At 42.2% G+C, this 71577-nt stretch overlaps 3 protein-coding genes across 3 annotated transcripts; 2 read left to right on the top strand and 1 right to left on the bottom strand.

The window, feature by feature from the left end:
• Positions 1-17187: 17187 nt before the first annotated feature.
• Positions 17188-31199, top strand: LOC112191595 (DNA-directed RNA polymerase I subunit 1). The gene is made up of 21 exons (XM_024330963.2): positions 17188-17360; positions 17498-17673; positions 17779-17938; positions 18072-18356; positions 19149-19394; positions 19536-19706; positions 21265-21424; positions 22291-22478; positions 23016-23270; positions 23897-23985; positions 24109-24256; positions 24360-24578; positions 25049-25417; positions 25507-25651; positions 25817-26028; positions 26543-26745; positions 27732-27930; positions 28024-28265; positions 29029-29166; positions 29360-30155; positions 30451-31199. The coding sequence occupies exons 1-21, from the start codon at positions 17337-17339 to the stop codon at positions 31060-31062; spliced, it is 5037 nt and encodes a 1678-aa protein (XP_024186731.1). The 5' UTR covers positions 17188-17336; the 3' UTR covers positions 31063-31199.
• Positions 31200-31533: 334 nt separating this feature from the next.
• LOC112191596 (target of rapamycin complex subunit LST8) lies at positions 31534-35267 on the bottom strand. Its single transcript, XM_024330964.2, has 10 exons — positions 34969-35267; positions 34753-34854; positions 34518-34630; positions 34329-34398; positions 33532-33609; positions 32834-32950; positions 32657-32751; positions 32327-32406; positions 32134-32193; positions 31534-31911 (listed from the first exon to the last, which is right to left on the bottom strand). The coding sequence occupies exons 1-10, from the start codon at positions 35077-35079 to the stop codon at positions 31784-31786; spliced, it is 954 nt and encodes a 317-aa protein (XP_024186732.1). The 5' UTR covers positions 35080-35267; the 3' UTR covers positions 31534-31783.
• Positions 35268-49183: 13916 nt separating this feature from the next.
• On the top strand, positions 49184-51870 carry LOC112194368. The gene is made up of 5 exons (XM_024334615.1): positions 49184-49357; positions 49709-50186; positions 50658-50750; positions 50858-51192; positions 51430-51870. Exons 1-5 carry the CDS (start codon positions 49184-49186, stop codon positions 51868-51870), a joined length of 1521 nt encoding a protein of 506 aa, XP_024190383.1.
• Positions 51871-71577: the final 19707 nt, after the last annotated feature.

The raw sequence follows: 71577 nt of genomic DNA, 5'->3' as shown, positions 1-71577 counted from the left end.
CACCAAACACATGTTAAGTGGTAAATTGGAGGTTTTGTCTTCGAGTGATAAGTTGCACAAGGTTATAGATGCGTTGTTCATTTATTGACCTTGTCAACCATGTGTCTAAAATGTCATGGTTGGGTGACACATGGTTTCCCTAAATATAGGATTTAGCCCATTTTATTCTACCGTACCTTTTTTTTTCAAAATAGTTTATCTCTCTAAAACTTCGGCATTTCATAAATTTTAATTCGTAACTCTGATTTTGAATCCGTGAAAAACTACAAATTCATCATGAGTTTTGATTAGATCAAACGGTTATTTCTAGAAATCTTGTATTAAGAGACTCGGTTTATGATCGGTATTCTAGGAAGCGATTTGTATTGTTGAGGTTAGTGGCTTATGTAATGTGTTACAAATTTCATATCTATTTCTCAAATTCTTGTCTCTTTTTGAAGTGAATTAACATTTTATTTTTGAGATGGGTTTTATATATGTATATAATATCATATGGAATTGATGACTGAGATTATTCATGGAGCATAAGAACTTCTTGATTGGTTATGCTAAGTTAAGGATGCGTCACATGGAGGTATAAGGCGGAAATTGCGAATAAGTGCCGTGGGGGTCACTAAATTAAGGATAACCAATAAGAAGGGATAATGTGATGTGATGGTATTTGGGATATTGTATATCATTTGATGATACAAGTAAAACTACATAGCTTCATTGGCATACTATATAGCGTGATTTTGCTCACCCACCCATCTCTAATATCTTTTGTAGAGGAGTCTAAGAGTTTGTCGAGCTGGAAAGGGATTAGACAAGCCTAGATTGAAGAGCCTAGAAGGAACATTTTTCTTTGTAACACTCATACCTTGGATTCAGTATTAGGTGCTTAAAATCCACCGACACAAGGTTTGGAGCGTGACAATCTTTTCTTTTGTATCTGTAAGCTAAACACTCCAAAATTTTCTCTTTCTTCATAATTATGAGATTAGGAAAGAAGATAACCAAAAGCTTTGCTTTTGCTTTTGCTTTCACTAATTTGGGCTCAAATGGAACGTTGCTGCTATTACATGAATTTCTCTTGTCATCTAATCTCATTTGGCTCTGCTTCTTTTAAAGACAAATGGTAATGTGTTTTCCTTTTATCTTTATATGTAATGGGTTGTAATACAAGGAGTTAAAATTCCTTGCATTTGATGGTGGTAACTACAAAATATTGTAAGTCCTTGCGTTTGGCTCTTTGCATTTGCAAAGAATATAAGAAATCCTATATTTAATCTATCGAAATCCAAAAAGTGATAAAGTTGCTGTATTTACTTTCATAATCGTTGCATTGAAAATCTAAATGAAAGGACTTCAAGTTAATTCCTTGCCCGACCCTTCACTATTGACTCATTTCTCAGTGAGTATAGACTTGGCAATTGGAGAAAACTAACAAAAATCTCTTTCTTACTCCATGATGAAGAAAACCACAGATCGCTAAATACCCCAACTTCTAGATCTATGGGTAAGCTTAAACCCATAGATTTCTAGCTTTCGTTGATCGCATTGGGACTCCGCGCTTTCCACCATGGAGTCTGGTTCGCCTCCTTCGTTGCACATCAATCAGGTTTGGGCTCCCGATCCAACTCGTATTACAAAACCCTAGAGATTCACAAGAGTCACATCACATTCAAAAATTTGATCATGTTTTGTTTTCTTCATGCAATGATTAGAAGAATTCCATATTAGTTTTGTTTGATTGGGCGTTTCTCAGTGAACAGGCTTTCTTCAAATAGGTTAAAACATGAATAGCCCTATAGATCAATTCCTTTATTGTTTAAAGGAAATAGTTTGTCTTCAGTAGGTTTCTTTCACTTTGTGTGCAATTACAGTTTTTAGCTTTGAAGAAACGAAAGCCTGTGTCACCTACTTTGAAGTCTGGGAGAAATGAAAAGGACTAAAAACTGTAGAAACTTCACCTAGTACCAAGGCCACCTTGGACAATTATTTGCTGGCCGAAGAGTTATAATGTTGTGAAGCCTTTGTGCAAATTTGGTGATTCAGTGGCTCAGCAAGATCAAGTTAGAAGCAATTTGGCATCAGAGATCTCCACTACCTTGTTAGTTTGGTAGTTTCCAAGTGACTGAATATATAGCTTACGAATGTAGTCACTAAGTATCTTTATGGGGATCTAGATACGGAATATATGTGAAGGTTCTTGGTAGACTTCATTTACCCTAATCAAGTGGCACTAGACCACGGAGCGTTTGCAATAAGGTTGAAATGCTCACTAAATTGACTACTTGATTGGGAAGGGATATGTTAATGACAAACTATGCCTGCGAGTTTCCATGATAATTTTCAGATTCTATCGCGGTTCATGTTGATGACATGATCTTCATTAAAAACCCTTAAGGAGTTAAGGGAAACAGCTGAACACTTAAAATCAGAGTTTGAGATGAAGAATCTTGGGAGAACACAGTTTTTCCTCAATTCGGAACTTGAGCACTGTGTTGGATGTTTAGACGTTTTGACAATGTCATGCCTTCAAGCACTCCCATGGTCGTCTGTAGACTTGATCTTAAAAATGATCCTCTTTGTCCGAAAGATGATGAGAAGATGTGCTAGAGGTAGAAGTGTCCTATTTGAGTGCAATAGGCGCATTATTGTATTTAGCTCTATGCACAAGACCAGACATCTCATTTGCAACGAACTTGTTAGTGATAGGAGCAAAAAATGCGACGAATTTATAGTTTACCCCTTTACACTTTTGCTTAGTTATTTCGTTAAAAAGATCAAACTAACTTTGTTATGTTCTTAGGAGGTTTGTGGAGCAACCGTGGAGAAATAGGAGCTCAATTGTGGCCAGTTAAGGCTCAGGTGTATAGTAGTGATGCAAAAGATGAAAGATCACCATTTATGCCGTTATAAACAAGAAGGAAAGCTTGTGGAAAAATTCGTGCAAAACAGTTGCCGAGAAGCAGAAAACAGAGTACTAGAAGCTGCCTTATTTTCTTCTGTATTCAGAAGGTGTTTTGAAGAACTTTCCAGTGGAATCATGAAGAAAAGCCTAGCAATATTTGAAGATCACATGTTCTACTATAACTAAAAGCAAAGATTTGGTCCAGAATGATAAAGAAGAAGCCGGAGGCTGTGGTCAAATTTGGTACCTCGAGAAGATTGTTTCCATCAGCTTTTCAGGAAGCTTTTTCAAGGGCTTTTCTACTAGACTTAAAGCATGATACACATAAAGTTTCCCACCCATATTTGAAGGTTAATGTTGTAGAGCATTTTAAAATCAAGAATCATCCAGAAAGGTGGTGGAATGCATAAGTTATGATGCTGCAAAGATGAGCAGAGGATAAGAAAAATCTGGAATTTCTGACAAGTCTTATCTGCGAAGCATGTTTGAGCCGTCTTTTGGAGACTTTATTGGAGTATCCTTTGGAAGATTATTGTTTGGACATCAATAAATAATGCTATAGGGTATTGTAGGCCTGAGAAATATACAGAAAGATTGCTACAAAGTCATTCTACAAGCCCATAAATTTGACCAAACAATAAGGAAAATCTGGAAATTTCTGACAGATTTGATTGTGAAGACTTTTCAATGCTGTTTTTTGGGAAACAAGTTGAGGGGATTTTTAGAAGATTTTTGTAGACTTTTGAAGGCCAATATCAAAGCTTGTACCTGCCTGAAAATCACGTTCAAATCTGAGATGGAACCTAATTAAGAGAGGGGCTAAAAAGGCTATCAAAAGTGAGGCAGATTCTTTGCATCTCTTGGCAGATTGTGTGTTTCTATTGGCAGATTGTTTTGAGGCTTCTTGGGGACTCTTTGCTGAGTTGTTAATGAGTTGTATACATTATATAGGAGCTGTGAAGGATATAGAAGTCAAAGATTTCAGCCCAAGAAGAAGAGTTCACATTGGACAAGTAAAAACTCAATTTAACTGCAAGAATACCCTTGAACTTGTAACTCCTATATAAAGGGCCTCCTTCCACATTTTTATGGGAGATAAAAACACAGACACACACCATCTACTTCCCTAAATCAGAGACCACAGCTCCATACTCTCCCCTCATCATAGTTCACGAAATCCCTACTCCAAGGAGAAGCCGTAGCCACCATCTTCCATCAGATCATCTTCCATCATCTTGTCGTGCTCTTGCTTTGAAGACGCCTCAAGCTTTCTTAGAGAATATTCAAAGTGAGATCGTGATATCTACTGCCCTCTACGGTTTATTCCTTTTGTACTTTTCGAATTCAATATGTATATGTCTTCGGATTTCCAAACTATGAGCGAGTAATTTTCTATGTTGAGAACTAGTATGAAACCCTAGTTATGTGATGGATTTTTAGCTTTTGAATCTCTTTCTCAATTACAAGGTTTTGTGAATGCTTTGTTCGGTTTTGTTTTATAAAATCTTTTATATGTTTATGTCTTAGATTGATCACCTAAAATATGAGCATGTAATTGGAGCTAGTTTTAAGGTGCAGTGCGTTCACGATCTTAAAACACTGAAGTAGTAAAGCCTACATGTTAGGTGAAATCAAACAAATAGAATGCATGCTAGGATGCCGTTCCTCACTAGTTTTGTACTCTAAAATCAATCTTTCCAAAGAGCTTAATGTGTTTATGTGTACTTAATGAGTTAATTTGATAGGGTATCGTTCTACACCTTGATTGCATATAAGCAAACTTAGGATGCAGTGCGTTCACGGTTCTAAGTAATTTTGGGAAAAATAAGGCTTTAGCGGCGATCCTAAAGTTCTTGATTGGTTTCATTCACTTGGCTTTTGCTAGTCCCTTAGCAAAAATCAAAACTAACAAGACTCCATAAAAACGAAACAAAAGACTCTAGACTTAAAACAACTAGCCCTTCAACATTGTCGTCTCAGAAATCTCTTACTTTTATGGCACCAAGTTAAACACAAAACCTAGAATCATTCCAAGTTCATTGTAAGGTTAATAAAGATCAATGACTAGTCATATACACAAGTAGGACTTGGGGGCTACAATAGTGAGGTCAATGGCGCTATGCATGCTTCAGACAAGTTATGATTCAAATCCTCACAAGGTATCCACTCTTTCTTCTCTCAGATTCAAGGGTCATGCTTAAAAGCTTTCATTCGCTCAAGTATATGTGAGAGATGATATATCAAAACAAACAAATAGCTCACATATAGAAAACAAAGCTTCGAAAAACATGAATATATTTTTAAAGATCTCATGAAGAATATCAATGCATGCACAAATGGACCCAAACCATATGCTCAACTCTTGTGACTGATCTCCACAGATCAAAGGCTTTCCATCTCAAGGATCAAAGAGGTCTTAATTCAGGTTATAATGGGGCTAAGGCTTAAGGCTTAAAGAAATGAAGGAATAGGAAAAACAACAAAGTGTCCTAAAAACCTAGTAGAGTTTTATGTTGATGTAGAGAGACTTTCTTTCTTTTAGTCACCAAGGCATCTTGCAACGTTGAACTTTTGTGTGTCTTTATCGAGGCCGGATGTCATTATGTTGGGCCCATGCTTCATTCTAACCTCCCTTTGAACACTTGTGAAATAGGACAAAGACCAAATTTATCGTACTTAGGCCTTCCCTTCAAAACAAACTCCTATCCACAATGGAGGGACTAAAATCCATAAATACTTGCACATATTTTTCATTGAGCATTTTTTTTTTTTTGTTTTTTTTTGTTTTTGTATAGACAAGTCTTTCCCCCACTCTTATTCTTTCTCATCATCTTCATCATCCTTGACGTCACCTTGATCTTGTATGTCTCAAAATTAAAACTCGACTAAATATTTAGAACAAGGGTAAGGATATAACTATTCTAAGGTTCAAGGGTTAGGAATATTGAGGGTGATGAAAGAAAAGGTTCAAATGTAGGCTCAAAGGGGTTGAACTAAGGGGTGCACATCTTGTGTACACAAAATGGGGACACAGGTTATATTTGGCTATGGTGGAAGTTCCTAAGTTGCCTCTATCCTTTCCAAGATCAGGAAAATATATTGACTATAAGCTTTGAAAAGCACAAGAATGAGTTCTAGTAAATTCTCTAGTCCATTAAAATCTATGGCATGCAATTGATCAAAATGAAGGAATAATGAGATCAACAAAATCATTGCCAAGGAAATAAGAGTTATGTATGCACATATATGCATGTATTAACACTCGAAAAAGAGAGGATATAGGCTCAAAATTCTCACATAGGTTTTATGAATCAATGGCTCATCTGGCATGCTCAAATCTGTACTATGTAAGCAAGGCCATATCCACTACAGATGCATATGATCAATCATAAATTTTTATTTACAATAGAATAACATCGAATTTTCATCTTTAATCTCATGATCAACTCTTAGCCATAATTTTGGAGATATAAGCTCATCCTAGATAGTTGAAAGGCATCCTAAGACTCAAAGAAAACAAATGACTCAAAACATAGAAATGTATATATATATTTTTTGGAATTTTTTTTTAATTTTAAAATTTTCATTTTTTTTTTTTAAATATATGACTCAAAAACAAATTGACAAATTTGTATTTCCCTCCCCCACACTTAAATTAGACATTGTCCTCAATGTATGACAATGTCAAGCCTTTAAGCACTGTGTTGGATGTTTAGGCGTTTTGACAATGTCAAGCCTTCAAGCACTCCCATGGTCGTCTGTAGACTTGATCTTAAAAATGATCCTCTTTGTCCGAAAGATGATGAGAAGATGTGCTAGAGGTAGAAGTGTCCTATTTGAGTGCAATAGGCGCATTATTGTATTTAGCTCTATGCACGAGACCAGACATTTCATTTGCAACGAACTTGTTAGCTAGATATAGCTCTGCGCCAACACGACGCCATTAGACTGGCGTAAAGGATATCTTTCAATACTTGAGTGGTACGATTTATATGGGCTTATTCTACCCCTATAAAGAGATGATGAATTCGGACCGATCACACACTAGGAACACCGCAAACACCAGCCTGCATCGCCTATCCCCATCTCAAAATAACATTAGCATTTTGGAAGGTTTTGTTGATGCTGCATATATCTCTAACCCACACAAAGGTTGTTTCCAAACTAGTTATGTGTTCACCATGGGAAAGACATCAATATCTTGGAAATCTACAAAACATACCCTAGTCGCTACATCTTCAAACCATGCAGAGATTATTGCTCTTCACGAACATGTTCGCAAATGTATATGGTTAGATCCATAATTACGCATATTCAAAGCAATTATTATTTGAAGTTTACTACAGATGAGCCTACGAGAATTTATGAGGATTATCTACTTGCATTGAACAAATGAAGCAAGGCTACATCAAAGGTGACAACGTACAACAAGCATAATTAGCAACAACAGACTCTCCTCAATATCAAAGTGAACCAGGTTCATTCTGAGAACAATGTGGCAGACTTGTTCACTAAGTCATTGCCTAAATCCACTTTCGAGAAAACTGTTGGTAGCATCAGTTTGCAGAAGTTATCTGAACTCCTATGATCGTAGTCATCGTGGGGAGATGCAGACATCAAAGAGAGGTGTCTACATGTATGGTCTCAAAATGTGAAGGGTATGTGGTATTTCTCCTTCTACTGAGGTTATTTTTGTCCCACTGGGTTTTTGTTACTTGGTAATGTTTTTCATGAGACAACGAGAGCACCACATTTGGGCGATACAAAGGGAGTGTTTAAGGACATCTAGTTTGTGTTATGGCCTAAACTCTGATTACTTGTCCGAGTTGTAATAATGTTAGTTTATCGATATCTACAAAGATATTTCAATCATTAATTGTACGATTCGGTTTCCTTGTAAAATGCAGTTTCTTTGCTTATGATTCTCTATATAAAGAGGCCCTTATTATCAATAAAAGTACAACTCATTCTCTCCCAATTTTTGATTTCCTAAAGCAATTTATTTATTTTTGGATTTCTCTCAATCCTTAAAATTTAGGGTTAGGTTTTCCTCTCCAAGAGATGAATCTTAAACTCACATTCTAAAAATTCTACATGTTAAAACCTGTAAATTCAATATGTTTCTTTCTTAAATCACTTAAAAGTCAGTTGTTAAAGATCTTAGTTATTGAGATCAATGGCAATCGCTGTTATTTCATAAACTACCAGTCTTTCTATTATTCATTTGGTTATGAAGGAGGCAGAGGCATGCTAGACTTCAATGATCTTGGGTGTGGATAGAAAATGCATATTACTACTTTATTTTTTAGTTGTGTTTGGATGAGACAATTAAAATGATGGAATCTACAACTCCATCAATTAAAATTTCATTAACTGCAATTTCCATTGTTTGATTGTATCCATTTTGAATTTAGAATGGGTAATAAATTAAGAAAGTTTAAAATAAATTAAAATATTTATAAAAAAAAATCTTGTTTATGAAAAAAATAAAAATTAATAAACTTGTTTTAGAACTTCAATGATCTTCGATGTGGACCTAAAGTCTATACTACTACTACTTTATTCTTTAACGGTGTGTTTCGATGAAGGAAAAAAATGGTGAAATTAAAATCAAAATGAGGAATTTATGATTTCTAAATATGAATTATCTCGTTTCGCATTCTAAACTTAGAGATTACGAATTTCTTTGTTGAAAAAAAAAAATTGAAGGGATTGATCGTTCGAATGCGTCATTTCAATTTCCATCAAAATAGGTGTCATTTCGAATTTCAAATTCCTTGCAAAAATTTCTTCCTATCACTTTAGATTCCACAACTAGGCTAGGTGTTTTTCATTTTTAATATTTGAATTTGTTTTGAACTTTCTTAATTTATTATACATTCCAAATTCAAAATAAATACAACCAAACAATGGAAATTGTAATTAATGACATTTTAATTGATGGAGTTGTAGATTCTATCATTTTAAAGTTTCTTAAGAATTTGTAATTTTCTCGTCCAAACACAGCAAAAGTTGTTTCAATTAAACACAACAATAGCAAAGGAGTAAGGAAATAGAGAAGGTGTTGCCTGTAAAGTGCTTCTCCGCGCTTTGGCTACTTATTCTGCAAAGTCCTCTAGTTTTGTTAGAAGATGATAACCAGGTTTTCTTCGAGCTTGGAAGTTGTAGATATTTCAAGGTGAGAAGATTAGTCTAGGTGCTAGTGGTTCATGTTAGAGTTTGTTAATTCTCCGGCCTAGCTTAATTATTATTCAACGCGATAGTGGTCTTGATAATCATTTTTATTTGTATTTTTTTCTTAGCCATGCTAGATTTATGAATATATTTTGAATGTTATCCATTTGGACTAAATTTTTCAAGATATATGTCATTTTCTCAAGTAAATTAAAATAAATTACGTAGAAGTGTCCATGATAGAAGCTGGAGATCTCCGTGACTGTACTGTGTGAAAAGACGAATACACACAGAAATCCGTGTGAATTTGTATATATTCACACAGATGAATCTGTGTGAGAATGCCTGTTTTTCTAGTAGTGAGAGTCACTTTATTATTAAAGAACAGTAAGTTAAGGCTGGAAATTCAGCTACTATATATGTTGCTCACGAGCTTTGAAAAACATGAATACCTTGGTTACAAATTTCTAATGACTTATTTGAAAATGATTTATTTATTAATACCGACAAATATGTTACAACTGATATCAGGGTCTTACCCTAACTACAAGAACTACAATTGTCTCAATCTAGAAACTACTATTCATTATCTGAATCATTACAATCATCAATATCTACCCAGAAATTCACAAAAAGACTTTGATTGCTCATTATTTCATCAAGATTATCTAAAATTGGTCTTGGAGTTTCATATTTTAGAATCCAAGGCTTAGGGTTAGAGTTGGATTCTTGAATCTTTTCACCAGAAGTACCAGTACCATTATTCTGAACATGAGCAGAACCCATTGACAAGTGATCACTGACTGTAATGCCCATCTTGGAGTTGGAGTTAGGGGTGGTCTCTCTCTCCTTGGTTGCAGATATCACTTCATTTTCTTTTCTACTAACACTCCTCCTTGTACCATCATCTGATCTCCTTCTCTTGTACAAACGATGATAAGCGACATCTAATGGGTATGTATACAAGCCTACCAAGTCAGGAATTGGCCCAGGAATTTCATAATTTTCAGGCAAATCATCTGCCTCTTCCACATCTTTGAAGAAATCTGCTTCCAGTTCGGTGACGTTGTCAAATGTTCTTTTCTTCCCGATACCAAGGTTTTTCTTCGAGGTACTAGTCCTTCGCTTTCGAATTACATTTTGGGGTAAATAATCAACTAGAGCCTGTACGTCTTCATTGTTATTCTTGTTGTTGTTGTTGATATTGTTCTTGCCTCGACCACGACCACGACGACCTCGGTTATTGAACATTGTTAATCTACATAATTTTGATAAAAGATGAAGGTGGTAATTTAATAACACTGCTTTGATTCAATAACTCATTTTTCTTTTATGAAAAAAAATAAAATAAAAACTTTTGATTCATTGACTTCTTTTTCTTTTATGAAAAATGTCACAATTCTAGTATGCAAAGAACTTGATAATATTTTTTTCGGAACAATGAACTTAGTGATAAGTTAAAGATGTGGTTATGGCTTCGCTAGGGCTTGCTTGTGGCGGCGTCAAGTTTCTGGCCTGGGTAGATGACTTCTCAGCTCTTTCCGGTCAGCCTTAGAAGGATGGAGGCGGAGTTCCTTTTTGTCAACGTGCGTCTGAACTTGTCGAACTCTGGTTTCGACTTCTGTTCCTGGTTATGTTGATATGCGGATCTGCTATGGCTATGGGCTCCGATCCAATGGTGGTGGTTACTGGTGGGTTTGGTTTTTGGGATGCCAACTGGACCCTCTCTCAGGTTTTTTAGGCGGATTCGGTATGGGGATCAGAAGTGGGTACACGAGCGGGTGGTGCTAGATCTCTGGTGGAGGAGCTCGTAAAGCCTTGACTTTAGGCGGACAGGTTTGACGGTGGTCAGAACAAATTTTATTCTGTAAGCATGTTGGTGGTTATGATGGATCTCAGATGACACTTGGTTGCGATGCTGGGGGAGGTGTGACTAGCTACAATGAGCTGGTTGAGGGCGTCTTCCGTGGGACGAAGCCAGAGGTTGTGCTCGTAACGATGGCATGGTGGTCGGCAGTGCAGAGGACTGCAGGGATGCTAGGGATTCTCAGGTTTCCTACTTGGTCAATGGTTTGGAGTATTTGGGCCAATTGGGCCTCAAACTGGATGGTGAGCCTCATCCTTGGGCTTGGTCTGGGGTTATGCAAGGCTTGGACTACCTCTTTGCTAGGGGGTTGGATGGGTTGGGTCTCTATGGTCCAAAGTGCTGTTTAAAATTTTTTAGGTCGCAAAAACCAGTTGCTCAGAGGATCATTTTAATTTACTCGCTTCGGAGTTTCTAGGTTTTTGTTTGAAATAATGGTGCGTGGATTTCCTAAAAGGTGGGTGTACTAGGGGTTTCCTAGGTCTTATTCTTGTTCCATAATAGGTTTAGGGTTCCCTAAGAAACGATTCTTTCTGTCGACCCCATAGGAGTGTTTCGTTTTTGTAATGCTTGCTGAATCTATATAATGAGCTGACCTCTTTCCGTAAAAAAAAAAAAAAGTGATAAGTTAAAGATAGAAAAGCAACATTATAACAATCTTTAATAAAGTGGCTATGTGATTATGTTTTATATGAAATCTTTTTCCATTTAGGTATGAATAATGTTCTTTAGGGTTACACTAGCCCAATTTTAGTCCTTCAAATCCAAAAGATTCATTCTACGGTGGGAAAAAAATCTAAAACTTTTCCCAGATAATAGAACCAAAATATTATTGCTAAGTTTTTGTTGGGATCGCATTAATTTTTTTTTCCTCAAGAAACCTTATTTTTCCCATTGATCTTTTAAATTCTTTCACCAAATATTAAAAAAAAAAATACAATAACAAGACAAGATAATAGAAAGCAAACAAATCAATTAAATATATGAAAAAGATTGATCCAAAAGAAGAGAGTCAATTGATGTTCATACGTACACAACATAAAACCTAAATCTGGTTTATGATTTTAAGATCATATTAAATTTGATGAACATAATTTCGGTATATAGTAATAGGTTGACTGCAAAATAGAGAAAAGTTAAGACAAATAGACAATATGAGAAAGTAGTTACCTTTAGCACATAGAAAACCACTGGCACCACCAAGAAAAAAAATTCTAATATTTCTAAGAGGCAATCAAGAAACCTTGGTTATGGTCTCGGTTATCTTAGATATTGAGAACTCTCTTGTATCGACTTTGTTTTGAATTTGGTAATGCAACCTAATCCAGAAAATGATATCATGTTTATATTCAAAATCCTTGGAACAATTAATTACTAATTCTTCCTTGGGTGCTATAATTGGTACCTTATTTGGGATACAAATATTTAATTGGGTCCATGTTAAATTAAATCGATTAAAAAGGATAAACATTAAAGTATATATAATTATACACCAATAAGCTTTGGTGGAATATGTGGCCTAGTTTTAATTTTATTTTTTGTAGTGTTACCATCACTCGATAACAACTTAACAAGTATCAATTAGATACGGAGATTCCTTCTTTGGGCTTTGCAACTGGTGTATGAACCGAATACTGTTAGGGAACGCATATGGGATCTAGGAGATTCTTTGCGGGCCCCAGATTTCTTGACATTTTGGAATGGATTTTTTGGTTACTTAGGTAGAAGATTGCTCTCTATTCGACGTATTTTTTTGCGTGGAGTAGGCACGATCGGTCACACTACCGCCGGTTACCTTGATAGAAGGTTACCCTCTATTCGACGTATATTTCTGCCTGGAAGTATGGTCGGCCATACTATTAGTACCGTTTTCCATAACCCGGATTATGTCCGGTGCTTCATCAAATTGCATCCCTTAATACCTTTGTTCGGTTTGATTTCCGATGTCTTGTTGCATCTAGTATTGTTCTTGTTATTTTATATTCTGATGTATTTTCTGTATCTATAAGTTGTAATTTTTCTTATGTTTATTATTAATAAAGTGGTTGACTATTTCTCTCAAAAAAATTAGATACGGAGATTTGGGTGGTCCAATAATTCTCTATACAATGGTGGGATAACAAATCATCAGCTAACATGAGAATTTTTTTCCTTGCCTAAAATATATATATATAGCGTCTGTGGTATTCCCCTGGCACATTACCCAATAGTCCAATACATTGAGAAAAACAATAGAGCCATACAAAGCTAATCAATGAGTGGAAATTATTACTAGAGGCTTCAAATCTTTAAAGATGAAACATCAAATTAGACCTTTAATTTAATAAAGATGTATTACATACTAATAATATCATCTCAATTCAACCTCTCATATCGAGTCTCAAGCTCCAAAATGTCTGACTACAGATGCGTGTGTAAAATTAATGACTATAATTTTATGTTTTGTTTTTCAGTCAGTTTGACCACAATTTAATACTAATTCTGAGCAACAACCTTTTAAGTAAGCAAGTAGAAAACTTTGGAGGAATAATGAGTTTTGGATGTGAAAACTATTGGGTGGGTATAGAAATTATTCTATGCACCGACGATGTAAGTGATTCAATACTTATAAGATGATCTCAACCATTGATATTTATAATTAATATTTTTATTAATAATCTAAGAGTGTATTTAATATAATCTAACCATCCATTTATATCAGTTCAATTGCACGTCAGTGTTTTTTGGTTGAGAAAAGAATTAGGAGAATTTTAGGTTGGAAAAAAAAGCGGTGTTTTTTTTTTTTTTTTTGATATGGGCTGGTGCGGTTGCCCTCAAACCTTGATTAATGAAATTACAGAATACGCGGGGGGAGGGGGAGACATAGAGCCTGAACCCAAAATTACAATAAGCATAAAGAGAACATCCTAAAATAGTACCAAGATTCTCTACAAAATCTATGTATTCTAACAGCAACCAATTAGCAAAGAGTGCACGAATGACTACTCTATTTGCTTTAACATAACAGGGACATACCAGAAAGATAACTCTATCACGAAGAAGCATCATTGCAAATAGCACAGCTTTCCCACTATGTTGCTGCATGGTCAACTTTTGGCGGATTCCGGTCACCGGCTGCCGCCCACTGGAAAGTTTTTTTGCCCCCAATAGACATCTATTACCCCATAATAGATGGGCAATAGATGTCTATTGCCCCCCAATAGACGACTGGGGGCAATAGACGACTATCAACCATGTATTGCCCCCCAATAGACGTTTATTGCCTCCCAATAGGACTTTCAGTTGCCAGAATGGGAACTAATCTCCCTAAATTTACACAAATAAAACTTTGATTACAGAAAAAAGAACAAGGAGATTACATCAATTCAAAATGTCTATTGCCCCCCAATAACCATCTATTGCCCTCCAATAGAGGGGTAACAAATCTCTATTGCCCCCCAATAGAACTGCAGGCATCGATGTTTTTTTTTTGAAAAGGGGTTTGGAACTTAGTCAAGCTGGGAGGCTCAACCCCACACCTATATCATTATTTATTATAGAATTTCGCATCGGGGGAGACGTAATACCTGAACCTCGAGCGCTCATAGAAGCTTTGCAAAAATCCTCATAGAGGACATCCTGTAAGTAACCAAGAGCCTCACCTAAAGAAACGTCAACAACATGACCTAGACTAGCAAAGTGGGCTAATCTATCTGCCACACTATTTGCTTCTCTAAAAATATGCCGAAGTACAATCGTTTCAAACGAACCAATATAATCTTTACAATTATCAATAATTCAACTAACCTCTGAGTTGTCCTCCCCTTAATAGTTCAACGCATTAATTAGGATAGACGAGTCACTTTCAACTTCGATTTCTCTCCATCCTTGATGTATTGCCAGTAGCAAGGCCGCTCTGCAGGCCTCAGCCTCGCACTGGAGTGCAGAACCCACAGAGGAAAGCGACCTGGACCACGTAGCATGAACTGTGCCAGCACAATCCCTCGCAACAACTCCAAAACCACCACGACCCCCATCTCATTGAAAATACCCATCAATATTTAACTTGAGCCGGCCCCGAGGGGGAAAGACCCACTTAGTTTGCTCCCATCTTCCTTTCACCTTGACATCTTGAATAGGGTGCAGGCATCGATGTTTAATGAATCAAAGTTTGCCCCTCAGTAACCTTGTATTGCCCTCCAATAATTTTTTTCCTTCCTTCCTTCCTTCTACCTCCATTTTCCCAAAAAAAAAAAAAAAAAAAAGAAGAAGAAAAGAAAAGAGGGACATCGCTTGTTCCCTTTCTTTTCATGAATAGTTCCACAAGGTATGCCCTTCACATGTGAGCCTGTGAGGCCTGCATTGATGATATTGGAATTGAATCAATGCTTTCAAAAATTAAAGAAGACAAATAGTGGCTCGGTACCAATAGCCCAAAGCATGATTGCTAAAAGTCTAAAACCATACATTTGATATGTGAAATTTGGAACTGCATACATCGATGTTTAATGAACTTCCTCTCAGTTCAGACCAAACTTCAAAATCAGATTGATCCCGGCGCTAGCATCAGAAGACGGCACGACGCTAGCGACCCAATCAAACCAATGAGACAAACTCTTGAACCTCCATAACCCGTACCGGAATCCTCCGAGAAGCTCCTGCGCTCAACACCGACATGGTGGACTTGAAATGAGCATCGGAGGAGGAAGGAAGGCTTCGACGTTGGCGAGCTTGAAGGAGGCTTGTGAAGCCCGACCTCGTCCTCCTCCCCAGTTGGAGATTTAGCATGGCCATGTCGTCGGGAAACTTTCTCCGGCGAAGGGGGGGGGGAGAGAGAGATCGTGCTGGAGAGAGTGTGTGTGTCGTGCTGCAGGGAGAGATGGAGAGTGGCATAAAAACTAATTTATTAATTAGGTTAAGGTTAGAATTGTCATTTTACTTCAAATTGGGTTAGTGGGAATAAAAATTTGTTGCTGGGGTAAGTGGAATAATTTTAGCTGATTTTGGTGATCTGAGTCAAGGACCCAAAATTAAAATTGAAATAATTTTCAACATGAGCCCATACTTAGGCCCAGGCCCAAAAACCTTCTTGTCCAAGTCGACAAAGCCGACCGCTTGTAGCACCGTGTTGCCATCGCACGCGCAGAGTCTCCGCCGTCGCATCATCAGCGGCTAACCCGTCACTCCGAGCAAATGCCGACAGTCTCGACATCCCTCCGTCTTCCCCGACATGCCAGCAAGCGTCACCGCCTCCTCCAACCACCCCGCAGTACTAAGAAAAGGAATAAAAAAAAAAGAGAAAAAGGTTAATTTGAAAAATCCAAAATAGGCGCTATAAATATTCATGGTTGCCTAGTACCATTTGGTCTAGTGACATAATTCTCCCATTTGTAAGTAAAAAGTTGTGAGTTCGACTCACAAAAGACCAGTTGTTGTAATTCTCAGGTATTGATATAATAAAAAAACAAACAACATTCATGGTTGAACATTCATTTATTGTATGCATTCCTCCTAATTCATGATATCCATTTCAAAAGCTTGATGCCAAAGTATAAAGAAATTGAACAAAAAGATTGAAGATGAAGTATCTGAGATGGTGAAAGATGCATATCTCAAATCACTGCTTTTTTTGAGATTTCAAGCTTGAACCAAACAAGTAATATCTCAAATTTATAACACATAATTGAACCAAACAAGTAATATATTGCTCGACGAGGTTTCATATTTTGAAACCGTTTCATGTCTTGATGTATGAGTGAGTTGGCAAAGGAATTCATTGTGATTGTAAGTACGTTAAAGAATATTGCTTATATTTTCAATTTTTCATCAAAGTGATCATGTAGCACTTGTTTCATCTGTCTTTGACATAAATTATGGTTCCATTTGTCAAAGTTAACTAAGAATACTAAAGTTTTTGACATCGCATGTTAGCTAAGAAATATCAACATGCTCTTCCTCACCATAAACTTTTAGTTTGGGAATTTTCAGGTGCTCACGCTGTCTATATGACTGTATAAGGTTTAATTACGAATTAATGAAATTACTTAGATGATGTATCTTTTTCTTGTGTCCCGACAAAATTTTGTGCTATCATATATAACATTTGAATTTGACCTGAAGAGGTGAGTCTGATGCCAGAAAAAGAAAAAGGAAAAAGAATTCCGATCATTTAATTGCCGTCGATGAAGCTGATGGCTAGGATTCAATTTTACAAAGCGACAACCCGACCCGCGTATAAACTTGGTTTGGACAGCAAAAGGACCAATTTGGAAAACCCGCGATGCTTTCTTTCCAACAGAGACGCAAACCCTCTCTTAAACCCCTCGCTTTCTCTCTCCATCGCTTCCCAGCTTCTTAGCCTTTCTTTGCCGCCTACCTCTCTCTCTCTCTCTCTCTCTCTACTCTCTTCCCCCACTCGCCGCCATGGCCTCAGCTCAAACCTTAGAGGTACCTCTCTCTCTCTCTTCCCTTTCTCCATGTTTGAGTTTTCGTTCACTATTGGTGATAGTGTGTTACTGTGCTGAGCTTAATTTGTTTGTTTTGGGGGCAATTAGAGGTTTGATTGTGTTGTTTTATGATGGCAGGTTGCTACGGAGTCGGTGACGGCAGTTACGTTCAGCTTCTTTACAGATGAAGAGGCGCGAAATCAGAGCGTTGTGAAGATTACGAAGCCGGATTTGGTTGACGAATTAGGAACGCCGGTGCAAGGCGGGCTTTACGATCCCGCAATGGGCCCTCTTGACGACAGAGGCAACGCACCGTAATGTCACCACTCTCGCTTTTAGCCCCTAATCTTTTGCATTCTAAGCTCTCTCTCTCTCTCAAAATTCGTTTGCAATGTTTTGATTGTTTTAAACTTATGCAGTTGCAAAACATGTGGTCAGAGTGCGTTTAATTGCCGGGGTCATTTTGGCCATATTGACATCGATTTGCCCGTTTATAATCCCTTGTTGTTCAATGTTCTTTACAAACTTCTACAAAGAACCTGCTTATCCTGTCACCATTTTCGAACAAGCCGAGAGCTGGTAAGTGAAGTTTGGTGCAGTAAAATTAGTGCTTTAATGGCTTAATTTTTTGCTTTTAAGAAGTTTATGTCTTGACCCTATCTCATCCACGCTCTAATTTCCGTGCTCTTATCTTTTTTTTGGGTAATTTAAGGTTGAAAAATGTGTTTCCCAAATGGAACTCGTGATGAAAGGTGATGTTGTTGCGGCAAAAAGATTAGACTCTGACTCACCTGATGAATACTCATATCTTGGAGAGGACGGGGAAGGAAGTGATATTGAGAGAGACAGGCATTCGAAGCCAGAAAGATGGACATCTCTTCAGTTCACAGAGGCAATGTCTATTTTGGATCGTTCTCTGGAGAAACAACAAAAATGCAAGAATTGTAAATTTAAGAATCCTAAAATCACTAAACCTACTTTTGGTTGGTTTCAGATGGTATGATCTTCATCCTTGATATTTACCAACACTCATGTTCAGTGCTTAATGCTTCTTCCGATTCCTCTTCTGTAAATCATTTTGTCACTTTAAATTAGCAAATCTTGTTGACATGGTTTTGGAGCCTTTTGACATGACTTTGAAGGTTGTTTTAGACACCTAGCAGCCACTTTACAGTTGAACTACTATCATGCGACTGTTTTCTTGGCTCATTAGCCTTTGCTCATTTGGCACAGATGGGGTGGGTTTAGTGTAGAGGTCATAGGTTCAAATCTTCATGTGAAGAAAAAGAAGAAAGTAACAATCTAAAGATAGATAGACACAGAAAAAAAATTCCAGTTTTTTTCCATTTTGTTCTTAATGGCTCTTAGATTATTTTGTTATTATTCCTCTTACCTTTATATCTCAGTTTATCCTTCCTCTATTTCAAGGCATAAAAAAAAAATTCTCTATGGTTTTTTATATAGCAGAAGCAACAGACACATCAGGATTCTGATGTTCTTAGTTTTTTTTGTCTGATAGTAATTGTTAGTTTGCTTTTTGTGTCGTTAATAAAAAGCTGGTGCTTTTCAAAAAAAAGAAAAAAAAGAAAGAAAGAAAGAAAAGTTGTTAGTTGCAGTTCCACTAGGTATGAAGATATCTACTGTTTATGTTTATGTATAAGTACTGTTTTTAATCTTTAAACCCCATAGATTAGTCTACATCCTATATTTTTGTTTGCATTGCTGGGTTCAGCCTTGTAAGTACTGGATTTATAATTAGATATTCTTTTTTATTGGTTGATGGTTGTAGAGTGGTGCTGGCAATGCTAGAGAAAATGTGATCAGAGGATGCAAGCTGGTAGGACCTTTAACTGTTCAAGAAGAGGGTGAATCTTGTGGTGACGATGTTGATGCAGGCATATCTGATATATCTTGTGCATCCTCTCTTGTGACTCAAGATACTGCAACGAAGAAGAGTAAAGGACAAGAGACCGTAGTGCCCAGTGAGTTCTTTAAGCAGAAAAAAGCCTTATCGGGAGATCTTTTACCAACCCAGGTATGCTCCTTGCAAGTATGGGCATGTTACTGTGATAAGTGAATGATTCTATTGTTGACTTTGGTTTATGCATGTGGAGGACCTTCAAAAATATGCCTCTTACTATTGGGAAGTGCTTTATAACGTTCTCTTTTCTTTCAGGTTAAAGAAATAATGAGGCTTTTGTGGACAAATGAGGCTCAACTCTGCTCTTTTCTTAGTGATATCCAATGCCAAGGAGTTGAAAGAAAAGAAGGTCACTCTATGTTTTTCTTAGAGACTGTTCTTGTACCACCAATCAAATTTCGTCCTCCAGCCCATAGTGGTGATTCTGTACGTATATTTTACTCCAAGGACCCTTCTCTCTCCTCCCCCCCCCTTCTCTACTTTTATACACAAACATCTATTATGTTTATAATATTGGATTGTGGACCCTTGTGTAAGGTCCTTTGGTAACGGGGACAGTCAAGAGGGAGAAAATCCAGACCCCTGTCTCTGTCTTTGTATATATCCATCTGAAGTGGCAGTTTTGCTGGTTTGTGTTCATAAATAGACGTGCTAATCTCAAGTTCAACACTTGTCTGCTCCTGGGAGCCACTTTTTTAAAATGCTGACCTTATTCCCAAGTTTGTTCTTCACTGAGTTTTTTGTTTCCGTTACCAATGCATATTTTCCTTGTGTAAGTTGAGGACACCATATTGAATTGTAGAATAGGATTATGGAGCCTTTCTCAGACAATATTACTACAATACCTTATCTCATAGTTCTTTAGATAAACATTTGTATCTGTTTAACATGTTGATAGGTGTTTCACACCCATGTAGTGGTTGTATTTAAATACAATGGAAATATAAAATATGACAAGTACGGAAGAATTGGAGGTTTTGGGAGGACTTCTGGATCTCAGAGGAACCCTTGAAAACTCAATTAACCATGAGTTATAAATTGCCGATTCAGCTGAGATTTTGGAACTCCATGTTGAGTGGGAGTTGGGTTTAAAATGTATCTGAATGACTTTGAGGTGGAGGAGTTATCTTAACTGTTCTTTCCCTTGTAATTGATACTTCATATTTCTTTCTGATGATGTTACTTGTCCAAGGTTTGATCCAAGGGACTGTTCACCAGGTCCAAGTTACCGCTTGGATTGCGGCTTATGCAAAGAGCAAGACACCAGTTCCATGTTTATTCCCAAACTCGTATATTATGTGCATGTGGCCAGAGAAAATGTAAAAGGTCTTTAGTTCATTGTTTAGTTATAGCCTCCAATCTCAGAGATGCAGGGATGGTTTGGGAGTTCCCAGAGGGGTGTTTCGCACTGTTGAGTACTAGGCTCCTTAGGGGGTTTTAGTTGGAGCAAATGACCATCTTTCTTTGGAGAGGTGCAGGGTCTTGCCTGTTATTTTGGTCATTTGAATGAAAAAGAAGGAGTTATTGTGAGATGTAGTTGTTTACTGGTGTTCTGTTTCTGTTGCTTTTGGGGGTGTTCATTGTTGGTCCTTCTTCCATTTGTTAGGTTGGAAAGCTTCTATTATTTTGGGAAATTTCTGCACTTAGTTGTTGTGTTCTCTATGTTTTTTCTTCTATTTGAGTGAACTTTTAGTGTGCTGCTTGTTTAGTTGTATTTTTTGTTTTGTTTTTTTGTGTTGAGTTTTAATTGACGTTTCTCTCGTAAAATTGCCACATGTTAAGCTCCTACTAGGCTACCAGTAAGCTAAGAATGCAAGTAGTGTATAAATGCCCTTTTACTTGGTGTTAATCGAGTTCCTTTAATGGGGTTCCATCATGTTTGAGTTGTTCTAGAAATTTATATCTTTTGTTCATACCTAAAGAGGGTATGGAATAATTTTTTATTCCACCTTCTCTAATTCTATACCTTGGGTTATGTTCTTAGGTGATGGAGCATCCTCAGACTGTTTCATTAAGTAAGGTGGTTCTGACAAATACTTACTTGAAAGACGCTCTTGGTAAGAACAAACACTCACAGACAATTCTGCGTTGGAGGCAACTGCAAGATTGTATAAATCTAATGTTCGATAGCAAAACTGTTGCGGGTGAGTGAATGTGTATATCAAATAATTTTATCTATGATAGATCAGGATTGGCTTTTAAAATTGCAATTGTACCGAATTTTCTTGAAAATAAACCCTGATTAGTTGTAAACAACTTAAAAACAGCCTAAAATGTGTCTTGAGTGTCCTTAGAAGTGTCGGAAAGTCAAATCAATTGACTCAGCCTTGAATGTGGAGGATCAAAAGTGAGAATCAGTTCCTCTAGTTGCTGAGCCAATTTAAGTACCAGACCAGAGGGTGTGTTGGGAAGTCAGAGCTTGTCGAATATTCAACACTTAACCAATCTGAAGTGTCAGTGCTTCAGCGGTTGTGTTGTCCATGTTCAAAGTAGCTGGTGGGTGTAAAATACTCTTTGTCCAAAATAATGTGGACAGGTGCACACACTGGTGGTGCTATGATCAGAAGTCAGAACCATTCGATTTCTAAATCATGCTTTAATGAGTAACCATGAAAAAAACTCAACTGAATCGGAAGCCAACTTTAACACTTAACAATCTCATTATAAACCGTCCATTTTTTTAATATGGTTTCGTGACCAAATGATTTCCAACTTGATTGATTTCTGCAGACAATCTTTTAAGTGTCTTGAAAATGGAGCTCTGATTATGACACTAATTATGTAAGGAAAAAGATAAAAGCTTATAAATGGGTGTCCAAATTAATTTGGATGCTAGCCCCTGGTGGATTTTGTTAAACATGACTTTATCTCCAGGATTTTTTATTATTTTTTTTAATTTTTAATTTTTAATTTTATTTTATTTTTATACTCGGAAATAGAATCAGTGCATGATTATTTTTTATCTCCTATATGTAGTAGTAAAGCTGTGATTTTGTGTACTTGATTTTAGGTCAAGGTAAATCAGATGCTTCTGGAATATGTCAGGTGCTGGAGAAAAAGGAAGGCATGTTCCGTCAGAAAATGATGGGAAAGAGGGTTAATAATGCGTGCCGGTCTGTTATATCCCCAGATCCCTATTTAGCTGTTAATGAGATTGGAATTCCTCCGATCTTTGCATTGACATTAACATATCCTGAGGTATGGTTGACTTTGGACTTGGTGGCGTCAAATTAGCATCAATGTTATCAGTTACTTTACTTTTTCTTCACTTAAATCATAACAAAAATTGTAAATCTTTCCCTTTATTTCCTAATTTGTTTCCTTCTGTTGTTACTTCTGGTTTAAAATTCTGTAGTCTCCATTTCCCTCCCCTACCCTTACCTTCTCAGATTTTCTTTCATTTATGTTTAGTACCACCAAAAAATTTATCCAATGGCCCCACTTTTTCTATTCATCATCCAACAACAAAGTCTATGCTTAATCCTTTCCTTGCTTCCTTTCCATTTCTGCAGCCATATTTTTGTGCCTGAAGGTGGTATCTTTTTTATGTGTGCATACATATTTTAAAATTATCTCTGACGATAAATGCATAATAAATCAAACATGTATAGTATTTTGAGTAATTTCATTCTTTTTGATTCATTTGAAGGGTGAGAATCGTGTGTGGGGGTCTGGTAATCATATGTTTCCTCTTTTATTTACTTCTATTTTTATTCTTTGTATATCATAATGCAGAGAGTTACTCCGTGGAATGTTTTCAAGTTGAGGAATGCTATTGTCAATGGTTCTGAAATCCATCCTGGAGCTACGCACTATATTGATAAAACATCTATTAAGTTGCCTCAAAAGCGGAGGGAGCGCTTGTTATTGTCAAGAAAGTTACCTTCTTCAAAAGGGGCAGGGACACAACATGGGAAGGGATCTGACTATGAAAACAAAATTGTACTCCGTCACTTGCAAGATGGGGACATTGTTCTTGTTAATCGCCAGGTATGATGCGATCGACTTTATGTGTATAATTTCTTATTCATATTTTGTGACAAGATTTCAAAGTTAGTGATCTGTTTAACCATACTAGTGGAGTTATCTTGTTAAAGTTAGTGCTCTATTTACCATACTATTGGATAATTGGTCTAGGAAGTTTTCCTTCCACATACTAGTAAGAAAGGAAGTCATCCGTTTGAAATTTGAAGATAATTTTATTCTAGCCTGTAGTTACATATACACATGAATGCTACAAAAAATTAGCAAATCAGAAAACGTGTAACCATTTGATTAGCACCATGTAAATTTTGCTCAACTTTTACTTTGACTAGCTTATTAAATAATTGTTTTTTCTTTTCAAAAAATTGTTTAATGTGAATTCTGGATTGTAGTTGGACTTGTCCTTCGTTATGTGCTTGACTGCTTAATTTGATTGGTGTTTTAATTCCACAGGCTACACTTCACAAACCCCTTACAATGGCACAAATAGTCTAAACAGCATCGATGTTCTGCTTCAATTAATTTTTACATTAATTTGTTTTTCTTTTTGAATTTATTTATTTTGGATTGTCATTTAAGTAAATATTAGGTCTGTGCTAGGTTGCTAATTCGTTTGATGTTCCCATTCACAGCCTACACTTCACAAACCCAGTATAATGGCTCATATAGTTCGTGTATTGAAGGGGGAGAAAACATTACGCATGCACTATGCAAATTGCAGGTTGTATTTCACACATATAAATTCTAATATATGTTTAATTAATGATCAATTGATATTTAGGTGTTGAACTTCATCATGCAATCACATGACACTTGTTGATTTTATGAACTCTTGTGATTTCAGTACATACAATGCTGATTTTGATGGTGATGAAATGAATGTTCATTTCCCACAAGATGAAATTTCTCGCGCTGAAGCTTACAATATGGTGAACGCAAATAATCAATACGTAAAGCCCACTAGTGGTGATCCCATTCGAGCCTTGATTCAGGTTACTGGCAATTATTGGACTAGTTTATGTGTAAGGATATTTTAAGTTCTTAGGATATTCTGCTACTGCTGCTTCTAACTACATCGACTTTGGAAAATTTCAGGACCATGTTATAAGTGCTGTCCTCCTCACAAAAAAGGACACCTTTCTCCGCTCAGATGAATTTAATCAGCTTCTTTATAGTTCTTCTGTTTCAGCATGTGGTTCAGACTCTTTCTCTGGCAAGCCAGGTCAAATGGTTCTAACGTCTAACTCTGAAGACGCAATGCAGCCCCTTCTTCCTGCAATTTGGAAACCAGTGCGTCTGTGGACTGGAAAGCAGGTTAGTATGAGCTGGCTCAGCAAAATTTTCTTTGCAGTGCACACTTGGAGTTAAACTATTTTTTGCTACTGAAAATCTGCACGACTTTCTGGTTGTTTGAAAGCATAGCTGTGTCAAAAAACAAAACGTTTGTGGGCTTTTATACACATACTTGATGGAGTCCTGTTCACCTAGGCAGTTGATTCGTTATACAGTTGTGCTCAACTGCAATTGAATTTAGATCTAATGGTGGAGAATGATGAAGCAACAAAAATAATTCCACCTGCCTTATCATTCTCCACCATTAATTTTAAATCCAATGGCAGTTGAGCACAACTGAGTAAGGAATTAATTGAGGATCTTTCCTTTTTGTTTTTTTTATTTGTTATTATTTTCTTTTGTTTTTTCTTTTTCAATTGAATGGTTGATGAATAGTAATATGATGTTCCTAATCTTTTATATATAAAACACTAGTTCTTTCATCTCTCTAGGTCATCACTACGTTGCTAAACCATATTACAAGTGGTTCTCCACCACTTACTGTTGAAAAGGAAGCAAAACTCCCATCTGGGTTTTTCAACTGTAAGAATCTTGAAGAAGAAGAGAAATCTGATAAAGGTCGACGAAAGAAAGAGAAGAAGCCAAGAAAAGAAGAGGCTGGTAAAGATGATTCAAAGGAAAAAGAGGATCCAGATGAGAGCAAGCTGTTAATCTATAGAAACAACTTGGTCCGTGGCGTGATTGACAAGAACCAGTTTGGTGATTATGGTTTGGTCCATAACGTGCAGGAACTCTATGGTTCGGAAGCTGCAGGAAAATTGCTTTCTGTTTTTAGTCGTTTATATACTGTTTATTTACAGGTTAGTTGAGTTCAATATTGAATCTGTTATTCTTAAGTTTATTTCCTCTTTAGCCTTTTCTCAGTATCTTTTGTGAACTTGCATTTCAGATGCATGGGTTCACTTGTGGAGTTGACGATCTTTTGCTAATACAAAGCAAAGACAAAAAAATGAAGGAACAACTTGAAAGTTGTGAAGAGCTTGGTGAAAAAGTTTTCCGTGAGTTTATTGGGGTCGGACAAGATGAAAAAAAAGGTATTGGTCTATGAAGCTATTTTTTCTTTTTGGTAGAAGTTTGTTCCTCATAAACATAGTTACAAAGAGTTTTGATCTTTCCAAAAAGCTGGGTAAAATTTATAATGTTCTTGTTTTACTTTGGAAATCTGTTTATAATGCATCACGTCTTGATTAAAATTGCAGATCCGGTGATACTGCAGTCGGATATTGAAGAATTTTTACGCAGTAATGGAGAATCTGTGACGGAAATGTTGGACAGGAAAATGACAAGTGAACTTAATAAGAAAATCTCCAAATCTGATGTCTTCAAACAATTGTTTCAGAAAGGGTTATCAAAGCCATCTGTTAAGAATTATATGTATCTTATGACAAGCTCTGGGGCTAAAGGAGGTGTGGTAAGTTTTTGGCGTGTGCATACTTGTTCATTCTTACCAGTTTTGTGCAACATGATAGGACTTTATATATTGCCAAGAGGCTGTATCAGATATGTTTTCCCTCAAATGTCTATATAGTACCGCACAAAATGAAAACATTAAACATAGACGTTTTTCACAAAAAGAGAAAAGCATGATTCGTATGATAGGTCGCATGTGAGGCCGATAAACAATGCCATTAGGCTGTTAACTTTTTCTTTTATTAATTCTTTCTGTTTTTGAGCAAACTTGGATACCCTTAGTTTTGCTATACGAGAATAGGAGAGCGAGAGAAAGGAGAAAAATTCAGTTTAGGAGGAAGAGAGAAAGGAAAAAATAGATGAATGGCAGAGTTGTAAAAAAATTTAAAATGGGGGCAAAATCGTCATTCCAATTATGCAAAAACACTCACGCCTTATATAATGTAAGCTAAGAGTTATTTATCATCTTTAGCTCTTTAAATGGCATTCAGGCAACCCTCTCTTCCTTTTTATAGGCAAATCTCCAACAAATTGCTTCATACTTGGGTCAGCAAGAGCTAGAAGGGAAACGAGTCCCACAAATGGTTTCTGGAAAGACATTACCATGCTTCCCTCCTTGGGATTGGTCACCTCGAGCTGGAGGTTTTATTATTGATCGCTTTCTTACCGGTCTTCATCCTCAGGAGTATTATTTTCACTGCATGGCTGGCCGTGAAGGGTAATTTTCTTTCTCAACCTTGTCTAAGTTGTAAACTGTAGATAAGTGATAACCCTTTTTGTTGTTGAGTTCTTTTATTGTTTTCCCACTTCATCTATTTTTGTTGGTGGCTTTCTTCCACTGTATTCCTTATTCACTGTAGTTGTGCGTATTTCATTGCAAATAAAAGTCACATTTCTCATAAAAAGACAACGTTTCGCATTTCTGTTCTACTGTTTAAATTTTTAGGTTTATTTAAGAGTTCAACAAATATTTATAAGTAGTTAATGTTTCGTTTATATGTTGCTGGTGTGTAATTACGCAATCAATGGATGGAGGCGTGGAATGAGTTATCTTTGAGGAGATGAGTGCATCTCTTGTTATTGGAAGGGTTGAGTTTGCATTAGTTGGTTTGGACAAGTTAGGTAGAGTATATTTGGTATTTTCTGCTTTTCCCAACCTTGATGTCCCCTTTCAGGGAGTGTCAGTAGCATATTCCTAAATCTGAATAGCCATCCAGGGGAAATTCTACAATATGTTGACATATGACATACATACGATTACCACTGTTAGAACTTAATTACTCAAATTAGAGCCTATTTTACTCTAACGAGAACCTTATTTACCCTAACGAGGATTTTTTTCTAGTTACCACATGAGTCCTCAAAGTGGTAAATGTTACATGAAATAGGACAATGTATGAGAAATGTTAATGTACCATAGCTTTATGAAGCCATCCAGATTGGTTTCATCATAGGATCACTATGACTTATATTTTACATGAGCTAGTGTTTGCACGCTTCTGTGTTGTGCATCTTTTATTAATATAGGATGAGATTGCTTTGTAGAAAAGAAAGGTTGGTGACTTTGTTTTTTCGTTTTTGTTTTTTGTAATCACCAGCAGTACATAAGTTGATGACCTTTTTCTTTCCTTTAGCTGATGAATTATTCTTCTTTATTGTTTGATTGATTTGCGTCTTATCTAATTATGATCTTATTCTGCATAGGTTGGTTGATACAGCTGTCAAAACATCTCGTAGTGGATACTTGCAAAGATGCCTCATAAAAAATCTCGAATGCCTCAAGGTTTCTTATGACCATACCGTCCGTGATGCTGATGGTTCAATTATTCAATTCCGATATGGAGAGGATGGTATTGATGTCCATTTGACAAGCTTTATTAAAAAATTTGAAAAACTGGCAAATGTAAGTACTTGTTCCTGATTTTCTGAATCTGAATCCGAATCCTTGCAGTCATTTTCAAGTTATTTATTTGTTCTGTTTTGTTCTTTATTTCAGAATAAAGAAATGTTTGACAAGAAATTTGGTCGTCAAATTGACAAATTCAATCCCTATATTGATGAGTTGCCTCCCGCTCTCAAAAGAAAAGCAGAAATGTCAGTTCCTAATTTGTCTTTGAAGGAGAAAAATGCCAACTTGAAGTTAATGGAGCACAAATATCTCAGCAGTCTTGCGCAACCAGGAGAACCAGTTGGTATTCTTGCTGCTCAGTCTGTAGGAGAACCATCAACACAGATGACGTAATTTCCTTTCTATTTCTGTTCCTTTACTCTACTATTTAAAGGTGCCCATGAGAAGGCCTAGTGTCTATTATTCTCCACACTGGTGCATTCTTTGAAAGTAGGGGAGAAGTGTTTATCCTTTTTTTTTTTTTTTTGCATTGTCCTTACTATAGTTGTGGTGGGAGCTGTGTGTGGAAGTTAATACAAGCTGCGTTATTTGAAGGGGTTATTTTGAGTTTAGTTGTAAGAAATTAAAAAAGCCATAATTTTGTGGAGTTGTTTGCTTTTGAAGTTTTTTGGGTATTTTGGATGGAGTAAAATACTAGAATATATTACCTAGGGGTTGGGTGGAAGAAGTTTTAGATCAAGTTAAATCTCTCTCCTTTCTGCCACTCTGTTTCTGCAGAATTTAGGGGGTTGCTCTCTCAACTTTATTGCTTTAATTGCTGGCGGTGGTGTGATTGCTGTATGATTAGTTTCTGGTCTTATGGCTTTGCATCATCTCTTTTGTTTGTCTTTTTGGATGTCGATTGCTCAACCACTAGATGTACTCATATTATTAATACAATGCAAGTAAAAGTAATACAATGCCAGTAAAGTAAGTATATCTGTATATGATATATGATAGTCTATGAAAGTGAGTATTATTGATTTGGTATAGTCTGCACATCATTTGTTTACTGTGCTGCAAAATGAAACTGGTCATTTTCTCTGTTTAGGTGATAATTGTATTTGTATCTAGTATCCCTTTTCTTAGGATCACTGCTGCCATTTTTTTCAGTTTGAATACCTTCCATAATGCTGGGCGAAGTGAAATGAATGTGACTCTTGGAATTCCACGGCTCCAAGAGATCTTGATGACTGCTTCAAATGATATCAAGACTCCAGTTATGACATGTCCATTGATAAAGGAGAAAGCGTGAGTTCTTTTAATTCATTGTTGTGAACTACATCCTGTTCTTTTTTTTCAAGTCATGGAAATTTTATGAGTTTTATATCCTACTGACGGATGTTATTGTGGAATTATCCCCAATCCTTCTTTTTCAAGTCTATTGCAGTACATTCTGTAATGTGTCCATCTCAAATTGATATTTGCAATTTGCTATGTGCAGGGGGGATGCTAAAAGTCTAGCTGATAGGTTGAAGAGGATCACTGTGGCAGACATAATAGAGAGCATGAAAGTAACTATTACACCATTCACAGATCAGTATCATCAGACTTGCCGTACTTATGAACTGGAGATGACACTTTTTATACCAGAATATCTTTTGAAATTTTCAGAAGATTGGGAGGAACTCCTAGAGGTTAAGTTTGTTAGGGCTTTGGAGGATGCCATACAAAATCATCTGGTTTTGCTTTCTAAAATTAGTGGTATAAAAGATGTCAAGGCTGATTCACTACCGAAGGCATCAAATGAGACAGATGAAGATGTTTCTTACAACATATCCCAGCATGGTGTAGAAGATGATGACGATGGCGGTGCAGATGACAGTGAACATGGTGAAGGAGCTGAGGATTTTGGGTTGGATGCACAAAAACGAAAGCGGCAGGGCACAGATGAGATGGAGTATGAAGATGACTGTGAGGATGAAGTGAATGAAGGTCATCAGTCCGATGGATTTGAAAGTGAAATTGATAAGGTGGAAAGTGATATTGAAAGTGATAAGGATGGTGTGACGCGGATTTCAGATGCTAATGATGAAATGCCTGAAAGTCCTTCAGCTGGAGACACATCTAAGCCACGGTCGAAGGGAAAGAAGACCAAATCAAGGGACAAAATTAAAAAGAAGACCAGAGCAAAGCTAGTAAGAAAGGAGTATGACAGGGCAACTTTTGTGTCGGTCAAGGGGTTCCACTTTGAGATCCATTTTAAATTTACCAATGAACCTCATATTCTTTTGGATCAGGTATGTACCCTTTCTCATAATAATTTCCGCTCATTCATTTTCTAGCAACCTTGCGCGCATTAACACCTGCACCTAGGCCCACTAATTGGCATTACCCAGCATGGAAATATATGGACAGTTTAAATTTTGTCCAACTCTTCAGCATCTATCAAGCCCCAGAAATTATAGAAGAATAAAAACAGCACATAAATAAACGCTTAAAAAATTGTTGTCAATTCATGTGTAGATCTGCCATGTCTGTTGTTTTATTACTTCTCCTCTTGTTGATATTTATCTTTTTTGCACTGGTGTGTAGATTGCTCGGAAGACGGCTCGAAATGTTTATGTCAAAAGCTCTGGCAATATTTTGGATTGTAAAGATATTGATATTTATGGTAATGAAGATCAAGTTTTCTGCTCCTGGAATGATCCCAGAAATAAATTACCGGGTGAAAAGAATCCCACGGAAGAAGAAAAGAAGATGCGAGCCTTGCAGACAGCAGGGTTGGATTTTGCTACACTATGGAAACTGCAAGATGATCTTGATGTCAACTATATATATTCCAACAACATTCATGCAATGCTGAACACTTATGGAGTAGAAGCCGCCAGAGAAACTATCATCAAAGAAATAAGTAACGTCTTCAAGGTTTATGGGATATCTGTCAATATTAGACACCTTTCACTAATAGCTGACTACATGACTCATAGTGGCGGTTATCGTCCAATGAACAGATTTGGGGGTATAGCAGAGTCTGTATCTCCGATCAATAAAATGTCATTTGAGACGGCTTCCAAGTTCATTCGTGAAGCAGCATATCATGGGGAGACGGATGACTTGGAAACCCCTTCTGCTAGGATCTGTCTTGGGCTGCCAGTGAAAGTGGGTACTGGTTGTTTTGATTTGATGCAAAAGATGGAGATTTAAATGTAATTTAATGTACGCAAAAGATGGGCCAAAGCCGTATCTTGTTTGTATTTGTAATTCTTTTTTGTTGGTTAGAGCATCTCAAACAGATTTTGTAAACATAAGTTTTAGTGAAAATATTAGGATTTTGCTCAAAATTCAACTCCAATAGATTTGCTATATGCCTTATTTTAGGATTGCACTGCAAATCACGTTTTCATTACCTATTTTATATGTTGAATTAGAGCGAATATGGATTTCACTGCCAATAAAATTACACAATAAGTCAGTAAATGTGATTTATAACTAAACACATTTGATGATTTCTTTTTCATTAACCATTTAAACATCTGTAAATAGTCAAACTTAAGTAATTTGTAGTAATAGTTCCACGAGAAAAAAAAGTGAATTGCAGCAAACATTGTCGGAATTTTCATAGCTAACAAGAAGAAAAAAAAGAAAGAAAAGAAAAGGGAAAACTGATCTCAGTTCTTCAATATGAATGGTAGGTTAAATTAGAATTCAAATTGAACAGTGTTAAGGTATTCTGAAGTAACGAATACATATTATTAGGTTTTTGCCTACAAAAGTAATACACATCAGGTGGTAGTTTTGAAGGAAAATTCTTCATTCTTGAACCACAATATTTTCATCCAATTTCATTATGAAGTATGAACAACGCTGTAATTTCTAATACACAAGTGTCATAAATGCATTAGGCGGCAAAGGAGAACATCCAGGTTCAAGATGGACCAGGTTCAGCTCCATCATGCAGTGCACAACAAATGGTTGCTTTGTGATGCCCCTGATACACCCTGATATCTTCTCCGGTGGACAGGTTCCAAAGCCTTGCTGTTGTATCAGAGGAAGCTGCAAGGATGAGCATCATATTATCATAATCATTTCAGAAACGAGAAATACACATTTATCACACGGATCAAATTTAGCTGACATTGCAACTTGACAAAAAGTCAAAAACAAAGTCTGCAACCAAATTTTTATGCATTAATACTGCGAGCTGCTACAGGCGGTAGGAGTTCATCTATACCTTTCTGAACTTCTTGAGAATAATAATTAAAAAAAAAAACATACCTGTTATAAGATAGGCACCATCTACGGAAAAAACACAGTCCCAAACCCACCGTTGATGCCCTAGGAAGTAAAAAAACAGTAAAGAACAATTTATTATATAGCTTAATTTTTAGTAACCATCAAACCATCAGGTTTACTGAGTTATTTGTAAAGTACATATTAGAATCTTGGGAGAATTGTATAAGATAGATACCTTCTAGAGTTTTCTCTAATGTGAAACCATCAACATTCCATATCTTGACAGTGTGGTCAGAAGAGGCAGTGGCCAAATATCTGAAAGTATAAATCATTAAAAGAATATCCCAATAACAGTGCAAATATAGGGCACATTACAAGTGTAAAAATTATTTGGCGCAGAAAGAAGGTTTAGATTAGATAAAGAAATTAGGCTTATTGACCTTGAGAGAGATGGAAAGGAAAGAAAAATAAACCAGCAGGTATTAGTATTATTTGATGTGTGAACTGAGGGAAGAAGGTATAAAAAGGCAAAGTATATATTGGTTGTTTATTTTAGGAATCAAACCTGTGGGGTTCACAGAACTCAGGTGAAAGTAGACATTTGAGGATGTATCCCTTGTGTGCTTGGAGCTTATGAAGTGGCTCAAAATTTGTCATAGTCTGGAAGAAAATGTGCTTGACATCAAAATGAATTAAGGTAATATGAATGATAGAGTGCATGATTATTTGCTGTAGGCACTACCTGTGTCCCTCGCAACAAGCGCCAAACATAGCATGTCCCATGATTATTTGCAGCAACAACCAAGCTCCCATCCCACATAACTGTTAACGACCTTACAGCAGTATCCACCTCTGGAACCTAGGTTCAATCCAAAGATCACTGTCAAATTTACCCTCCTCATATAGGGGCAGAAAGAGTGCACACTGCACACACAAGTAAAAGGACTGGATTCTGGCACTTGTTCATATGCTTTAAGGATTTGACCATTGAGTCTATACATCTTGAGATGTTCTTGAACCTATACCTATCAATTAAGCAAATAACTTGTTTTGGCAGGACCTTCACATTTCAAACTTTTCTTGCCAAAAACCAACCTTTGAGATACTTGCATATCAATTTCATCAGGTTTAAATGAAAAAATATAGCAGGGTAGAGCAGTAAACATGATTAGCAGCGCAGCTTCACATTTTTATTAAAAAGTAACTACTATCTGCAATCTGTTTCCCACTTACCATCCACTCCTACAGAATACTAAACACCAATTTGTTTTTCCATTCTTATTTTCCAATTTCTTTTATGGTTTAATATATAGTATCAGTATGTAACTGTTTCAACACGTGCACTATTCTAGTAAAGATGTATGATTTACTCTTTTTCCTCACTCACTTCCTCAACCTAACAAAATACCAACACTTAAAGTCCAAGATAGTGAAGCATACCAATTCACAACTGCAAGAATTCGCTGTCAAATCCCAAACACGAATGTTGCCATTTTGGTCCCCAGATATTAGTTCAGTCTGCAAAACCACTCGTATAGATATATTATTTTTAACATATAGTCAAACAATCAAAACCATATGACTTAAGAAAGGTGCTTGTCCCTCACTTTATTAAACTTCATTGGTCACTGAAAAAAATGAATATGTTGCCATATATATATATATATATATAAACATGTTGCAACAGGTCCGAGGAAGCATAATGATAACAGAATAGAGATAGCCACTGTCCCGCAGCAACATTTAAGACCTTTAGTTAATCTTTAATCTTATCTCAAGATAGGTCAGAATGATAGTTGAAATTTCTGCTTATAGCTAATCAAAGGTGAAAATAGCCAAGGACAATCTCATAAGCCAGTCCCCAGGATATGCTAGCAGGATGTTTTTGAAAAGTACATAAATGTTTCACACAGTTCAAAGTCCTACAGAAATAATCAACCCAAGTAGGAAATACAATATGCCAGCATGTCATTGATTTTACCGCCAGTCTTTAGGAACTTCCATTTGGTACTCTCCGAGTAAACCAAACGAAATCCCAACATCATCCGCAATGTCTTTTAGATCTTTTCAAAAGAAGGAAACACTTTAAACCATATGACAGCAAAAAATGAAAAGTTTTATAGACAAACAACTCAAGCCACGCCACTTCAATTCCTACGTATCCATTGGACATCAGCAAGTATGTAAGACACCACGACCCAATTAGATGTTTATCTGACAAATATACAATGCTTGACCTGATTCGGGTGCAGCACAACAGTGTTAACAGCTGCACGGCTTTCATATTCCCTTTGGCAACCTGGAGCTCTGTAATTTCCTCAACATATACGTCAATATTAGACACCAGATACGGAAAAAAAAAAAAAACACATGATAGTAGAAAATGTAGATAACAAGACTAGCATATATATGCCGGCACAAATTACCTCAAATCCCAAATTTTTACTGTACCGTCCTCGGAACCTGAATACATCCAGTTCCCATCACATTGAAACCCCACTGCCATTACGTTATTAGTGTGTGAATCATAGCTCATCACCTGGCATACGAGCATACGAAACAAAAACACTCATAAAGTGAGGGAAAAACAAAGGTAAAAGATGCAAAGCTGTCCTCTTTAATTCGATAATACGGTAACAAAAGTCAATGATGGAGACAAACCGGTTGAGGACTGTTTGAATTAACATCAAACAATCGAATATGAGGGTTGCCCGCTGCAGCCAGGAATCGTTTATCCGGAGTTATCTCAAGCCTATTTACTTGCTATACATGAGAAATGGCAAATCAGATTGATTTATCAATCACAAGTAAAACCAATAATCAAAAGAGTCCAAATTACACGAAAGAGTTTATAAAAGAGGGAAGTGGGGGACAAACTGAATCAGGGTATTGGATGGTACGGTAGCAGCGGCCACTTTTGGCCTCCCAGAAGCGAATAGTGTGGTCATAGCTCGCCGTCGCAAGTATCACCGACGGTTGTTGGCTCATCGTAAATCGCGATCAAATCAACTAATCATTGAAATCTATATGTGTGGCGAGAAAAACGAACTGGGGTCTCCTGTTCATAAAACTGAGCAGGAAAAGGATTGAACTTTGGGTCGGTATTGATGGGAAATTGGTGAACTTGAATCAGGGTTTTGAGGGGGGTTTTGGAGAGCAGTCTTGTGGGTATATTTAATGGTTTTTCTTGTGTTGGTCTGGGGTTTTTTTTTTTTTGGGTTGATTGAGACATCACGCGATGACACATTAGGTCATCATAATTTCACGTATTCTCCGTTTGGCACAAAATCAAAAGATGATAAAACATAAAATGAAGAAATAGGGATGGCAAAAAAATTCCCAACGGGGCAGAGCTACATTGGATACTCGTTTTTAATGGGGGGAGAATTCGGGGACAAATGGGGAATATGGATGGGGATTCTCAATCCCCGCTATCTAAGATTGGGGATGGGGCGGGGATGGTATTGTGATCCCAATCCCCAAACCCGCTCTAATAATATATACATATATTAATTTTTATATATTTTACTTTATTTTTTTATAATATAAATCACAAATATATACATTTACTATTTTACTTTAATGACTACATTTTTACTTTAATGGTGTTTGGACTTTTGCACTCACTAATTATGATTAGTGAATTTAATCATGTTTTAATTTTATTTTTTGTAGATTTTGATTTTAAAAAAGGCAATATGAGAAAAAATTATTTTATTTATTAAATTCTTATTGGGGATTTAGGGCAGGTTTGAAGGCTTAGTCATCAGAGGGGATGGAGACAGGGAATCCCTAATATATTTTAATTGGGGATTGGGGCGGGAATGGGGGTGGAGAATGACCCTGGGGATGGAGATGATATTGTGGGACTCGGCTTCTCTGCTATAACAAGCAGTGCTAGAATCTGCTTGGACTTCACTACCAAGCTGACACGTCATCTAACATCAATCCAAGGGCCAGAAGTGAAAGTCTCCAAAACACAAACCATATACCACACACAGCATATCACTCTCTCTCCCTCCCTCCCTCCACTCCTTCTGCAACTCCGTCCCTGATACCACCATTCTAATTCCCACACTTTAATCTCCGCCCACAGTAACCTCTAAACCATCGCCACTCTCATCACCACATGTAGAAACCACCACTGCAATGTCGTCGAACGAGCATACCCTAGCCTCCCTAATCTCCTAGCTCGCCCTCTCCTTAGACGGCGCCGTTTTGGGCACCATCGTCGCCTTCCCCGCCTTCACCGCCGTCAATTCCTTCCTCAGCTTCAAATCCACTTCCTTCGCCCTCCGCAAGATCTGCCAAACCCCCTTCGTCAAAGTCTCCGATCTCCACTCCCTAATCCACGATGACTCCGACCAGCCGCAGCCGTCCGATGCCTCCAAGCTCGTCATCCTCTACGGCCGCGTCCAAGCCACACCCGACGCCGACGGAACCTACAAGACCCTCAAGTCCAGCCCGATCATTAACCCCGAAACTAATGAGAACAGAACACCACCATCAACGCCGTAATCGTTCAAAGGACGCAATAGAGACTTCCACTTCTGGCCATTTGATTGATGTTAGGGCGGAGATTAAAGTGTGGGAATCGAAATGGTGGTATCGGGGACGGAGTTGCAGAGGGAGTGGAGGGAGGGAGGGAGAGGGAGTGATATGCTATGTGTGGTATATGGTTTGTGTTTTGGAGACTTTCACTTCTGGCCCTTGGATTGATGTTAGATGACGTGTCAGCTTGGTAGTGAAGTCCAAGCAGATTCTAGCACTGCTTGTTATAGCAGAGAAGCCGAGTCCGGTATTGTGATCCCCATCCCTAGGGGTCATCATGGGCGGGGCTAGGGCCGGCCCTACCCTAAATTTTAGGGCTTAGGGTCAGGTCGGGCCGGGGCTTAAATATGCTAACCCTTACCCGCTCGAAAGGCTCGAGCCGCTAGGGTTTTATGGTCGGCCTTCCGAATAGGGTCAAATAGGGCCGAAATGGGCCATATTTTGTTTAACAAAATGAAATACATTGTTTTTATTTTTTTTCTCAAAATGTGGCTCAATGGTTATATAGGTCATACAAGACTCATTATTTTTTGTTGATCATATTTAATATAAATATATATATATATATATATCATATATATATTGAAATTAACTTATACCATTTATAAATTAGTTAAGATGGTTATATTCAATTAACTATCTCCCAAAATTAATTGTTTTTTAACAAAGGAAACAAAAATTAAAGAAAATAAAGCTTAGGAAATCAATAACTAGGATCCAGGTCCTGGGTTCAAGTCACCATGGGGAATGAGTGAAATCCTTTGATCCTCTTTGAAAAAAAAAAAAAAGGCTTAGGAAATCAATTACAAAGAAAGAGATAAGTAGTATGCTATAGAAAAAAAGAGAAACGTATTTTAAAAAATACAAAAAATAGAAAATAATTATGGCTTAATTGGGCGGGCTTAAAGGGCTCAAATGGGCTGGGCCGGGCTTCATTTACATGGCCCATATCCTACCATATTTGATAAAAGGTTGGGCCGGCCCGCCCTAAAGCAAGGGTCGGGTCGAGCTTTGGCCTTACGGGCCTGGTGGGCTTAGGGCCGAAGGGCCAAATGATGACCCATACCCATACCCATCCCCAATCCGCCTCATAGTCATCCCTATGAAGAACTAAGCGTTTGTGCTTTGAGAGGCACTAGGCTACACAACTCTTGGTAGATAATTTACATGACCATTTAATATTATGAATTCACTTGCTGTTGTTAGAGCCTAACCAAGCAAATAGGCTCAAGATGCTCCAGATCATACCCAAGTGGTCCCCTAAAGCGCAGAGTGACCAAGAGTGCTACCATCACCCATGTCAGCCGGGCTAGAAAACAACCAACGTTACGTTGGTCTCATCATTTGAAGCAACAGTGATTCAGTTTCTAGCAAAGAAACCATGATGGCTTTACGACACCCCGATTATGGTTCCATCACGAAACTTTGAACACAAAAGAGATGGTCATGCCATTAGCGTTGCAGACTTGCAATTGTCCCACAATCGAAGAGTACTCTTCCACCACAAGTCCTGATCAACATCGTAGTTCCAAGTTTTGTCCAAAAAGCCTAGCCAACAATTCAAAGAAGAAAACATTGAACCAGGGCTTGACCCTTTGAATAGTAGCCTTATTGAAAACACCAATTGACATTTGTGAAAAAACTTCATTTCAAGCCTCATCCAAGTCCACAACTAACACCTTAGCATGGTATCTCTTGTACCGAAAGCGTAGAAAACAAGAATAGTGATAAGTCTGCTCGCTGCTCCAACCACGCCATAATCCTCTATTTCAACTAGTATATTGCATCCTTGGTAATGTTAGTTTTAAAGTCACTCTCAAGTGCAAGAGGTACAAGTTATAGAATAGAAGATAAAGAAGGATGCCGAACCCACAAAGATTGCCAAATCCTTCCTTAGTTAGGAAAAACCTAAAAGGTAAACTGGAAAGAATGCACACAATTTATAAATTCAAAAAAACAAAGCTCATTACAAGTTATGACAAGTGAATGATGTTACGTGCAATTCAATAGTGAATTGTTTGTTTGAGTGATTGGTTGATTGACTAAACTAAATGCAAAGAAAGTAAACTTAGACTAGTTAAGCTAAGACTGTAAAGAAATGGATGGGAGTTAGGGTTTGTATTGTCTACCACTAACCTCCTTTGATGCAACAATGTAACTAAATATTAATGATGCTAAACCTATTTATAAAGATTAAATATTGTCTAGTCGATCCCTGAACCTTTTGATGAAAAAATACTTTAGTCCATGTTCTTCTAATTTCACATGTTTAATCCTTGTATTCTCATTTTGAACTAATAGGCCCATTCTGTTGCTCTCCATCCAAAAGCTCCGTTAAGTTACTGATGTGGCAGTCATTTCGCATCAAAATGTCTATTATACCTTCACTTTCTTTCTTTTTTATATATATTTTTTCTCTTTCTCTCTTTTATTTATTTTTTTTCCCCTGTTTATCTCTTCTTCTTCCACCTCTCTTTCCTTCTTCACTTACTTAATCTTCCTCACTTCCTCCTCCGAGACTCCTCAATGCCACGTCATCTTGCTTAGCCCCAAAGTCCAGAGACCCTTTCCCAATCCCCACCTTGACATGGCAATCTCCGATCGTACAGACATCTTCTCTGCTGTCAGTAAACATCGAGACCCAAGTCAGATGATCTCTCCTTGTTGTCCTCTACAGTCCAACAAGCGAAGCCAAAATTGAGGTAATTAAGAATCGATTTTTTCTTTAGAAATCTCCAATATTTTTAACAATGGGGCCCAACACGATTCGCAAGGGCGATTAGTGCCGTTAAGGACTAGACCAACATTAGGTTGGCAAAGGTGGTTGGGACCATCGTGCCGGACTTGGATCGATGGCCACGCACTGTTCGAGGAAGAGATTGTGTATGCAGCAAGGAAGGGGATGAAGGTGTTAAACATGGTGAACGAACTCCAAATAATCTGCAAGTCCAATAACTGATACCATCTGAATCAACTTCCATTTCCAACAGACCTCCGACATCATCTTCTTTAAAATCCTTTTTTCCTTCCATTTTTGCACTTTGTGTGACAAAGTTCTTGAATTTGTGGGTTTCCTTTCATGGGTTTTGCTTTGATTCTGATTTTCAAGATTAGATCAATGATGGGGCGATTTCTTTTGTTGGACTTTTAAATCAGAGTTTTTTTCTTTTAAGTTTCGAACCCAACTGATTCTTTTGGAGACAAGTTTTACCCATTTAGAGTTACAAAATTGAAGAATGGAAACTGTTCCTTATCATCTTAAGCAGCAGCGACAAAGCTGGCCAAAGAATTCTGGTTCGAGCAAGTTTCTTTTATTAGGGCTTTTATGATAATAAGACTTCTCCCACCTTTGAGCTCCAGTTTGACGGCAATTACTGGGCCATCATTAACAAACCCAATATTGTTTCTTTCATTTAGATTTAAATTCAAAACGAGATTTGAAGACGAACTAAGCATTGGGTTTGCAGAATCTAGAATTTAAGTTTAATTGACAAGATGAACTAACAATAGATAGTCAAGGCTTAATTGTTTATGTTTGAGCCGAAAAGTAATTTTGGCAAGATCCCTTTAGGGGGTTTAGTATAGCGGGCCGATACCTGTGGCCCAAAATTAAGCCTGCTTCGGTTTGGGTTATAGCTTCACCCATTCTGAGATCCATAAGGAAAACGAGCCCTTATTGGAATCAAGTATCAGAGATTGAATAGGAAACTTCAATCAATAATCCTTCTATGGCAAGGAGCAGTCGAAACCCTAGAGTATTGTTTCTGTGTGAGAATACAGAACGTGAACTAAGTATGAGGCAAGGTAGAGAGGGAGAGAGAAATGACACAAGCATATATAGTGGTTCACCTTGCCCTTGAGGCAAGGCTACGTCCACTTAGAGATTCCACTAGTAGTGAGGCCAAGTAGCCTTTGTAGTGATACAAGTATAGGGATCATGGATCTATCCCTTTCCAAGAAGGGGATGACTTCCTCTTATAACTTAAGGAAGTCTCATTCTATTCTACATTTCCTATGTGGGACATAATACACATATTTACTTCTCTTGAAGGCTTTTGGAGAGCATGGGAGGGTGGCCTCCTGGTAAGATACCGGCCGACCTCCAACATGGTGTGGTAGCTCGGGTATCGGTCTACCGAATGCATATTGTAGGAGGGACCTACCATGTTGCGGGGCCCACCTATGAGGTTGTTGCTTATGCTTGGCGGTATGTGATATAGGCAGTATGTACAAGTCCCCCAAGTCCCCGAGTAAGAGGTGCTTCTTGGTTGGGGAGTTTAAATATGATGCCGCCAAGTATGAGTGATAACCTCGTTGAACGCCATACCCATACTAGTCCCCCAACTCCGTGAGCAAGAAGGGACTCTTCCGGGTCTTGTGAAGTTTACATGACAGGTTGGTGCCATGGAGCCCATCATCTAGCTAGTACCTGCAAATAAGATAAGAGTGTACAAAGAGCATATTGATTGTGCTAGGGCAATCTAGGTGACATTGGAGTCAAATGCATCGAGGTGCATGAATGTTTGTATGAGATGTATGTTATATATAGCGTGTATGCACGTATTATGTAGTGTTGACATACGACGTATAAGTCTAGAATGTATGTGGTTGTGAAAGTATAACGAAGTGCATATGATGCATAGATGTGTGATGACCGCGATGACGCGCACATAATGATATGTATATGTTGTATGCATATGATGCACATGTGTTAGGACCGGGAGTGTGGTTACTCGCCGAGTCCCCTAAGTCATGTAGTAAAACAGGAATTTGGACTCAGGTTACGTTCGACGAAGTAGGTAAGGCTGAGAATGAAGCTCCGGCATCCAAGGATAGGTTAGAGGAAGGAACGCTAACTTACTTAACCCGAACATAAAACCATAACCCGATTGTTTGGCTTATGTGTAACAGGAATGTAAGACTTGAGCTCGCTCATGTTGAGCGGGTGTGAGTTTTGTCCTATGGTCTTATTAATGGGATGTAAAAGAAATTTAATTGTTGCGATCAACAATAGGTGAAAAATTTCAATATTTCCATTAATAGACCATAACACGAAAAGTATGAGCATGAAGCTCAATGATAGTCCCGGTCGGGTACTACCTCCACTTGTGATAAGTGGTATGAATAAGTCCCTCAAGTGTAGAGAACTCTCGGGAGGTGAGATGACTCAAAAATCAAGGGACTGGACCTTGGCTTACCCGTTGGGTGTACCTCGCTTGGGGCAAGGATTATAATGCAAGGGACTGGACCTTGGCTTATGTAAGGGAGTTACCCTTTAGTTATCCCGTTGGGATACTTCACTAGAGTAGAGGATTTATAAGGGCCTGTAGGCCTCGTGTACAATGACTTTGGTACCCGTTGGGGTATTGTATAGGCGTCGACCTCTAGTACTTGTTGGAGGGCCCGGTCTCTGGTGCCAGGCTGGGTAGTGAGAGGGCTTGGTGCCTCTTGTACCCGATGGGGTAGAGTGAGGGCTTTAGCATTGTGACCCGGTGGGATCACATGAGGTTTTGAGCCTCGTACCTGATGGGGTAAAGTGAGGGCTTGAGCCTCCTTAACCTAATGGGGTTGAATGAGGGCCTGTAGGCCTCCGTTATCCAATGGGATCGAAAGGAGGGCTTGAGCCTCCTAACCTGGTTGGGGTACCTCCCATGATTGGAGGGTTTATGAGATGCATGTTGCATTTATTTAGTGAATTTTGCATGTATATATGTAGCAATTTTAATTGACGGAAAATTAAATTAAAGCATATATGGCATGTATATTTAACATGTACTTGTAGTGGAAATGCTAGTAAGAATTAGCACTTTGTAAGCATGCCTAAGAATAATGGAGACATTCCAAGCATGACATAAGTATTTTAGGCATAGTGAATATGCTACTAAGATCATCACGTTTTGTAAGCATGCTTAGATAAGTGATTAACGAATCATGTAAAGCATTACATTAGCTCAAAGTAAAAGAGCATAAGTGAGAACTTATCTGGAGCTGATCGAAAGTAGTAAGATATTGGAATTGTTGAAACATGAGATTCCATGTTTTTCCAAAAAATAAAGTCCTTGTATAGTTTGACTGATAATGTGCTCGGTGGGAGGGATTCGTCCTTGGTGGTGCTCGTGCATGATTCTTGGTGGTACCCACTGACTCCTTGGAGGCCTGAAGAAGAGTGAAGCTTGGGAGTGGAGGGTAAAGGGTTTGCACTGGCTTATGGTACTTGGAGGATCATGTACCCGCTGGCTCATTGGAGGCTTGGGTGAGGAGGATCATGTACTCGCTGGCTCATCGGAGGCTTGGATGAGGAAGGATCATGTACCCGCTGGCTCATTGGAGGCTTGGATGAGGAAAGATTATGTACCCGGAGGATCATGTACCCGTTGGCTCATCGGAGGCTTTAGTGAGAATCATGTACCCGCTGGCTCATTGGAGGCTTGGGTGAGGAAGGATCATGTGCCCGGAGGATCATGTACCCGCTGGCTCATCAGAGGCTTGGGTGAGGAATGATCATGTGCTCGGAGGATCATGTACCCGCTGGCTCATAAGAGGCTTGGGTGAGGAAGGATCATGTGCTCGGAGGATCATGTACCCGCTGGCTCATCGGAGGCTTGGGTGAGGAAGGATCATGTGCCCGGAGGATCATGTACCCGCTGGCTCATCGGAGGCTTGGATGAGGAAGGATCATGTACCCCGCTGGCTCATCGGAGGCTTGGATGAGGAATGATCATGTACCCGCTGGCTCATAGGAGGCTTGGATGAGGAAGGATCATGTACCCGCTGGCTCATCAGAGGCTTGGATGAGGAAGGATCATGTACCCGCTGGCTCATCGGAGGCTTGGGTGAGGAAGGATCATGTACCCGCTGGCTGGCTGGAGGCTTGGGTGAGGTTAAGGGTGGGGTGTCTTGCATGTACCCATGCACCCGCTGGCTCTTGGTACCTGGTGGCTCGTGGTACCCGTACATGACCCTTGCTCAAGGTCGGAAGTTCATACCCAAACCTAAGGACCCTCCTTCTAGCGCCAATATTTTTGTGTGAGAATACGGAATGTGAACTATGTATGAGGCAAGGTAGAGAGGGAGAGAGAAATGACACAAGCATATATAGTGGTTCACCTTGCCCTTGAGGCAAGGCTACGTCCACTTAGAAATTCCACTAGTAGTGAGGCCAAGTAGCCTTTTTAGTGATACAAGTATAGGGATCATGGATCCAACCCTTTCCAAGAAGGGGAGGACTTCCTCTTATAGCTTAAGGAAGTCTCATTCTATTCTACATTTCAGATGTGGGACATAATACACATATTTACTTCTCTTGAAGGCTTTTGCAGAGCATGGGAGGGTGGCCTCCTGGTAAGATACCGGCCGACCTCCACCATGGCGTGGTAGCTCGGGTGTCGGTCTACCGGATGCATATCGTAGGCGGGACCTACCATGTCGCAGGGCCCACCTATGAGGTTGTTGCTTATGCTTGGCGGTATGTGATATAGGCGGTATGTACAAGTATAAATACCAGGTTTCAAGGACGAACAAAAACAACTTGCTCTGCTCAACCTACAATGTTGAGTATCGACTCGGTGACGCAAGGGATCACACCACAAGCCCTTATCAGTAAGGCAAGAAGTCCTTTTCCGAAAGGCATAGAAAAGAACCTTGTGACGGGGTTGGTGCTCTCCTCGTCTACATCATTTGATCAAGAAGTCAGGTCGAGGGACTCCCCGACGACTGCACCCCACGATGCTGGCACGCCTGCGCACGCTCAAAAGAGACTGTTTGCAACCAGACTGGTTTTGGAGCCAAACATTTTGGCACACCCAGTGGGACCTGCATAGCATTTCTTCGAGAACGCCACCATTGGGAAGTCAAGTGCAAACCCTTACCAAAAGGTTTACGTTAACTGCCCGAAGCACAAGACCTCTAGTTATAGGCCGCACTCTCGTGCAGACTGTGGTGCTCCTTCTGAAGAACACGTAATTCGAAGATTTTCTCTCAACTCACAGTCACCTGACATGTCAACTGAACAGGGAGGAAGTCACTACAAGCCAGGCAAACGAGCCTGTTCAATACTTCTGAGGGCTAGAATGTCACTACAAGCCAGGCAAACGAGCCTGTCAATACTTCTGTCGCTTCTAATGTTATAGGAGGCTTAACAAGAGAGGCCTTCATTTCGAAGCATATCCCGGAAGGAGTGACTGTCGAAGAACAGCTCTCGATCATCTTGGAAAATCAAGACAGACATTGAGAAAAGGTAGCCGCTGATATGGCCAGGGAAATCGCGAAGTCAGATCGGCGCATAAGCAAACTGGACCAACACATTGCCCAGCTTGCTGAAGAGACTAGGCGACAAATTGAACAATCAGCGACTGAAGTAAGGGCACATGCTAGAGAGATCGCCAATGAGTAGAGTTTGCGACAAAAGCAAGTCATGGAGTCCATCGAGAACCAAAGCAAGCATACGGCATCAGAATTTGCAGCTCTTTGCAATGAGGGGTCTAACCTTGCGACCCAGGTTGCCATGCATAAGGCTGAATTGGACCAGGCTAAAGAGGTTATGAATAAAGCATTGGGAGGTCCCAACGATATCCTTGGTTCTCTTGGTCAGCCCTCTGGATCCTGCAAGTATATACCACCGAATGCTCGGGAGATGGCTAGCAGCAGCACCGCTACGCCTTCTGCAGCCGCTACTGCCACGTCAACTAAGAGTAAGGAAAAAGCCCTGGTAATTGGCGGTAACAAGACCACTCCACCGGTCGCGCAAAAGAGCAGAAATCTGAAATTCGGTGAAGGCAGTCTTGCTGAGCCTGTTGTGTTTACTCAATACGATAGCGATAGAGCAGAAAATGTTTACCAAGAGCTCCCAGGGAACTACTATGGGATTGATCAGGCGGGCAATCCGATCAAGATAATAGCTCTGGCGAAAGATGAGACCATACCATCGCTTACTCTTCAATAGTCTAGTATTCCCCGAACCATTCGCCTTGGGGAAGGAACAGTGACTGCTAGCCAAGCCGTACCTCTGCAGACCGCCCGCCAGACTGTGGCGACACCTCCTCCTCCTAGTCCAGATTATGTGAGACGTGAAGAGGTTGAGGAGATGATCATGTTGGTTAACCCTAGGGCCCACCTTGATGAGGTGTATGAGGGGCCTTTCCCGCCACATATAATGCTTGCGCCTTTCCCTAAAGGTTATAAAAATATCATATTTTCTACTTTTTCAGGGGAAGATACTGAGAACGCAGCAACTCATCTGGCTAGGTTCAAGGTGCAATGTGGCCAGTACCAGAATGATGACAACCTCAAGTGCAAAATCTTTGGCACCTCTATGTTTGGAGACGCCTTTACGTGGTTCTTCAAGCTTCGACCAGGGTCCATTGCGAATTTTCCAGCAATGGAAAAACTCTTTAGGGAAACCTTTGGATCTATAGAACCTAAAGTGGATCTGGCCTCCCTTATTACCCAGATGGCTCAACAGCCTACAGAGTCTTCTGTGAACATGGTTCTGCCAGAACGAGAATTAGTTAAGTTGGCGATTAAGGGCTTGGAACCACGCCAGCAGAAGAAGCAGCATGGCAGCATGATCTAATCAATGGGAGAGCTTATTATAGAGGTAGGCAGCTATAAGCAGCTCCTCAGAGAAACCGACGCTAGAAAGAACGCGTTCAAAGGAACATATGTGCCTGGAAAACACCGTACAGTGGCTGCACTGAGCTACCAGCCAGCCACCTATGATCCTTATTATCAAGGTGAAGAAGTTTTCCAGGATGAAGATGAAGAGGAGGAGAATGATGTCTCCACTTTTGAGCTGACCGGAAGAAAGAACTCGGCCTTGAAGCAGTTAAAAATAACTAAGGAACCAGTCAAGCTCAAGTCCGTAGCCTTCACCAAACCTGAATTCGCGACGTATACATACGATGCCAATAAGGCACATGAGATTTTAGATGAGATGATAGCCGCGAAGATGGTGAAGACAAACTATAGGCCCTTCCCCAAACCAGAATAGCTGAAAGGAAAAAAGTATTGCAAGTTCCATAATCTATGGAATCATAACACGACTGACTGTGTGAAACTAAAGGATCAGATTCAGGTATGGCTCAATAATGGTAGTTTGCAGGTGGAAGCTCCCGCGACCGCAGCAGCACTGTGAATATGAACCCTTTCCCTGACACAAGGATCAATATGGTTGACGTGACTTGGAACAGAAAAAGCCAGAGGAAACCAGAAGTCAGGAGGAGAAGAACGAGGAGGACGAGGACCCAGCGAAGAAGAAGGCCAGACCTATCAGCGAGGCCTCGCCAGTGGTCATATGCTCACGATGCAAAGAGGAATGTGGCATCCAAGTGTCACATGAAGAGGTCGAGCAGACATTTCGTTTTGGTTCACTCCCGCCAATCAAGTGGGCTTTGCTGTCGCAAAATTTGCAGCCTTCCAGCCCCAGAGCGAAGGACAGGACAGATTTGCCGCCATCTCCAAGGGATTCTAATTTGTTCAAGAAATTGAAAGCAGCCGCGGCCGAACAAAAACAAGATGGGAAGGCTGGAAATGAGCGCAGAGACATCCTGACCAAACCATACATTTCGCCTTCTTCAACATCCACTATCAAGGAGGGCAAGTGGTACACCAGAGAAAAGGGGAAGACGGTAGAGATTAACCCTTCTAAGAAAAGGAAGATGCAGCGCAGGTTTGGAGAACCCAAACGAACGCTAGAGGCTCTAGATCAGGGCTTGATTAAGCCTTCGCAGTTGGTTAAATCTCCTGAGCAATATCAAAAGGAGATAGGGGCGCTAGCCGCTAAGCCATTAGTGGCTCCCCGTAGCTTTCAGAAGCAAGCTAGTGGGATGTCAGGGATGTCTAAGCCTAGTGTTTTCTGCAGGATTACCAAAGAGAGGACATCGCCGTCGGCTAGGAAGGAAAGCTCGCCAACCAGGCGGCCAAGCGTCCGACGCAGGTTGTTATGTGAAGAGACTGAAGCCAAATCCTCAGTTTTTGAGAGACTGGGGGGCAAGGACAACACTTCAGACACCTTGCAGTGGAGACCTAAGAAAGTCCAAAGCATGGTGGCAGCGGTCCCAACAGAGGTCCCAGAAGCGGAACAGAAACCGGACTCACCCAGGCAAGCCACCGTGATACAAGAACACAAGCAGGATGAAAATCTGATCCTCGCGGAAGAGTCATTAGTTGCTTTGGTGGCTAGGCAGTTCAACACTGAAATCCCAGTTGATGAACCCAAGCTCAACCTTGAGGACGACATGGACGAGACAGAAGTAGTTGATACCGCCTTCAGTATGGTTTATGTGCTGCCCGACAAGTACACCTTGCCAGTCGCCGCGCAGGAGTGTGTAGAAGTTGAGGAAGGTAGCAAGCAGCCTTTGCAGATCACTTCAGCAGCAACAACACCTATGGAAGAGGCGGTTTTCCTTGAGACTGAAGGTGCTAATAGTAAGGGTCTCTTCATGAGCTTCACAAGACCAACTCCTGCTATGGTACAACACATGAGGCCTTTGTATATCATGGCAGAGATTGGTGGCACTAAGGTTAGCAAAATCATGGTCAATATTGGAGCCACTGTCAACGTCGTTACGACAAGAGCTATGCAGTTTCTTAGGATCAAGAAAGAGAAGATCCAGTCCACCTCCCTCACACTAAAAAACTTCGCGGGGACTGTAACGAAGACATTGGGTTTACTATTCCTACGCATCAAGGTTGATCCCACAGAGGGTGTTTATGCCTTCTTTGTAACAGATTGCTACGCAGCCTACAGTGCCATCTTGGGCCGAGACTGGATTCACTGGAGCTATTGTGTTCCGTAAACTCTCCATCAGGAGCTGATCATGTGGAATGGGGTACCAGATAAGGCGGAGGTGATTAAAGCAGAACCTCAACCTTTCCCTGTTTCCACAAATTATGTAGATGTCAGGTATTATCTTGAGCCAATTGCTCCATTGCAGGTTAGTGGCATCGATAACAAAGGCTGCACCACAGGGGTGACTGCTTCTGAGTTAGCACAGTGGGGGCTCATGCGTGCGAAAGAGGACCTGGAGAGGCCTGGCCACGCTGTGCCCCACACATTGAATAATTAATGGATTACAACCTTCCAGAGGAAGGGATAGAGGCCTTCCATTCTCTGTACGAAAAGTTATCCTCGTACTTGGTGGAAAAAGAGGCCTATGATCGAGTCGCGACATTAGAGATAGTTAACGAGGAGTTCTCTGACCATGAGGAGGAAGAATAAGATATTCAACTCACTCCAGCGGCATTAGATGATACCCCTCCAAAGGTTAGGGACCCTACTGAGAAAGTTAATCTGGGAACAACTGATGAGCCCATGGAAGTGGCTATCAGCACCTACTTAGAGCCTAACGATAAACAGAGGCTAATTGACTTATTGTAGGAATACAAGGATTATTTCATGGAAAAATACAAAGACATGCCAGGCTTATCACCAGACTTAGTGTGCCACCAGCTGCCAACGCTGCCTGATAAGAGGCCTGTTAAGCAAGAGCCGCGGAGGATGAACTCGGAGACCTAAGTTCTGGTCAAAGAGAAGGTAGAAAAGATGCACAAATCCGGCATCATCAGGGTGGCCAAGTACAATCAGTGGCTATCCAATATAGTGTCGGTTCGCAAGAAAAATGGCAAAATGAGGGTCTGCGTGGAGTATAGAGACCTTAATTTGGCTACCCCCAAAGACGTCTATCCCATGCTGGTCGCGGACATGTTGGTAGACGCGGTAGTAGGGCATTAACTGTTGTCCTTCATGGACGGAACTGTAGGGTATCACCAGATTCCAGTCGCGGAGGAAGCTAGACACAAGACGGCATTCCACTGCCCAGGTTTCGCGAGCATTTTCGAATATGTGGTCATGCCCTTTGGTCTGAAGAATGCTGGGGCCACCTATCAGAGAGCCATGAACCTGATCTTCCATGACATACTGGGAAAGATCTTAGAGGTTTACATAGACGACGTGGTCGTGAAGTCCAAAAAGCGAGGGGACCACATTGAGGACCTTAGAAAGGTTTTCGAGCGCATGCGACTACACAAACTCAAGATGAACCCTGCCAAGTGAGTTTTTGGAGTTCAGGTAGGTGACTTTCTGGGTTTCATTGTCCACCAAAGAGGCATTGAGGTCCCTGAGGATGAAGCAAATGCAGTCATCAACGTATCTCCCCCGCGAACTAAGAAGGAGCTGCAGCGGCTACTGGGTAAGATCAATTTTCTGCGGCAGTTCATCTCTAACTCCGCTGGTAAAATTCAACCATTTTCCCTATTGCTGAAGCTACAAGGACAAAATGAATTCGTCTGGGAACCTAAACATCAAAAGGCTTTTGATAAAATCAGGGCCTATCTCGTAAGCCCGCCAGTGCTTGTTCCTCCCAGGGCTGGATTCCCACTAAAGTTGTATATTTCAGCAGCTGAGGCTTCTATTGGCAGCCTACTCACTCAGGACGCTGAAGAGGGCATCGAGCATGCCATCTTTTACGTCAGCAGGACACTCACAGATTATGAAACGAGGTACACTCCCATGGAAAAGCTATGCCTCACGTTATACTTCTTAGCATGTAACTTGCGGCATTACATGTTATCCTTTACTACTTGCATCATCGCTTAGACTGATCTAGTCAAATATATGCTTTCACGGCCTATCTTGAGAGGTCATATTGGCAAGTGGGTGCTCGACTTGTCAAAATTTTCTCTACAGTACGTCCCACAGAAAGCTGTTAAGGGCTAAGCCATCGCGGACTTTTTGGCCCATCACCTTATGTTGGACGTCCCAGCGGTACGAGATTTGGAGGTTGCTGCTGAAACAGTAGATCACCCAGACTTGGCGTGCTTGCCAGAATACGCCGCGCTGTATCAAGCCACAATCTCACTCCAACCCTGTGTGTTATATTTTGATTGTTTAAGAACGGATACACTGGTAGGGGTAGGGATTGTTTTGGAGAACCCAACCGGCGATCAGTTTTCCTATTCTTTCTAGTTAGAGTTCTAGTGCACTAATAACCAAGCTGAGTATGAGGCCCACATTATAGGTTTAGAGGTGTTGCTGGAACTAGGAGTCAGAGACATCCAGGTCCGGGGAGACTCTTTACTCATCATTAATCAACTTCGCGAGAAGTTCCGATGTACTAGCTACTTGCTTGCACCATACTTGGATCGTGCGCTTGAGCTCTTGGACCAATTTAATGATTGGACTTAGAACACATCCTCTGCGAACGTAATTTTGTTGTAGATGAGCTCGCCCAACTGGCTACAGGCATTACTTTAAAATATGGAGTTCGCGAACGAATCTTAAAAGTCGAGCGCCGCAAGTTGCCTTCGTGGCTTGCGAGGCCCGACCCACCTGATGAGCCAACAGTGGCTGTTTTAGACCCTATTGACGTGGATTGGTGGGTTCCTTTAATCACCTACCTTAAGCAGCCAGACTCCTCTACTGACAGGAAGATACGTTTTCTCGCACTTAATTATTTTCTTAGGAACGACGAGTTGCGGCGCTGCGGAGAGGACGGCATGAATTTCAGGTGTGTATATGGCCGTGAAGCTAAGCGCTTAATGCGAGAAGCACATGTAGGTGTCTGTGGAGCTCATCAAGCGGGTCCAAAGATGCGTTGGTTAATCAAGAGACATGGCTATTATTGGCCCAGTATACTAAAAGACTGCATCACATTCGCGAAGGGTTGCCAGGCACATGGGCCGGTCCAGCACATTCCCAACATACTTATGTAGCCTATTATTAAGCCTTGGCCGGCGCGCGGCTGGGCTCTCGACTTGATTGGGATGATTCATCCTCATTCATCTCTTCAGCACAAGTTCATCATCGTCGCCACTGACTTCTTTACTAAGTGGGTCAAAGCTGAGCCTTTGAAGGAGGCTTCCGGTGCCACCATCCGCCAATTTATCTTTAATCATATTATTTGCAGGTTTGGCGTTCCGGAGGTTTTAGTCTCGGACAGGGGGGCAGCATTCATGGGTCGCGACATGGCACAACTTGTCGCTGACTTAGGCATACAATTCATTCATAGCACTCCCTATTATGCTCAATCCAACGGACAAGCAGAGGCCAGCAACAAGATCGTCATCACCTTACTAAAGAAAATGCTGGCAGAAAATCCTCGCCAGTGGCATGAGACATTGTATGAGACCCTTTGGGCCTATCGCACCTTTAAGCATAGCCCCACGACCACGACACCCTATGCTTTGATGTTTGGACACGAGGTGGTTTTACCATTGGAGATCAACGTCTAGTCTCTCCAGGTGCAGGACTAACACCACCTGATCGGTGAAGATTATGTCTAGCCCTTGGCTGCTTTGGATAGCTTGGTGATGGAAAAAAAATAAGTCGCTCGTGCCTATGATAAGAGGACATGCGGCCGCAGTTACAAGGAAGGCGATCTCGTTTGGAAAGCAATCTTACCGCAGGATGAGAAGTTGACCGGCCGCAGTAAATGGACTCCGCACTGGGAAGGACCCTTTGTGATTCACAGACTTCTGGATAGAGGGGCCTTTCACCTTAAAGATTTGGACGGCGAAATCCACCGGAACCCAATCAATGGTCGCTTTATGAAGAAATATTACCCAAAGTGTTTGGAAATTTGAAGATCCGCCAGATACCCCAGCCTCGGGGACAGGGGGGCAAATAATCTTACTTTGTTCACGTCTTCCTTTACATTTAGGCCTAGTCAGTGGCCCCACACTAATGGGGACAACCCTCTATGCATTTAGGCTTTGTGTTCGCGGCCTTTAAATTTTGCTGAACTTATTTTTATTTATTTTGCAAAATTTTCAATGTTAGTTTATTCTTTTGACAATAAGTGTTAAGAATATGTGCAACAAGACCTATACTAGAGGCTTTATTATATACAATAAGAGTTTGTAAATAGCATAATATCATTGTATTCATAAAGTGTCTTTGCGGCCAGAAGCAATAAAGTACATTCGCGAAAGTTACATTTGCATATTACAAAGCCAAAAGTGGCGGAAATTTACATTTTCAGATCTTCTAGGAGCTTCTGGATCTTCTTTCAAGAGGGAGTCGGTAAGGCGATTACTCTTACTCTTTCTCTCTTCACCCAACTTTCTTGAACCTTAGTTGCAGCTGGTATCGTTTGTACTGGAAGGAGAGGGAAGGAAATAATCATCGCAACCCTTCTAGTTGTTTATTCCCCAGGATGGAGGCAGACATCAGAGGTGAGCGCAGCTAAGTTGCTCCATTTATCTCAGGGACAAAACGGAAGTTTGGTCCGCTAAGTCCAGGAGGTAGGGCGCCGAAGAAGAGTAGGGGTCATGAGACATTTCCCCACCCTTCCTCGGTTTGCTCTGCACAGGGGAACCTAAGGAGGGAGACTCCTCAGAATGTGGTATCCTGTGCTAGGAGCTCCTCATGTTCTTTAGCCTATCTGAAGCCTAGGATGTTCCATCCAGACTTTCAGAAACCAAAGACATGAGATTGCCTGAGATTAAGCCATAAGGCCTACCCAGGAACTGAGATTTTCCCACAAAGCCTAAGACCTAAAGGCTGAAAATAAGATTGTGAGGAGAAGATTTCAGAAACAGAAGGAAGAGAAGCAAGGCTTGCAAGGCTATTTCTGGGTAAGCCATGGTGGTGTCTACTCTCATCCTCGAAGTACAGGTATATATAGGGCCAACCTCAGTGGCCTCAACCCTTTGATGGACAGTTGGAATTGATTCAACGCCATCAATAGAGTCACCAAGAGAATTCAATGCTGCGATCTCGAAAATGAAGGAAATTGAGGACGCGTGGGCAACAGAACGGTCTTCAAGGAGGTAACCACTCCATTTCAAGATTATCTTTTTGAAACGGTTTTAATGTGCAGTTAAGGCAAAGTTGAACTCTTTGTTACGTACGAAATTAAAGGAAATATTTGGGCCAGTAAAGTAGGCTAAATAACTAATAATATTAATATTGTTCTATTACAAAAATAATAGGCCTAATACTGAGAGGCCTAACTTGGCGGCAGTTCCACTTCTCTCCAATCCTATTCAGGGTGAAGCACTATACATATATCTGGCGGTATCACCAACGGCGGTAAGCTGCACCATTGTACGACGAGAGAACCACGAGGAGCTCCCAGTCTTCTATGTCGGCAGAGGCATGAACGGGGTAGAGACAAGGTATCCCCCGCTGGAGCAACTCACTCTGGCACTCATTGTCTCTGCCAGTACTTCCAGGCCTACACAATTCATGTCCAAACCAATCAACAGCTGAAGCAGGTAATGCAAAACCCTGAACATTCTGGTCGCCTCAGCAAGTGGGCCATCGAGCTCAGCGAGTTCGACATTCAGTACAAGCCAAGGACTGCCATGAAAGGCCAGGCAGTACCAGATTTCATCGCTGAGCTCACCGAGCGTCAGGATGAACCTAACTCAAGGGCAGAGGCAAACACAGAAATAATAACCGCTGAGGAACCAACCCCCCAACAGTAGTCGGGCTGGAACCTCCATATAGACGGCTCCGCTTGCGCTAAGGCTTACATCGCGGGAGTTATCTTGACGGGGCCAGGGGGACTCGACGTGGAATACAGATTAAAATTCAATTTCACAGCCTCAAACAACATGGCGGAGTATGAAGCGCTCATTGCAAGATTACTCCTCGCCATCGACTTAGGGGCTGACAGCGTTAACATATTCACCGACTCCCAACTAGTCGTCAACCAAGCCAACGACACTTTCCGGGCCAAAGACAAATAGTTGGCGGCATACTTGGGATGCGTCAAGACGCTTCTCAGGAATTTCAAGTTCCACACCATCACACAGATCCCCATAGAGAAGAACGTCAAGGCTAATTCCCTGGCAAGGTTGGCAACCGCTCAACCGCACCAGAGTCCAGCGGACATAAGGGTAGAGGTCCTCGATAAGCCAAGTATCACCAGGACTCTGGCGAAAATTTTCAACATTGAGATCAATCCCAGCATGATGGACGAGATAATTGAGTACAAGGTCAATGGAACACTGCCAACCGACAAGGTCGAAGCGCGGCAACTTAAGCGGAGGCAACCCGGTACAACATCCAGAATGACAAACTTTACCACCAAGGGCTCACCTATCCCAACCTTCGGTGTTTGACCCCTGAGGAAGGCAAGGTTGTTCTATCAATGATACACGTTGGAAAGTGCGACAACCACTCGGGCGCCAGATCATTGGCAAATCGCACAACGCAACAGGGATATTTTTGGCCTACACTAGGCGACGATGCCACACAAGTCTCACAGAAGTGTCAACAATACGCTGACCTACCCCACACCCCAACGGAGCCCCTCTCCATCATAATCGATCCATGGATCCATTCCACTTGGGGCTTCGATCTACTGGGCAAGTTTCCAACCGCCAAAGGTCAATTCAAATACATCATTGTCGCCATTGACTACAACAGCAAGTGGATAGAGGCAGAACCGCTGACGACAATAATTACCGCCAAGGTAACCCACTTCCTTTAGAAGAATATCTACTGCCGCTACGGAGTCCTTCACACAATCATCACAGACAATGGCACACAGTTCAACAACAAGGAACTCATATCCTTCACCGCCAACCTAGGCACTAAGATGAGCTTCGCATCCGTCGCTCACCCCCAAACCAATTGCCAAGTCGAAGCAGCAAACAAGATAATCAAGAAGCTGCTAAAAAAGAAGCTCGACGACGCCAAGGGTTTATGAGCGGAAAAACTCCCGGAAGTTTTGTGGGCCATCCGGACTACCCCAACTTCCGCCACCGGCGAAACACCATTCTGTATGATGTTCGACACTGAGGCCGTCCTACCCATTAAGGTCGCACAACCTACCACCAGAGTCGAGAGCTACCGCTCCGAGACCAATGACGAAGGCATCAACATCGACAAAGACCTCCTCAAAGAGAAATGCCACAGAGCTCATCTACACAACTTGCAAAACAAGCAGCAGTACCCCGCTTCGCCGCCTCCATCATGGTACGCTGATACTCCGCGGACAGCTTAAACGCCTCTAAGGCGGCAGCCTCAATGCGATCTTTCTCAGCACTCAGCCTCCAACCTTTTCAGCTCTGTGGCCTTGACGGCAGCATCCTTCTAAAGGATGTCGACCTTCTTGCCCTTAGCCGCCACCTGCTCCTTCAGCAGAGCCACATCCTGCTCGAGCTGGTTAATCTTGTCATTCCGCTCAAGATTTTGCTCTATGGCTACGCTAAGCTTGCCGCAGGCATCCAAGGCATCACACTCCGCCTTCGTCAGCCCCCGCTCACCATCCGCCAGCCTGGCCAAGGCATCAGCCAACTGCCTCTAAAGACCTTCGAGTTCCTCCCGCAGTCGCCGCTCTACCTCAGGCTGCTTTGAAGCCGCTAGGAACAGCTCATGCAGCCCGACAGACAAATGGCCGAACGTCGAGTTCAATGGCGATTGTTGAACAGCAGTGGGGCAGACTGTCCCATCCAGTCCTCCAAAGCCCAAGCACTCGCACAGGTGGAACAGGAATTCCCTCTCTGGATCGGTCAGAAACTTCGCGTAGGCGGAGAATGAGTCCAGCCCGCCCTGCGGTACTTCCCCAGACACCTCTACAGTCACCCCCTGGGAGGCCTACTTCGTCTTCTTCTTCTGACAGGCCCCAATGGTTTCCGCGTCATCAACCTCATCCTCTTCTTCATTGTCATTCTGTCGCCGCTTCCTTTGCAGAACCGACCGTGTAGTACTAGCGGATGCAAACCTTGAGGCTACTAGTAGCTCCAACCCCGCAATAGTAGCAGTTTCCTGCCTCGGAACCCCGCGCACCCTCTGGGCCCCACGTCGGGTGGCGGGCGCTCTCTCTTTCTGCTGCGCAGGGGCAGGAAGTACTTGGTTCTTGCCGACAACCCCACGATCGGCTCCAACTCCCACCTGAACCACGGGTGAACTGTTAAGGCCAAGATGCGAGTGGTGCGGCATTGGCAGCACCACTAAAGCCTCCGACTGGCTCACCGCCAGTGTTTAGGGGTCGACGATAGTGTATTGGGCCGCCAGCCCAGCGGCGTACATGCCCTCCAAAAAATCGGTCAACTCTGCGCGGTCCATAACTTTGGCAAATGCGTCATGCATCGCGACTCGCTTTGTTGCCCGGCGGAGAATCTAAAAAAAAAAAAAGTGGAGAAACAGTTAGCCTCATACAAGCTGAGTTAGGGCACAGATCAGCGGAAGACACTTACCAAGTGCACGATTTAATTCTTGACGGATCAACAACTCTCAATCGGTGAGAAGACGTAGGTCAAGCAGATTACGATTCCGCCAACAACCTCTAAGCCTCGCCACGCGACACTCTTCCTCGTGTGTCAAAGTATACCACAAGCCCGCTACAAAAAAGAAGAAGAAGGGGAGGTAATGATTAGAACAAAATGAAGCACAATACAAACAAAAGCCTCCAATTTTGGGCAGCGGAGATCGGCGGAAACCTCAGATAGGTTGGAACTCCCACTTAACAACGGCGCCCCCTCATTCAACCCCGCTTGATATTCCCACCCTGCCGTGGCAACACAGAAGGTTCCCCGCCAGGAAGACATGGAGTCCTTCAAATTCTCAATTAGCTTGGGCGCCCCCTGGCGATGGCTCAAGTTCACTTGCCCGATGCAACCTTGGTGCCTCACGTACACCAACTCATAGAAGTGCAGCACCTCCGCCACAGTTGGACCCTCGCAGCCAGACAAGCACCATAGCGAGTTGAGTGCCATTAGCAGACGCCACATATTGGGGCAAAGCTGCCCAAATGCCGAACTCGCATAACAGGATATAGAGGTTGGGGAGTAGCGACAAGGTGACACCTTGGCGGAAGATGGCGTCATGCACTGCCGCATACCCCGTCGGCAGAATGGAAGACCCGCTTTGGGCTAGCGGAAGACCTGCTTCATACGTTGGATGGCGGCCACAGTTATGTGCCTTCTTGGTTCATCCACGGTAGTACCGTCGCTAAAAACCTAGGCGGACTCTATTTCTCCATCACCAGTCTCTCCCTCGTCAGCAGAGCCGCTAGCGGCGATATTGCTCGCTAACCTCTCCTCGCGCCTATTTTGAGTGGCGGCCCCCTCCCCCTCCCTCGCCCTAGAACTCTCTGGACCACTGGCACGACCCATGGCAACTTCCCAAGGTATGGTTTGTAGCGGCTCAATCTCTAGCGGTTCGGATAGTGAGGTTCCTGCAGGGGCAGACGGATGCAACAAATCAATAAACACCTTATCCGCTACGCTGAGCAACACGTCAGACCTGGAAGCCTCAATGCTCGAGATTTCTATGATGCTAGCCATCACAAACCCTAAAACCTAGGTAAGTTAGTTCCAAACCGATCTACACTAACCCCATAGAAGTTTTCAGTCAAGAACACCAAGAACATTTACCCGGAAAATGCCAAAACAAGAACAAAACACATCCACACTCAAAACCCAGATTCGACCATCCAGCTAACAGAAGAATCCCAAACCTCAATCAAACACATACACCCACCCCCAGAACCCAGTCTAGACCCTCAAACACAATAGGGACTGCTAGAGCTCAATACAAATAGCAAACACAGAAACTGACAAACGAAAAACCTAATAAAACAGGGGTGGGTTTAGAATACCGACCTCGAAGATGAAAATTCTGGTATGCTCGAGGACACTCGTCTTCGTTGCAAAAGGTCTTCATCCTCCGGAGATCGACAACTTCACGGAATCGCAGAAACTTCTTCTCGGACAACAGAGGGTAGCTTGAAGACAACGATATCAGTTCAAAGTGCAAAGTGTTGAACCACTCGGTTTCCCTCTCTTTTACGTCAACATCAAAAAAATCTCCACCATCCGCTGAAAAACGACATCACATGACAACTGTACAAGTGGCCCACGATCGCACTTACTCTCCGGATTAATGGCGAGGAGACGGGCGTGCTGCAGAGACGTTATTCCACACGCTAGCCCAATACATGTTGGCCACATGTCAGGCACCGTCAGACGAAGCGTCTAGCAAAAGCAACAATCGAAAAGGCAGGCAACAAATCGTGAAAAGCGACAGCCTCCGCTAAGCGCAACACCGCTAGCGGAACTTCTCTCTTTTCATCTTGCAAGCGACAGTCTCCGCTAAGTGCAACACCGCTAGCGGAACTTCTCCCTTTTAGTCTTGCAAGCGACAGTCTCTGCTAAGCGCAACATCGCTAGCGGAACATCTCCCTTTTCATCTTGCATACGAGAGTCTCCGCTAAGCGCAACACCGCCAGTGGAACTTCTCCCTTTTCATCTTACAAGTGAGACAGTCTCCGTTAAACGCAACACCGCTAGCGGAACTTCTCCTTTTTCTTCTTGCAAGCGACAGTCTCCGCTAAGCGCAACACTGCTAGCGGAACTTCTCCCTTTTCATCTTACAAGCGAGACAGTCTCCACTAAGCACAACGCCGCGAGCAGAACTTCTCCCTTTTCATCTTGCAAGCAAGACTGTCTCCGATAAGTGCAACACCACTAGCGAAACTTCTCCCTTTTCATCTTCCAAGCGAGACAGTCTCCGCTAAGCGCAACACCGCTAGCGGAACTTCTCCCTATTCTCCATTAGGCAGAATACTCTCCGCTGACCTCAACACCGCTCGTCGAGTTAACAAAGAGATCCTCATGACGCTTCTAACAGCTCTCAATCGGCGGAGGGATGTCCGCCAAAGGCGCTTTCTAAGGCGCCTCACTCTGACAATGACTGCCACACGGCTTTGCAGTCAAGTAATGTCCCTCTGGGATAAGTAAGGGGACATGTCAATAGTCTTCGAGAGCCCTGATCAGGCACGTTGACCCCCGACACTAGGGTACCAAAGATTGGGCTCGCTACCCAACACCCTTTGCTCAGCGCAGGTTCCCCTCAACAAATAATGTACAGGCCAAAATGGAGGTCTATCTTAGCCGGGGAGTGCGGGACTCCCTGGGGGACTTAGCAGGGGCCCACCCGAAGGGGTATAAAGTGTTTGCTCAGTAAATCCATGGTTGACACACTGACGCTAATTATGCTTTTGCAAGTCTAGCTAAAGTAATGCTTCAACTGCTAGGCAACTCCCTAACCAAGATTGCCCTCCTTGACTGGGGACTTGGGGGACTTGTACTTACACGTACTTACATGAGCATTTGCCAAGCATAATTAGCTATAATGAGCCACGCTCATGCTACCGCCAGCAGTACTAATTCCCGCCAGCTGGGTGACCTACGGAAACACGCTACCGCCTGAGCCCCGGCTCACCCCCAAATAACTGCCGACGCCCCACGTCAAGATGGCATCAAAAGCTCCAGAAGCTGGGAACTGAAGCACATCAGTCCCACATCGAAAACATGGAAGAGATCAACCTCTTCCCCATCTATAAAAAGTTTTCTCCTCTCTCCTCATTAATGACACATTTACTACTCACCCATTGTTACTCTGTCAATATAAATACATTGACTAACTTAGGCATCAGAGAAGTGAAGACTGCCCAACGCGGTCTCCCTCTAACGCCCCTTTGTATTTCACTTGACAGGTAGCGAAACTCATCACGTCATTTGGGTAGCGGTCCGTCCATCGGACCAGCGTTAATAAAGATTAGGCTACCACCCAATCTTAAACATTAACATGGAGTGAATCCATGGGCCGGTGATTACGGAAAGGGGTTCCGCTGGTGCGTGGGGGAGGTCAGCGTATTGTTGATACTTGTGGCAAGACCTGGAAACTCTCCTGGCTTCGTCGCCGAGCGTGGGCCAAAAGTAGCCTTGTCACATTGTGCAATTGGCCAAAGATCTGGCGCCGGAGTGGTTTCCATACTCCCCGGCGTGTATCGTTGCTAGAACGGCCTCTCCCTCCTATGGGGTGAGACATCGGAGGTTAGGGTGGGTGAATCCCTGGTAGTAAAGCTTGCCATTTTGTATATTATAGCGGGTGGCCCTCCGCTTGAGTTGCCGTACCCCGACCTTGTCTGTTGGCAGCGTTCCATTGAGCTTGTACTTGATGATTTCATCCATCCAGCTGGGATTTACTTCAATGTTGAAGATCTCCGCTAGGGTTTTGGTGATGCTTGGCCGATCCAAGCACTCCACCCTTGTGTTCGCTGGACTTTGGTGCGGTTGAGCGGTAGCTAGTCTTGCCAGTGAGTCAACCTTGACGTTCTTTTCCCTGGGGATCTGTGTGATGGTGTGAAATTTGAATTTCTTGAGGAGCGTCTTGACGTACCCCAAGTATGCCGCCAACTGTTGGTTCTTGGCCTGGAAACTGTCGTTGACTTGGGTTAACGACTAGCTGGGAGTCGCTGAATATGTTGACGCTGTCAGCCCTCGAATTGATGGCAAGGAGTAGGCCGGCAATGAGCGCTTCATACTCTGCCATGTTGTTTGAGGCTTTGAAATTGAACTTTAATGCGTATTCCACGTTTAGTCCCCCTAGTCCTGTCAAGATGACTCCGGCACCGCTGGTCTTGGCTCAAGCGGAGCCGTCCACGTGGAGGTTCCAGTCTGACTGCTATTGGGGGGTTGGTTCCCCAGCGGTTACCATATCTGTGTTGGCCTCTTTTGCCCCTAGGTTGGGTTCATCGATGTTCCGTGAGCTCAGCAATGAAATCTGCCACCGCCTGGCCCTTCATGGCGGTCCTTGGCTTGTAATCAATGTCAAACTCGCTGAGCTTGATGGCCCACTTGTTGAGGCATCCGGAGTGTTCAGGGTTCTACATTACTTGCTTCAGCCGCTGGTTTGTTAAGACATGAATTGTGTGGGCCTGGAAGTACTGGCGGAGGCACCTAGCTGTGACAATGAGTGCGAGAGCGAGCCTCTCCAGGGGGTATATCTCGTCTCTGCCCCGTTCATGCCTCTGCCGGCGTAGAATACTGGGAGCTCCTCCTGGCCTTCTGGTCGTACAATGGTGCAACTTACCGCTGATGGTGATACCGCCAGGTAGATGTATAGTTCCTCCCCCTGTATAGGAATGGAGAGAAGTGAGACTGCTGCCAAGTATTCCTTCAAGCTTTGGAATGCCGCCTCACAGTCTGGGGTCCAGTCGATTTCTTTCTTGTGGGTCTTCTCAGAACTTTGAAAAATGGGAGGTACCTGGAAATGAACCGAGAGAGGGCGGTTAGTTTGCCTTGGAGGCTTTGAACGTGCACTTTCCACTTCGGAGCCTTCATGTTGAGGATGGCTTTCACCTTGTCAGGATTGGCCTCTATACCCCGTTCACTGAAGATGTAGCCCAGAAATTTGCTAGCGGTGACGCCAAAGAAGCATTTTTCCGGGTTGAGGCCCATACTATAAGCCAATAGAATGGTGAATATGATTCTAAGGTTTTCCATGTGTCCGCTAGCTTTGATACTTTTGACTAACATGTCGTCCACATATACCTCTATTATCTTGCAGAGATGCTCAGCGAACATGGCATTCATCAACCGCTGATAAGTTGCACCGGTGTTCTCCAAACTGAAAGGCATGACATTGTAACAGTATAGGCCTTTGTTGGTGGTGAAGGTGGTGCATTCTTGGTGGCCGGGGTGCATCTTGATCTGATTATAGCTGGAGAAGGCATCCATCTTGCTGAGCAGCTCGTGTCCAGCAGTTGCATCGACCAGTTGATCAATGCGGGGTAGCTGGAAGCTATCCTCGGAGCATGCCTTGTTAAGACCTTTGAAGTCGACACACATCCACCACTTTCTGCTAGGTTTCTTGACCATGACCAGGTTGGAAATCCATTGGGGATAACTGACCTAGCGGATGAACTTAATGCCTTGAAGCTTGGAAACCTCTTCCCCTATTGCACGATATCTCTCTTCATCGAAGGCCCTTCGCCGCTGCTTGACAGGGTAGAAGGATGGTTTGATACTCAACTTGTGTGTGATGATCTCAGGGGAGATGCCCGGCATATCAACGTAGGACTATACAAAGATGGCGGCATTGTCACGTAGAAACTGAGTGAGTTCAGCAGCTATCTCTGGGGCTAGCTAGGCGCCGATGTGGACCGTCCGCTCAGGGTGCTTATCGGAGATGCTGATAACCCTCAAAGGATGTCTCTGGGTTGACAGGCTCCTTTTTCACATATTTCTCCTCGTCATCCCAAGGATCCTCAAAAGTATTGGCCGCTGGTACATGGTTTCCTACCGTTAGGATCGCATGGCGGTGCGTCGATCGTGCCACCGTTGTTGAGTAACATTCTCGTGCCAACTGTTGACTTCCTTTCACACAGCCTATCCCGTTGGGTATAGGGAACTTCATGAGAAGCATGTATCCGGCTGTGATGCATTTTAGTTTATTGAGCGCCGGTCGACCGATGATGGCATTATATGAACTGAAGCAGTCGACTACGATGAACTCTGTATGTATCTCCGCCGTGCATGGGCTAGCGCCGATGACTAAGCGAATGTAATTAGAGCTTAGCGGTTGTGTGACATCACCAGAGAAACTGAGCAAGGGCTCGTGATCCTGGAGTACTTTCCTGTTCCGCTGGATTTGGTTATAGTAACCATTGAATACGACATTGACAGCGGATCCGCTGTCAACAAGAACCCTTCCCACTGACCATTTATCAAACATAGCGTTGATCAAGAATGGATCGTCATGGGGCAGATGTACTCCTCGTCCTCCGAGAAGGTAATGGGTTCCTAACCAGACTTTGGGAGTTTAGCGGAAATCTCATAGCGGATGTTGCAAATTTCTTTGGGGTGGTTAGCGAGTGCATAGTGCTTTCTTTCCCTATGAGACATGTTGGTGATCAGAGCACCGCCGTCAATGGTGTTGATGCGGCGCATGGGTTCGATGTTGGTGACCACAGGCGGCAGTTGGCGCACCTTGAATTGTTCCATCTTACCATCACGGTATAAAGTCTCAATAGTGGTTTTGAAAGCGTTGCAATTGTTGGTGTTGTGACCGCTGTCCTCGTGGTATTTACACCACTTGCCAGTGTTTCTTGATTTTCCCACTCTTGGGTACTTTCTTGCGGGTGGCGGTGGGATCTGGTCTTTACACTGGTCGTATATCTCTTCATACGAGGCTGTGAGGACTGTAAACACTGAGCACCGCTGGGAGGACTCCGTCTGTTTGTTACTGTTATCCCCATGAGATGAGCGGTTACTCTTGCTGTAATGCTGGTCCTTTTGCCGCTTGCTTTGGTAGTTGCCCTGTTGCCACTCTCTCTTCTTATCAGTTGGCAGTGTAGCAGAGATTTTGTTAGCGGTCTCCTGATAGCTCAAGGAGGGTTGAGTGGACTTTGCAGGTGTTGGCAGTGATATTGGGGTTTCTCCATATGTGATGAATTCTGCCTCTGCATGGATGATTGCCTCACTCATGATGTGGTCATACGCAACATTTGGATGATTGTAATTGAGGTGATATAGAAATGGTCCCTTGAGGAGTCCTTGCTTGAAGGCTGCCAATGCCATTGTTTTGTGAAGATCGCGGCACTGAGATGCTGCCGCTCGCCACTGGTAACAAATGCCTTCAATGATTCCTCTGCTCCCTGCTTGACGTTGAACAGTTGAGTTGTGTTGTGATGTCCAGCGGCCAGCAGGATGAACCGAGAAAGGAAAGCGTTTGATAGTGCATGGAAGGAGTCGATGGATCCTGGTGGGCATTCAAAGAACCAGCTCATTGCCTCATTATCTAGTGTTTCGCTGAACAAGAGGTAGAGTGTGGCGTCATCAAACCCCTTGTTGTTAGTGACTTTTTTGAATGTATCCATATGGACGAAGGGATCGGTCATGCCGCCATAATGTGGCATTTTTGGTGTTTTTGCATGTGCTGGTCTGACGGCGTGCAAGATCCTGGTGGTGAAAGGTATTGGTCTGGACGCAAATAGCGGATTTGGAATTGGCGCTGGGGCTCCTGCCTCCGCCAGGATTAGCTGTTGCTCTAGTTGTTGTATTCTTTATAGGATTAGGGCGGTTGCGTCTCCAGCGGGCCCCGCTTGGAGATTCCGCTGAACTATCTCCCGCTTAGGGCAGGTGGATTACCTTCAGTTCTAGCCCTAGCTGCCGAGCGGTTGGTGTGCGGCTGTGACTCCTCCTCTTGCTCCAACATTAGTCGGGGCAGGGGGGGTGGCCCCATTCCTACCAATTCTGGTAGGTTCAGTGGTACATGCATATGTATGATTGGTACGGGTACCAATCCGCCTGTATTGGGTCGAATACGTCTGGTGCTCCGCGGTTGCTCGCTCTGCACTGGGTTAACGTTTGCCTTCAGCGCCTTTTTCAGTACGTCGAATTTTGACATAAGCGTGGCCACTTGCTTTTGGGCCCCGGCTTTCTCTCTGCGCTCTTGTTCAAGCTCCCTATTTGCCTTGTGGAGGTTCGCCAATGCCAGCTCATACATAGCGGCGAGATCCTGGTTTGGTGGGCGACTACTGCCCGGTCGGGCCTCCGTTGCAGTTTGGGTTAACGGGACCTGGGATGAGCCCTGGGGATCCACGCTAGGGTTGATTGGAGTGTTGAATAGTGCTCGGTTAACGTTAACCTCTGGGTTAATGTTAGCCGCGGGGTTGGCAGATTGATTGACTCGCTCCTAGCGTTTCCCCCGCTACAGTTAGTCATGGTGTTTGTTGTGGTGGGATGGCCTTTTGTTCAAGGGTTCCCACAGACGGCGCCAATGTTAATGTCTAAGATTGAGCGGTAGCCAAAATCTCGGTTAACGCTGGTCCGATGGGCGGACCGCTACTTGTGATGCTCTCAGAGCTTTCGTTACCTGTCAATTAAAATACAAAGGTCGTCAGAGGAAGAATGCGTTGGGCAGTCTTCTCTTCTCTGATGCCTAAGTTAATCAATGTATTTCTGTTGACATAATAACAGTAGGTAAGTAGTAAATGCATAATTAATGAGGAGAAAGGAGAGAACCTTTTATAGGTGGGGAAGAGGCTGATCTCTTCCACGTTTTCGATGTGGGACTGATATGCTTCAGTTCCCAGCTTCTGGAGCTTCTGATGCTATCTTAACGCGGTGATTTGGGGGTGAGCCGGGGCTCAGGTAGTAGCCTGCTTGGCTGTGTTTCCATAGGTCACCATGCTAGCGGGAATTAGTACGGATGGCGGTAGCATGAGCGTGGCTCATTATAGCTAATTATGCTTGGCAAATGCTTATGTAATTACGTGTAAGTACAAGTCCCCCAAGTCCCCAGTCAAGGAGGGCAATCTTGGTTGGGGAGTTGCCTAGCGGTTGAAGCTTTACTTCAGCTAGACTTGCAAAAGCATAATTAGCATCAGTGTGTCAACCATGGATTTACTGAGCAAACGCTTTATACCCCCTCGGGTGGGCCCCTGCTAGGCCCTCCAGGGAGTGGGGGAAGCTGTGCTGAGTAGAGGGTGTTGGGTACATTGTTTGTTAAGGGGAAGCTGTGCTGAGTAGAGGGTGTTGGGTAACTAGCCCAATCTTTGGTACCCTAGTGTCGGGGGTCAACGTGGCTAACCAGGGCTGTCGAAGACTGTTGACATGTCCCCTTACTTATCCCGGAGGGACATTGCTTGACTGCAACGCCGCGTGGCTGTCATTGTCAGAGTGAGGTGTTGCCTTGGGAAACGCTGTTGGTAGACATCCCTCCGCCGATTGAGAGCTGTTAGAAGCATCACGGGGATCTCTTTGTGAACTCGACGAGCGGTGTTGAGGTTAGCGGAGAGTATTCTGCCTGATGGACGACAGGGAGAAGTTCCGCTTAGCGGAGACTGTCTCGCTTGCAAGATGAAAAGGGAGAAGTTCCGCTAGCGGTGTTGTGCTTAGCGGAGACTGTCTCGCTTGCAAGACGAAAATTGAGAAGTTCCACTAGCGGTGTTGCGTTTAGCAGAGACTGTCTCACTTGCAAGATGAAAAGGGAGAAATTCAGCTAGCGGTGCTGCGCTTAGCGGAGACTGTCTCGCTTTTCACGATTTGTTACCTGCCTTTTCGTTTGTTGCTTTGGCCAGACGCTTCGTCTGACGGTGCCCGACACGTGGCCAGCATGTATTGGGCTAGTGTGTGGAATAACGTCTCTGTAGCACGCCCGTCTCCTCGCCATTAATCCGAGTGAAAATTGATTTTGTAACCGAGGCGTCGCCTCGGTTAATCCAGAGAGTAAGTTCGATCGTGGGCCACGTGTACGATTGTCATGTGATGTTGTTTTTCAGCGGACGGTGGAGATTTGTTTGATGTTGACATAAAAGAGAGGGAAATCGAGTGGTTCAACACTTTGCACTTTGAACTGATATCATCGTCTTCAAGCTACCCTCTATTGTCCGAGAAGAAGATTATGCGATTCCTTGAAGTTGTCGATCTCCGGAGGACGAAGACCTCTTGCAGCGAAGACGAGTGTCCTCAAGCATACCAGACTTTTCATCTTAGAGGTTGGTATTCTGAACTCATCCCTATTTTATTGGGTTTTTCGTTTGTCAGTTTCTGTGTTTGCTATTTGTATTGAGTTCTAGCAGTCCCTATTGTGTTTGAGGGTCTAGACTGGGTTCTGGGGGTGGGTGTATGTGTTTGATCGGGGTTTGGGATTCATCTGTTAGCTAGATGGTCGAATATGGGTTTTTGGTATATATGCGCTGTGTTCTTGTTTTGGTGCTTTCTAGTTAAATGTTCTTGGTGTTTTTGACTGAAAACTGCTATGGGGTTAGGGTAGATCGGTTTGGAACTAACTTACCTGGATTCCGGGTCTTACGTGTCGCTCAGCGTGGCGGATAGGGTGTTTATTGACTCATTGTGTCCGTTTTCCCCTGCAGGAAACTTACTGTCTGAACCGTTAGACATCGTCCCGCTACAGACTATACCTTCGGAAGTTAACATGGGTCGTGCCGGTCATCCAGAGAGTTCGAGGGCGAGGGAGGAGGCCGCCGCTGAAAATAGGCGCAAGGAGAGGTTAGCGAGCAATAGCTCCACTAGCGGTTCTGCTGACGAGGGAGACATTGGCGAAGGAAAAATAGAGTCCGCCTGGGTTTTAAGTGAAGGTACCACCATGGATGAGCCAGGAGGGCCCATGACTGTGGTCGCCGTCCAACGTATGAAGCGGGTCTTCCGCTTGCCCGAAGTGGTGAAGATGCGTTCGCCGACCGCTGAGGAAAAGGCTTCCATTTTGCCAGCGAGGTATGCGGCCGTCCATGAGGCCATCTTCCGCCAAGGTGTAACCTTGCCGCTACTCCCCAACCTCCAGATTCTGGTATGCGAGTTCGGCGTCGCCTTTGGGCAGGTTTGCCCTAATAGTTGGTGTACGTGAAGCACCAAGGTTGCAGCGGGCAGGTGAACTTGAGCCGCCGTCAGGGGGTACCCAAGCTAATTGAGAATTTGAAGGACTCCATGTCTGCCTGGCGGGGCACCTTCTGTGTTGCCATGGCGGGGCTAGGAATACCAAGCGGGGTTGAATCAGGGGGCGCCGTCGTTCAGGATTAAGTCGGAGTTCCAACATATCCGAGGTTGTCGCCGATCTCTGCTGCCCAAAGTTGGCGACTTTTGTCTGTATTGTGCTTCATTTTGTTCTAATCATTAACTCCCCTTCTTTTTTTTGTAGCGGGCTTGTGGTATACTTTGACGCGCGAGGAAGAGTGTCACGTGGTGAGGATTAGAGGTTGTTGGCGGAATCGCAATCTGCTTGACCTAGGTCTTCTTACCGGCTGGGAGTTGTTGGTCCGTCAAGAGTAAACCCGCGCACTTGGTAAGTGTCTTCCGCTGATCTATGCCCTAACTCAATTTGTATGGGGCTAACTATGTTTCTTCTTTTTTTCTTTTTTTTTTTTAGATTCTCCGCGAGGCAACAAAGTGAGTCGCGACGCATTTGCCAAAGTTATGGACTGCGCAGAGTTGACCAATTTTTTAGAGGGCATGTACGCCGCTAGGCTGGTGGCCCAACACACTGTCGTTGACCCCCAAACATTGGCAGTGAGCCAGTCAGAGGCTCTAGTGGTGCTGCCAATGCCGCACCACTCGCATGTTGGCCCTAACGATTCACCCGTGGTTCAGGCGGGAGCTGCAGCCAATCGCGGGGTTGTCAGAGGGAGCCAAGTACCTGCTGCCCCTGCACAGCCGAAAGAGAGAGCGCCCGCCACCAACGTGGGTCCCAGAGGGAGCGCGGGGTTTCGAGGCAGGAAACCGCTACTATTGCTGGGTTGGAGCCCCAAGTAGCCTCAAGGCCTGCCACCGCTGGTACTACACGGGTTGTTCTGCAAAGGAAGCGGCGGCAGAATGACAATAAAGAAGAGGATGAGGCTAATGACGCGGAAACCATTGGGCCCCACCAGAAGAAGAAGAAGACGAAGCAGGCCTCCAACAAGTGACCGTAGCGATGTCTGGGGAAGCACCGTAGGGCGGGCTGGACTCATTCTCCGCCTACGCGGAGTTTCTAACCGATCCAGAGCTGGAATTCCTGTTCCACCTGTGTGAGAGGCTGGGCTTTGGCGGACTGGATGGGACGGTCCGTCCAACTGCTGTTCAACAATCGCCGTTCTGCTCGGCGTTAGGCCATTTGTATGTCGGGCTGCATGAGCTATTCCTGGCGATTTCAAAGCAGCCTTAGGCCGAGCTGCAACTGCAGGAGGAACATGAACGTCTTTAGGGGTAGTTGGCGGATACTCAGGCTAGGCTGACGGATAAGGAGCGGCGGCTGACAAAGGCGGAGTGTGATTCCTTGGATGCCCGCGGCTAGCTTAGCGTACCCATTGAGCAAAATCTTGAGCAGAACGACAAGATTAACCGGCTCGAGCAAGATATGGCTCTGTTGAAGGAGCAGGTGGCGGCTAAGGGCAAGAAGGTCGACATCATTCATAAGGATTCTACTGCCAAGGCCACGGAGCTGAAAAGGTTGGAAGCTAAGGTAGCCCGGCTGAGTGCTGAGAAAGATCGCACTGAGGTCGCCGCCATAGAGGCGTTTAAGTAGTTTACGGAGTATCACCATACCATGATGGAGGCGACGAAGCGGGGTGCTGCTGCCAATCTAGAGCTGCTGAAGCAGAAGGGCGCCATTGACTGGGTGAAGGCATCTCTGCCTGCGAGCACACCAAGTCGGCCACGGGTGCAGGAAGGAGGGCCTTCTGTTGATCCATGTGGGGTGCGCTCTGGTAGCGGAGAGAGTGATCATGCGCCGGTGGATGACCTTGAGCGGACCCCCGTGCCCACTCAGTCTGAAGTGTCCCGGGCCAATGTTCTGGAGGCGCACACTCACCCTGATGGGACCATCATGACACCGAGCCCCACTGCTCGTGGCTCGGTGACTTGGATACACATTTACGCAAGCATACGTATCATTAATGTTAAGATAGGGAAATATTATGCCCAAAGTTTATCGTACCACGGGGATTAGTGGTTAACTCACAATCCTTGGGTGGTCGGAACTAAAGTCATTAAGCAAATAAAGGAAATAAAACAAATAAAATAAAATAAAACTAATCTAAGGCACCAAGCCTTAGTAATGCTCGGTTTTGATTTTCACCAAAGCCTAATCAAAACTAAGAACCTAGTGGTGGATATACACAAATGAGTGGAATAGTTCAATGTTTGTGAGTTGATTTTAACATAACAAAAAGTAATGAAATGTAAAGCAACTAATAAAAATGCAAAGAAATTAATGAAAGCGTAAACAATATAAATGGGAATGTCGGGTGCTAGGGAGGATCCTTCACCAAATCTCATGTGTCGGAAGCTAATCTAATGTAGATGCATATTTTTTATTTTAGCAGTAGTCGTATCTAAGGCGGTTCAAGGCTCAAGGACCGAAATTCCCTTTCATGGTATTCCTACTCCGGTTCAAGGGTCGTAGGAACTCACTTGACATGAATTAGAGCCGGTTCAAGGGTCACTAATTCACATCAAAAGGCATAGAGATTGAGGAATTAGACTACTAAGCGACCCGCCCGCGCAATCATGCAACGGGTGTAAATCACCATGCTTATAACCCCTCGAATACTAAATTAAAGGTTTCTAGCTTAGGAATTAGAGGGAGTCAAGCCTCTAACTCCGTCCTAGACATGCTCAAAATACACACCCTAGAGTTGACTAGGCTCCTAGACATGCATTTTAACCCAACAAAAATAGATATAGGCATCCATCATATGAAAATTGCATCATTACATTAAATTAAACATCTTTTACACAAAATTTGGGTTAGGGACACAACCCTAACCCCTAACAAGAAATCTACTCACTACCCATCATTAAACAAACATCAATATACATAATTTAAAGAGAATCAAAGTAAAGAGAAGTAGGAGTAACAAGAACAAGCCACAAATTGCTATAAAGCGGCTAGCCTTGAATTATGACTCCCCACTTTTACCCAAATATAATGGTGATGAAATTCTTGATGCTTGGGCTTCCTCTTTGAAATTTGTGGAATTGATGAGAAGATGGAATCTTAGTGAGGTGGATCTTGGTGAGGAGATGTAAATCTTGGTGAGGAGAGAAAATTGGTGAGGTGGTGTGGATTTTGGTGAGGAGGAAAGAAAATGAAGAAGGGAAAGAGAGCAGCCCAAAGGCTGCCCCCTGTGTTCGGCTGTGGTTCGGCTACTGTTCCGTCTAGGGTTCTCTTCTCCATGAGAATGTGTGTATATATATAAGCAGTCTCGGTCAGTTTGTGAGAGAGCAAGAAAAGTCAAGAGTTAGTGGTTAATTAGATGAAGACCACGTGTGCTGATAACTTTGGTAAGACAAGGAGATGAATGCCACATGTCAAGAAACTAATGGTCTGAACATAAACATAGGCAACCAGCCCATAAATTCCTCACGTGCTGCATGCTTATGTATTTGTTAATTAACCGATCAAACTTAATTAAGCATAATTGCTTAATTAAGCTATCCTCAATTTTGTCCTTTTGTCGAAAGTCTTGAATTGCTCTAATTTCGTCCAATTTTCTCTCATTTCCGCAACTCCGCTTATTTTCTACAAAATAAATAAAAATGGATTACTTACATAATAATTGACTTAAAGATTACCTCAATTCTAGTATTTAGAGTGCAATTACGCGTATAAAAATGCGTGTAATCACTCGGATCAGACCAGCCCCTGGCTATTGTTTAGCTGCCGGTGGGCGAAGAGACCGCTGCCGACGATCCCGA

The sequence above is a fragment of the Rosa chinensis genome, chromosome 3, assembly GCF_002994745.2.
Source record: "Rosa chinensis cultivar Old Blush chromosome 3, RchiOBHm-V2, whole genome shotgun sequence".
NCBI classification, from domain to species: domain Eukaryota; kingdom Viridiplantae; phylum Streptophyta; class Magnoliopsida; order Rosales; family Rosaceae; genus Rosa; species Rosa chinensis.
This window is presented reverse-complemented; position numbering and strand designations above follow the sequence as displayed.

Coding starts and splice junctions, on each gene's coding strand:
- LOC112191595 (XM_024330963.2), top strand. CDS start 17,337: ATGGCCTCAGCTCAAACCTTAGAG. Junction 25,652..25,816: donor CGGACAAGATGAAAAAAAAG/GTATTGGTCTAT, acceptor TTAAAATTGCAG/ATCCGGTGATACTGCAGTCG. Junction 28,266..29,028: donor GAACCATCAACACAGATGAC/GTAATTTCCTTT, acceptor CATTTTTTTCAG/TTTGAATACCTTCCATAATG.
- LOC112191596 (XM_024330964.2), bottom strand. CDS start 35,079: ATGAGCCAACAACCGTCGGTGATACTTGCGACGGCGAGCTATGACCAC. Junction 34,855..34,968: donor CCATCCAATACCCTGATTCA/GTTTGTCCCCCA, acceptor TCTCATGTATAG/CAAGTAAATAGGCTTGAGAT. Junction 32,407..32,656: donor GAGTTCTGTGAACCCCACAG/GTTTGATTCCTA, acceptor TTATACTTTCAG/ATATTTGGCCACTGCCTCTT.
- LOC112194368 (XM_024334615.1), top strand. CDS start 49,184: ATGCACAAATCCGGCATCATCAGGGTGGCCAAGTACAATCAGTGGCTA. Junction 50,187..50,657: donor CACGTTATACTTCTTAGCAT/GTAACTTGCGGC, acceptor CCCACATTATAG/GTTTAGAGGTGTTGCTGGAA. Junction 51,193..51,429: donor GCTTAATGCGAGAAGCACAT/GTAGGTGTCTGT, acceptor TCATCTCTTCAG/CACAAGTTCATCATCGTCGC.